Source organism: Rhinolophus ferrumequinum, chromosome 22 (genome assembly GCF_004115265.2).
Source record: "Rhinolophus ferrumequinum isolate MPI-CBG mRhiFer1 chromosome 22, mRhiFer1_v1.p, whole genome shotgun sequence".
NCBI lineage: Eukaryota > Metazoa > Chordata > Mammalia > Chiroptera > Rhinolophidae > Rhinolophus > Rhinolophus ferrumequinum.
The window spans coordinates 52,253,220-52,323,574 of record NC_046305.1 but is presented as its reverse complement, the minus strand read 5'-3'; the positions used below and the strand labels follow the sequence as shown (position 1 = coordinate 52,323,574).

Here is a 70,355-nt window from a genome sequence, read left to right as displayed (position 1 = left end):
CCTCACCTTTGACTTCGGGTTTTGTTGGCAGCTGGCTGGCAGCGCGGTGCTACCGCGATGAAACACAGAACAGGCTTTTTGGGCGGCTAGGTCTCAGAAGGAGAGAGGCTGGAAGGGGAGATGAGCGAGTTTCAAAGCTCCCAGGTTAAGAATGAGGGTCCGGGAGTGAGATCCCTGGGTTCAAATCCTGCCTTCAGCCTTTACTTACCAAATGATGCCTAGTAATTTACTTAACCTGTCAAGTCTCAGTTCCCTCGTCTATAAACTGTGACAATAATAGTACCTATGTAATAACACCTATGTTAATACGTAACTTATATTAAGCGCGGATAACATGCCAGGTACATTTGTAAGTGCAAAGCCGACTCTCATCCATCATACTGCCTGTCTCTCTATGCTTATGGGTTGTTGTAAATATTAAACGAAATTCTACATATGAAGAGGCCCCAATAAATGTTCACTGTACATAGGAGTTATTTTTGTCAGGGTGTTGCTGGCTTTGTCATCCCTTGGCTTGCTGGACCTCTCTGTTCTCTCTCTCTCTCTCTCTCTCTCTCTCTCTCTCTCTCTCACTCTCTCTCTCTCTCTCATTTTCTGATTTTGGCCCTGAAGTCCAGCTTCTTTGTGTCATTTGCCCCCTGCCTTCCAGCCAAAGTTCCTGGTGGTGTTCACAGGAAAAGTAGATATTTCAATACTACCTGTTAATGAATGATTTCAGTTGGGAGTAAGGGGAGCTAATATATGAGTAAATGTTATTGGCAAACAGTAGTAATTTAAACGTTTGCTGAGGCCAAAGAAGTCTCCAGGCCATTCAGTGGTTCCTCTCTGTGGGCCTCCTGGGTCCCTAGTTGGACCAGGCCATGGAATTCCACGTATCAGCAGTTGTAACTTCACTTGGATCCCCCTCTCTGTTTTTTCAGGTCAAGTCTTTCTTTTTTTCCGTCTTTTTCTCTCTCTCCGTGTAATTCTTGTTGCAGAAGGAGGACTCCCAGGATAAAGTCAGAAAACAACTGGATTCCTTCCCTTGGTGCCTTTAACACCACCTGTGTGGGGCTGGCTCTTCCCTTGTGTACCGTGGAATGGACCCTCCTGGGGTGGGACCTCTGGCCGATGCCATCGACCGTTAGGGTCGTGCTTGGACAATAAGAAGCTCTCTGGTCCCTTCGGTTTATATACACAGCCTTATTTCAGTAACCAGGAGGTGCATTTCCCTGGAGGTTGGCTTGCCGTCTCTTTGCCACTTGGGGTCAGGAAGGAGAGCGTCTTCACCATCTGCCATGTGGCTGGGAGGTTGAGCTCTAGGGACTTGGTTGTCTTTTCTGCCTTAGTAGCCCTTACCCAACGCGAGGGAGCTAGTGTACTGACTTTTCCAGTTGTTGGGATTCTCCATTCCGAGGAGTCATTTGGAAACTGGGGGAATGACCCCAGGGTTGGTTTCGGTACTACTGACGGGATTCCTGGGTAAGCACAGGTCCAAATTCCAGTTCCCGCTGGACTCTGATATTTATTTGGATGGAGGTCTGGATGTTGTACCGAAGCATTACAGTTGTTGGCTGCATCAGGAAACGGAGGCTGAAACCCAAGGAGGACGTCCTTAGTCCTTCCACGTCTGTGTTATTGTGTCGTCTCAGGCCCAGGGACCCTGGAGGCCTGCCCCGCAGTGACCCACTCGTCCAGTGGTTCTCAAAATGTGGGGCTCATGGGCGTCCCCAAGATGCTCTCAGTAGGGTCTGTGAGTAAACCCTGTTTTTATAGTGATATGACTATATTGTTTGACTTCTTCACTCTCATGTAGTCACGAATACATTGTAGAAATGACATAGAAACTACCTGGCATATGGTGACATCATTACCCTGACAGCTAGTGTGCTGTTACTTGTGTATAACGTGTTTTAAAATTTTAGTTAAAAAAATTTTTTTTTAATGGAAGACTCTTTTTTTCTCTTCAAGTTTATTGGGGAATATTGGGGAACAATGCTTTTCCAGGGCCCACCAGTTCCAAGTGGTCGTCCTTCAATCCAGCTGTGGAGGACGCAGCTCAGCTCCAAGTCCAGTCGCTGTCCCCAATCCCAGTTGCAGACGGCGCAGCCCACCATCCCATGCGGGAATTGAACCGGCAACCCTGTTGTTCAGAGCTCCCGCTCTAATCAACTGAGCCACCCGGCCACCCCTACTTTTAATTTTTAATACAAGAAATATCAATAGATAAAATTCATTCTCCACCCTCTTCCATGGTGAGTCCTTCTCAGTTTGAAAGGATGGACGCTGGGTGTAGAGGTGGGTTTGGGAGACAGCTGACCCTTTGGGGCCCTGAGAGGGGGTGACTGATCGCCTCCAGGGTCCTTCCAAGGGCTTCCGGTTGAGTCTTTGCTTCCCTTCTCAGTCCCTGATTTGTCCCTCTGTGGCTTTCTCCCAGCCCCAGCAAGAGAGCAGAGACACGACAAGCAGGGATAAACATTTGTTTATTGACAAACAGGGAAGAAGGGACATCACAGAGCATGGAACACTTTTATTGGATTCATGATCCAGAGGGAGGGGTGAACTTTGTTAGGGGTTGTGGAAATTATTAGGGAGGAAGACAGACAAGACCTCATTTGCCGTCACTAAAGAGTGTGCAGTTGTGCTGTGAAGAACTCTGGAACTTTTGTGATTGATTTAAACAGTGTTCTTGTTTAAAATTTTCAACCATGTTGCTCTTGGAAACGTTTATAAAGTTGTCGAATCCCAGAAAGGCCAATTGCAGAGCATGGAAATCTGCGTCCTTGTAGTGATCTCATATAACCAGCAGGGGGCAGCATGGTAGAGGGGACCACAGCTGGAAAAAAATACCGCCTGGTTCTGACCCCAAGAACAGGTCTGGCCTGGAGTGAAGGTGTTGAGAACATGGCACTTCGGACGAAATCGTGTGGTCTCCTGGGAGAAGAGCGGGGAGGAGTCGTTGATTCGAGAAGGAAAAGCCAGGAGCGATGATGGCATCTTTCTTCTTGAGTCTGAAGGGAGGCAGCAGCATCTTCTAGGTGGTTTGTGTTCCTTGTTGTTGCTGGAAGTGAGGGGGTGGGGGTGGACAAGGGGGGCACAACATCTTCACGAGCAGGTCGGGGAGGGTGGCTTCAGAGGTGTCACTTCTGCTTAGGAAGGTATTTCTGCTGGCATGGAGGGCACTTAACAGGAGGACACTTCTGCTGGCTGGGGGGTGGGGGACATGGCACAGACACCTGGGAAGGGCAGGGCACAGGCACCTGGGGAGGGCAGGGCACAGGCACCTGGGGAGGGCAGGGCACAGGCACCTGGGGAGGGGACTGGCAGGGGACTTTGCATTGTTGCTGCTGCTGGTAGGACATTTTCCTTAGATTAAAGATAAACTGAAAGAAAGAAGAAAAGCACTTTAGAATGAGACAACATCAGTGGAGATTATTTCCAAATTAGCGCAACGGAGAAGCCCCGTCTCTTATTACTTCTTTCTTTAATATCAATGCTGTGACTGTTTATTTTACTCCCTCCCAAGACCACCCACGCCACAGAAGTCTCCAGGGACCACAGTGGCTGACAAAGATGGTTTTCGTGGGGGCTGCCCCACAGCTGCCCAGTGTGGCTGTGTGTGCCCCACCCGGAGACCTGCTGCCTGGACGGGGGCCCTGTCCTTTAAATGGAGTGTTTCCTCCCCTCCCGTCCCCCGCCCCCAGCCCTGCAGGGAGAGTGAGAGAGAACAGATCTGGAAAGTGTCATGAAAGTGCCTGAAGAGAAAAGGTGAGATATCTTTAGAATAGTCAGCTTGACGGAATTAGGGTTGGGAGACAACAGAACATCTGCTGAATTTTGTACGACCCGTGGATGCAGGGCGTTTGGTTGGGAGATTTCTTCCAGATACCACGAATACTTCGTTTCTCGGGGACTGTGCCCCTCTTCACGGCGGAGGCACGCCTTCCCCTTACTCTGCCCTCTTCAGCAACGTCTCTAGTCCTTCTGTCTCATTCCTGACTGCTTTCAAGCTGATCACTGCATCTTCAAGGATATTAACGCCCCTTCACACTGACTGTCTGGAAGAATTAGAACTGGGGCAGAGTCCAGTCGGAAACGCCGCCAGGCAGCCCGCTCCAGTGCTCGCTGGGTGGCTCACCGCCTGGGACTGGAAGCTTGACCCTGACACACGAGGAATATTCAAGGTGCAGCATAAGAAAGAACAAAGCTTGGGGGTTATGAAAGCTAAGTTCTGGCCACAGCTTTACCAACATCTGTTTGGCTGACCTGGAGCTTTTTCATTTATACCTTTAATCACGTTGATCTCAAATTACCTTCTGTTAGAACAGTAGTTGGTAAACCTTTTCTGACAAGGGCCAGGTAGTAAACACGTTAGGCTAAACATGGTAAACAGACGCTGTCACCACTATTCAATCTGCCATTACTGTGTACGAGCCGGCATGGATGCTTGGGTAGACCAAGGGACAAGACTGTGTGCCCATAACACGTTATTTACGAAAACAGACAGAGGGCCGGGTTTGGTCCGTGGACCTGAGTTTCCTGGCACCTGACTTAGAGGACACCCTGCCTTCCTGTGTTGCGCTCTACCTCATGCCTCCCTGCTGACTCCCTCTCCCACCTGGTCTTTGTTATTTGGTCTGTTTGGCTTATCTCTTCCGATGGCCGATTCCTTTTTCTGTGTCCCACCCCGGCCCATAACGCTACACAATCTTCATTCCCTCCAGTGGGAACCCACCGCTGGCCCCTTGGAGGGCTCCCTGTCCCACAGAGCCGAGCCTGTCACTCACCTGGCTCTCCAGGCTGTCCCCGGCTGTTTCAGGCCTCGGTGATTCAAGTGCGCAAAGAAGCCCAGGGTGCAGGGTCCTTTTATCCTGAGCTCAGCCTGTACAGGAGGAAACCAAAGGGGTTTCTCCACCATTTCCCGGTGTCCCGATGTCTCATCCAGTTCTCAACACTTGTCACACTCCCTCTTTGCTTGCAAAACTCTAGTTTGGGAGCTTTGGGGTGAATAATATTGCTAAGATTTAGTATGTGCGTAATGGGTGGGGCAGGGGCCTAGAGGGATTAGGAGCAGTTTACTCGTGTACCTGGTCCTTGTGTGGAGTTTGGGTGGAGTGAGGAGACCAGAGGAAAGAAATCCCTGGGATGGAATGCCCAGATGTAGTTTTTTGTAGGGACGCCAGGCTGGGTCTTCACACACTTCCTGTTCCATCCTCGTGTCTCCTCCCCACACCTTCTACAGAGTAAAGGAAGTTAGTATCTACACCACACACCCCACCTCCAGCATTGAAGTTAGCAGTCAAATATCAAGTTCATATCATTTACCCTGACCCGACGAGGGGCCAGGTCGGTGAGTGGGGAAGGACGCAGTAACGACTGAGACCCAGACCAGACCCTAGAACAACTCACAGTCCAATAGGAGACAGACGTAAGTGTGCAGAGTGAAGGGACAGTGCAGTTGGCAGACATTTGATCAGCGCACCCTGCGTTTGCCAACTGGGAGCGTACATGGAAAAGGGTTATCCTGCACAGGGGATTCTTTCCTCTTCTAGGAAAGCTCTGGAGCGTGACCCAACCCTCCTCCATCTTGTCACATCATCCTGCTCCCAACTATCAGCCGTGAAGTGATATGGCCCTCTCCCCTTCTTCAGGACTCATAGACAAAAAAGGATCTTATACGCCGTATTTCTTAGCAATATAACGTGAACTTCCCAGGTTGTCGTAATCCCCAGTTTGACCCTCCTTATTGGTTCTAGGAGGCTCTTTCATGCTTGGAGCTTGTTTCCTGATCTCAGTGTCATGGGCACCACCTCTAACCCTCTGGTAGCTCAGGATTTCTTATGGTACTTAGAAAGGCTCAATAGGGTGGGCAGAACAAAGGGTGGCCAAACGAAGTCTAAATCCCCAAGTAATTTAGCATGTTCTACACCCTAAATTTTAGCCAAGACCCCTTGTTAATGGAAAATGCAAAGAAAGTATATACATTTTAACAATATTAAGTCTTCCAATCTGTGAACATGGATGTTTTCCCATTTATCTGTACCCAAATTGACCTATAGATTCAATGCATATGAATCTCAGTACTGTCATTTTCTGTAGAATGTCATAAGCTTATTTAAAAGTTTAATTTTAAAATTGTGTTCTATTGAATGTATATATAAATTTCAACACATTTTTTTGTCGGTAGTATTTGACAAGGTTATTCTATAATTTAGCATGGGAAGATAAATGAGTAAGAATAGTCAAGAAGTTCTTAAAAGGTAAGAAAGTTAGAGAACTTCAACTCATTTTACCTACTTACATTGGCTAGAACTTGAGAGGGGCTCCGGTGCAGGCCCAGGTCACCCACTCCCTGTGACAGGCTGGGGACTACCTGGTAGGAGCTACAAAGCAATCTGTGGTTGTTTACTGCTTGTGCTGGATGTGGAGGTGCGTGGGAGAGGCCACAGTGCGAACTGAGGACGTCTGCCACCAGTACCGGGCCTGGGGTAGCTCTGCAAAAATCCAGGACACCCTGAGGCTTGCTGCCACCTGCCAGTTCCCTTAAGGTTGAGCCCCTGCTAAAGCCTCATGCGGTGCGCAAGTTGGGTGAGGCAGGGGCTCAGAGAATCACGAGTGGAAAGAGCTGTGGTCACTAATGTCGATTTTGGTTTGGTACCAGGGCTGTACCTGGAGCCACTCAGCAAATGTCTCAGAGCACACCTGAAGCCAGTTGCCTCCTTCCTGGGGCCTGGCCCGCAGACTCCAATAGTTTTCCAAGAAAGAGTGCAATGTGGGTGGGCTGGCTGCTCTCTGGGAAGGCGCCTCTGGAGTTGGGGGAGTTGGGAGGGGCAGGTTTCAGCAGAGCTCACCCAACCAATCAGATTCAGATTTGGCCTTTGGGGGCGGGTGTAGCACAGGAAACATGGCGCCACCTGCTGGCTGCACGGGAGAAGGACCTCACAGAGGATACATGGCAACTGCTCTCACCTCAAAGCCATACACCCTGCCCCCGCCCCCGTATGTCTCCAACATTCCCCCAGTCGCCGTCCCTCTGCTGGAGCCCAAGGTGAGTACCTGCGAGTGAGTGAGTCTGTGCGCGGTTGTGTAAGAGGACGGCTGGGCTTCCCGCCGCCTTCTGTCCCACCTGGACGGTGGGAATCCCCACTGTGTTTCACAGCCAGATGTTGTGGGTCGGCTCTTCTTCCTGACACCCGTACCCTGGGCTGGGGAGCTTGGTGTGAGGCTGGGGTCCCTCGTTCTGGGGGGAACCTCTGTGGTAGAGATATCCCTCCCAATTTTTGACTGCCGTCCTGAGGTTTGGGGCCAGCCCGTTTTGCGTCTCCATCCCTCCTATCAGTCTCGATGTGGCGGCTTCTTTATATTTTTAGTTATAAAACTTGTGTTGACCTAGACTTCAGATGGTTCTTCAGGTTGATTGTTCTATAATTTAGTTGTAATTTTGAGGCGTTCATGGGATGAGGCATACTACACCATCTTGGATTTCCTGCCTCCAAAGTTTCTGATGAGAAATTGGCTGCAAATATTATTGAGGATCTTTTGTATGTGAGAGTCTACTTGTATTTTGCTTTTGACTGTTTGATTATAATGTGTCTCAGTGTGGGTTTCTTTGGACTTACCCTACTTGGATTTGTTGAGCTTTTTGGATGGGTAGTTTTGACTCTTCCAGAAGTCATATAAATGGATTCATATAGTATGTAGCCCTTCAGGCTGACTTCTATTACTTAGCAATTTGCATTTAACATTCAACAATGTCTTTTATGTCTTGAAAGCTCATTTCTTCTTATGACTGAATACTATTCCATTGTATGGGTGGCATACCACAATTTATTTACCCAATCAGCTATGGAAGGGCATCTTGATTGTTTCCAGGCGTGGAAATTATGACTGAAGCTGCTAAAAACATTTGTATGCAGGCTTTTTTGGTGTGTGGACATACTTTGAAACCAGTTGGGGCAATTTCTAGGAATGCTGTTACTAGATTACATGGAAAAATTATATTTAGCTCTGTGAGACCTGAGTCAGTTTCGAGAAATTAGATTTTTGAGGAATTTTTATATTTCATTTAGTTTTTCTCTAGCTTATCCTCTTACCATTTTGTCAGCTCTCTCTCTGCCCAAGCAACAGTCGTCTACTCCCTCATGCTAAAATCCAAAGAGCTTTATTTTCCCAGAGTATTTCACAATTTTTACCCAGGTTTCTTTGTTTACTTTTACAACTTTTTGTGGAGGGACCTAAAAGCTCATGCAAAAGCTCATACTTTCCCTATCTTGGAAAGATTCTTTTTTTTTTTGGAAAGATTCTTATGAAGAGAAGTGTCTGATTCATTCCATTTCTTACCTGGTGTTCTTAATCTTACTAACACACACCATACAGGATAAGTTCATATTTTTGTTAGCCCTGGAAATCACTCCCTTAAGTATTCTGATACCACATTTAAGGGATATAGTTATACCTCAGATATACTGTGGTTTTGGTTCCAGACCGTACAATATAGCAAATATTGCGATAAAGTGAGTGACATGAATTTTTTGGTTTTCCAGTGCATGTAATAGTTATGTTTACACTATACTGCAGTCTAAAAGTGTGCAATAGCATTATGGCTAAAAAAACAATGTATATACCTTAATTAAAAGTAGTTTATTGCAAAAAATGCTAATTATCATCTGAGCTGTAATCTTTTTGGTGCCTGTAGACTTGCTTGATTTGGGGTTGCTGCAAATTTTCAATTTGTAAAAAATGCAATATCTGCGAAGCTCAATAAAGTGAAGTGCAATGAAACGAGGTCTGCATGTATAAAACTAGAATTTGCAAAGACTGTTTGGTTCTGGAAGGTTAGGGCTCATGGCTACTTATCTCCTTATAAGGACGTAGTCTGACATTCTGGCAAACTACCTCTAGGAGGAATGTGATATTTAAAGAGTTTAAAATTGTGCTAAACAGCTAATCATAGTAATAGTAAACTAAATTAGAAATTACACATTTTTTCATACAGAATAATAAATACTTATAAATGCATTTTTTTCAAATCAACAAAATCAACATAATGGATTTTATTGTATTTGGATTTTTTTTTTTGCATTTAATTGTATTCAGAGGAAAGTCTAAGTGCACCCAAATACAAGAACAACTAAATTGTCTCACTTCTATACTATGTTCTAAATTTCTGCTTAGAGTTTCACTCTGATTTTCAGCACATAATAAGTGTCAGTATTAGCCCATTTTATTATTTCTTTACAACTCATTCAAGTCAGGTGGTTTTATTTGCTTCTCCTAAAATCTTTTCGTATTGACTTAAAATAGAGATGATATAAAAGATCTGTTACAAAATGAGGCAAATAACTTTCTTAACCATCAAGCCCAACTTGAACTTGATGTTTTGTCTCACTTTCTTTGCTTGACAATATATTAGTTCATTATTTGAGTATTTTCTATAGACTGTGCTAAATCCTTTATATGCATTTTATTTTTAAACTTATTTCTCGTAACAGTTTAGAGGTAAGTGCTGTTATTATTTATGTTATTATTACATTATAGATTATAGTGTACACTTATTATTGTATTGTATTCTATGTTCTATAATCTTCATTACTTCTCTACCATCTACTTTGTCCTGGTTTACCATATAGTCTGACCAACTTTAAAATTTCTATCTACCTGATCCCTGGATAAATCCATTCCTCATTCCCCCCGCCCCCTTTCTCCTGCCTCCCCTCTCCCCACCCAGGTTTAAGCGGTTGTTTCTCAGTCTAGTTGTGTAGGACACAGCTCCCTGGCCCACGCTGGTGTTATGAGCCTTGCCCTCCCCCGGGCTGAGGCAGTGGGTGGGCTGCTCACCGCACCCCAGCTCCAGGGACAGCTGTTGTTCACAATCTTAGCTGTAGAGGGCGCAGCTCACTGGCCCATGTGGGAACCGAACCAGCGACCTCCGTGTTAGGAGCACGGCGCTCCACCCACCTGAGCCACTCGGCTTCAGTTTTTTTTTTCAAACCTGCACATCATACCCTATTTTTGGTTGAACTGTCCTACTGGGGGCCTGTGGTTTCTATATGTCTATATCAATGCTAGAAGGAGGGTGGATTATCATTGGGATTTTTCTTCGAAAGGGGTTATAACAAGGATGTGACAAAATGTGAAGAGAATAACAATAAAACGACATCTATCCCCTTCCGGCCCCGACTTTGGTGCTTCACCAGAAATGTTGGCACAGGACCTCAGGTCTGCAAAGGAGGAAGAGTATTTTCTCCCGAAGTGAGCAACAGACAGACTTCTTTTGTCGCGTTTTCAAAGTGGCATTACAAGATTCTTTACTGAGGAGCAGATATTCTTTGGAGAATCTTTTGAAAAGAAAAACAAGAGAGTAGATACGACTGTAAGGACACCAGCCAAGGGTGATCATGCTTAAAAGATTGTTATGTGTATTCCCTCTCTTTGCTTGAATACATATTAATAAAAATTTCATCATGCTTTACATACTCACATGCTTTTTAAAATTCTAAGTTGATATTTTTGATAAGAGTAAATCACCTTCCAAAACATTCCAAAATGATCTTAAGAATTCCACCCTATGGGGTGGAGGGGCTGGGTGAAAAAGGTGAAGGGATGAAGAAGTACAAAATGGTAGTTACAAAATAGTCACAGGGATGTAAAGTACAGCACAGGGAATATAGTCAATAATATTATAATAACTATGTAGAGTGTCAGGTGGGTATTAGATTAATAGAGGGATCACGTCTTAAATTATATAAATGTCTAACTACTATCCTGTACACCTGACACTAATATAAAATAATATTGAATGTCAACTGTAAGTGAAAAGATTTTTTTTTTTTTTTTAAAAAGGGAGGAAGAAGGTAAAGGGGAGTAAGAGGTTTAAATTTCCAATTATAAAACAAATAAGTCGGGATATAATGTGCAACATAGGGAATATAGCCAATAATAGTGTAATAATGTTGTACAGTGTCAGACGGTTGCTGGACTCGTGGTGATCACTTCTTTAGGTATATAAATGTTGAATAACTGTGGTGTACACCTGAAACTAATATAATATTGTGTTAGCTATATTTTAATAAAAAAATTTTTAAAGAAAAAAAATACTATAGTACATCCATTTCAGCAAGAATCTGGAAGGATGATGAAGAGTGAGTCTCCCATTCAGAAATAAAAGCAGAAGGCAAAAATTCAAGGTGACTTGCAGTTTCCATTTCTCTAAGAATATCAGGAATATATAATCATAATTCCTGTTTCCTTATGCTTATTTCATCCCTATTTTATTGTAGAATCTTGATTTGCAAGGATTATTTTGTTCAATGTATAGAACATATAGTAATAAAGTGAAATATAAAATGTTGAATCAAGAATTGGACAAAATAAAAAAATTTTGTTCTTTCGTGTCATTTTTGTATAGAAATGGTTAGGAAATGGATATAGTAGGATGGGGTTGAATTTTAAAGATCATAAAGTCAAACTTTTTAGATATATGGATAGATGATAGATAAGTAGGTAGATAGATAAGATGTGGTGTGGTGTGTGTGTGTGTGTGTGTGTGTGTGTGTGTGTGTGTGTGTGAAAGAGAGAGAGAGAGAGAGAAGCATCTGTGTTCCGTGTCTCTGGTCTCAACTGTTCAAAGTTGGAGGGACTTTGATTGTTAGATGCCATTCTTCATCTTTGTTGGATCTTCATGTAGCTGAACTTGAGGAACTGAGTGTTCAAATTCACCACTGCACCTATAAAGTGACTCTTGCCTGACATTTTGGGGACACAAGGGCTACCAACAATTGAAGGTCTTCACTATCATGATCAGCACACCTTTTGAGAGGGGTGTCTTCAGAGGGAGAGTCTTAAGGTGTGACCCACACTGGATTACCTGGCACTGCATTCTCATTTAAGCAGGAAATTCTCACATTTTAAATGGCAGAAATCAGAGATTTCTCTAAGGATCTATGTTTATGTGTGATGTAAGGCTAGGGTGAGTAGTGAGTGAGTGACCAGTTGAGTCCAGTCCCTTCCCTTGGGCCTCTGACATAGTCTATATGAACCATGAGGTGGTGACACTGTTTGTAGACACCTGGCCGTAAGGCGCTGACGTGATGGATGGTCACAGTCAATGGTGACCTTTGGCCCAAAGCCCTCCTTTACCGGCAGCGGCAATCACAGTTCTGGAACCTAATCTGTTTTCTGAGGGGATGTAATGCTTGGTTAATTCCATAATCCTGATCTTCCAGTGCATACGTGGTGACTGTTTCTGGAGTTTCTAGTTCCTCCTCATTCTCTTCTTCCTCCTTTTACAATGATGAAACCACATTTCTGGAAGTCTTTCTGATTATTGGCCAAGACAACGAAGCTCTTAAAAATTTTAATGTGCAACAGTTAGTTCACCCTGCTGACTGCCCATAGATTGTAAAAAGATATGAAAGGACTGATGACAAAATGCATTGGCGTCGTGCTTTGAGTGACTGGTATATAGCAATCTGGACAGATAAGAGGTGCACATTGGGGAGTGAGAGGTCTGTGGCAGGTTGAGGTGTCCGGAGGGCTCAAGGAGAAGATAGATAATAAACAGGGAAACATTAAAAAATTACTGTCTGTCAGGAATACAGGCAGTGGAAATGTAATTAATGGCTGTGTGCGATGTCAGAGGGGTAGTAGGTGGGCGGAGGGGTTATCACTGTGCGAGGGGTATACATGATAAATGTCTGTTACATCGTTTTGCACACCTGAAACTAATAAAAAATAAATAATAAAAAAATTACTGTCTGTTAAAGATCTAAAACCTGTTTGTAAAGAGAGTGGGAGAAAGAAAACAGGCATATGATTAGCCTAAATTCCTATTTCCCCCCCAGATTCCAGACTTTTAGTGTTCCGACCTCGATTCTCTTCCTCAGACCTACTCTCGATGATGTGTGCTGGTGTGTGTCTTACATGGCACCTTTGTTTAATTTTGGTATTGAGCAATTTGAAAACTGGTATTTATTTATGAAATGAAAAGGATTTTTTTCCTGGTAAAGGAATGGCAAGCACCTTCCAACAATCTCGGGGCGTGTGGGGACAGATGGGAGGGAGACATCCCGATTGCGTTAACACACGTGTCCCCACATTCTACAGTAACGTAAGGCCAGTGTTGTAAGTTCACTCCTAAACCAGATGTGCTCCCTTCGCTAGCCATGGTCCACAGAGGAACGATTCAGTGACTCGGGATGGAAAAGAAAAGAGGATACTTGAGATCCAGGACTGAACAGAGAAACTGGAAGAACTTTTGAGAGCTGTCTCTGGAAGGGCAGAAATCACACCTCTCTCCAGAATTGGAGAACATATTTGGACATTGTTTCCCAAACTTTAGTTGCTCTCATAATGCCGACTATATTTGTCATAATGACACATCATACCTATCACATAATATTCTTAATATTTTTATATTTACAGTCACTGTATGCCAAGTTTTTGAATTTCTAATTTCGTTGGCCATAGGCAATCGTGTCCATGAGATGGCAAATGAAATATTCAAATTTTATGTTTTTATAATGCAGAATTTATGTGAACATACAGCTAACAGTTGAGTTATTCCGTTCCCCACCGAGGCCACCTCCTGTATCATAAGCAGTATTCTTGCTTTCAGAGATACTGTTAGAAACTGGTGAATGTTCTAGAACTTGGCCCTTATAGGCAGGTAAAACATTTTCAAAAGGCTTTCCATATATTACTTTACAGTCCCCTCATGGGCCACCTCTCATTTGTGGCACAGGAGGCATCACGACTGAGAGTGTGTGCCCCTAACAAGACATTAGCTGGTACCTCAAGTTTGGCCCTGAAAGCACCTGCAGACCTGGAGGCAGAAGTGAGGGCCAGGATCCAGGAAAGCTCCAGGTGGAGCTGATGGAAGGGTAACGATTCTCAGGAGAGTCGACTGCCACCTCTGGGTGGGCACCAGGACATGTACCCCAATGGCTGGTGTGTCTGTCTATATCCCCATTAACCTGTGAAGAAGGCAGAACTTCATCTTGTTCTGTTCTAGGAAATCAGAGGGACCACACAGGTGTCAGGAAATTTTGAATGAAAGCTTGTGATTTTTGTTCACTTGTCTCCATTTCTTTACAGTGGTGATTCAGAATACATTTTTTAAAATAAAAGGGCTTCAGTGTACATCCTTGAGGGAAGCAAGGAGGAAAAGTGCTGAAGACACTGGATTCCACTCTGGAATCTGTCCTGGGACAGAAGCACCTCTAACAATGGGATGGAGAAAAAGCTTCTCAGAGGTAGGGAATAGAGGTCAAATCTGTGGTTCTAAGGGAAGCAAGAAAGAGGAGGAAGAGAGAATTTTAGGCTTGAACAGGGTCAAGAGATGGCACATGCCATCAGCACCCACTCCCAGAGGCAGGTATTATTCTTCCCGGTTACTACAGAAAGACTCAAACCCAGGAAGGGGAAATGACCTGCCTGTGGGCACATGGCTTGTCAAAAAAAGTTGGATTAGACCTCCTCTGAATTTTCTTAGGTCTCTCTTTCTTTCTTAGCCGGGGTTCTCCAGAGAAAAGACCGAGAAGATATAGGATATAGGAGAAGAGGCAGCAGAGAGAGAGAGAGAGGGAGAGCAAGAGGGAGAGGGAGAGGGAGAAAAAGATAGATAGATAGAGAGAGATTATAAAAATTGGCTCATGTGAATATGAACGCTGGTTAATACAAAATCTGCAGAGCAAAATGTCCCAGTCTGAAGGGTTTCAGGCAGCAGAATGATCTCTTTCCCAGGGGAGGGTCAACCTTTTGTTCTATTCAGGCCTTTACCTGTTGAGGCAGGCCCACCCACCATATAGAGGGTAATCTTTACTCAGCCTATTTATCTGTTAATCTCATCTGAAAGCATCCTCATAGAAACACCAAGAACAATGTTTGACCAAATATCTGGATACCCCATGGCCTGTCAAGTTGACACATAAATTAACATTTACACCTTCTTCAAGCACACTGAAAAACTGTATGAGGAAAGTAGAGATGGAAATAGGTTTATTTGATATACACTCCACTGTGATTATTATGAAAAAATTCTAAAATTGAGTAAAAGTTACAATGAAATTATTATTAATGATTAAGAAATTATAAATGAATGGCAAATTAACTTCAATGACTGAGTTATTAATAAAGCGATTTGAACTTTGTCTTGAATTTTCCAATAATGCTGTCAAACAAAATGTGTTAAATAATGAATGAATATAAAACCCATATAAAATGGGTTATTTGAGTGATATTACTTTTGAGATTTGGTCTTCCAATGATTTCAGAGGGATAGGAAGCCAGAAATTTTCACAACTCTCTGAGTTCTCTTCAAAAGTTGAAGAAGTGGAAAGAGGTCAGTTGGGAGACATTATGTAGGAACCAGTCATGTGTCACGTTGGGGAGTTATGAGCCAAAAGCTTGCTCTCTGTTGTAGGTCTAGGGACTGAGCTGCTAGGACATCAGAATTACAATAGCTGATGTGTGGTCCTAGTGGGTTCCATGGGGCCGAGGTGGTACAGATTTATAAACATCACAGCAATCAGCTTTATGTCCTCTGCTTGAAGGACCAATGCAGCGAAAATAGGACTCTGGAGGTCACCTTTTTACTGCGTGTTCCTATGTATCATTATGGGAAGGCTAGTGAGATGATCTCCTTTTTAGAAGACTAAGAGAGGACTTAGTCTTCTCGGATCCTAAGGAAATGCATCGTAAGGAGAAAGATGTCACCAGGTAGCCAGGCTCTTTTCCGCCCAGCATGTACAACAAAATGGCAACCAGTTGAAAGGGAACAGGGCAGGCAGTTTTATGACTCGGGGAAGTTGGAAGATAGGAAAGGGTCATCTTCTGCAATGAAGAAAGAGAGCCTTCGACCACCAGTTTGAGAATCCCCCAAGTTCTCTCAGGGCCACTGACTGAGAGCTAAGCAGGGCCTCCATGAGTCATGAGCACGTAACCCCGTAAGGAGTCCCCGGAGCAGGATTCCGTCTATTTTCAGAGTTCCTGTCAAGCCAGTTATGGATGGAATTGCATTTTGGTTGGCAATTTACTGGACCAGGTCAGTTTTAGGAATTCCACTTCCTGGGTGGAGCAGCGAGCCATATAAAGAGGCCCTCTGCTCGACGATTACCATTCTCCTGGGTACTCAGTCCCGGTCTACGTTGGAGAAGCTGGTGAGTCTGATTTGTTGAGTTCAGTTGTTTCTTGGTGCTCTCAAATGTTGAATGTAATTGGAGACAGCAAGTTTGGTGGGTCCAATGTCATGATCGTGGGTTTGAGGCTACTTCACTGATAGAACCTTAGAAGTGGGGCACACTGTTTTGACTTTGTTTTTTTTTTTTATTAATTTATTTTTAATTTATTGGGGTGACAATTGTTAGTAAAATTACATAGATTTCAGGTGTGCAATTCTGTATCACATCATCCATAAATCACACTGTGTGTTCACCACCCAGAGTCAGCTCCCCTTCCATTGACTTTGTTTTTTTTTTGGTGGTTATTTTGACATCCTATAAGGAAAAAGAAATTAGTAGGAACGCTTTGATAGGAAGGAAAGGAAAGATGTAGGTATTATTTTGTTTTCTATATTTTTGGTGTCTTTCCCCTTCTGCTGTGACTTTGACAGCTATGACTTGGAAGCTGTGAGGCCCTTGTACTTTTGCTCTGTACGGAAGTCAGCCTGTCGGGACCTCACAAGAGATAAAGACAATAGGAATTGCTTGTGAGGTTGCCCAAGATTTCAGAATTTGCGAGGGTCTTTCTTGAAGATGTTATTTTCCTGCAAAACACATGACTTGGTTCTTCCAAACAGATATTTTCTTTGGAAAAATGGGAAGGGAAAAGAGAGGGTTTTTTCCAGTGCTGATGACGCAATTGCCAAAGAGTTTGGGAGAAGCCAGAAAGTCTGAAGAAGGAACTTCAGAGATTAAGCACATTCCTGGAGATTGGGGGATAATGTTTCATGGTGTCACCTAAGCTTTGGGTTCTCTCTCTCTAGGAGTCCCTTACTGTGAACACTGTCATGTAATTTCTTTCAGATTCTAAGACTTGAGAAAGATGTCTTTTCAACAGCAGCAGTGCAAGCAGCCCTGCCAGCCACCTCCCGTGTGCCTACCTATGTGCCCTGAGCCATGTCCACCCCCAAGGTGCCCTGAGCCTTGCCCACCAGTCATGTGCCTTGAGCCATGTCCACCTCCAAGGTGCCCTGAGCCTTGCCCACCAGTCATGTGCCTTGAGCCATGTCCACCACCAAGGTGCCCTGAGCCTTGCCCACCAGTCATGTGCCTTGAGCCATGTCCACCACCAAGGTGCCCTGAGCCTTGCCCACCAGTCATGTGCCTTGAGCCATGTCCACCACCAAGGTGCCCTGAGCCTTGCCCACCAGTCATGTGCCTTGAGCCATGTCCACCACCAAGGTGCCCTGAGCCTTGCCCACCTCAGCTGTGCCAGCAGAAATGCCCTCCTGTGCAACCACCTCCTTCATGCCAGTAGGAGTGTCTGCTGAAGAGCAACTAACAGCTTATCATCAGGATCAGGAAAGAAGAATTGGCTCACCGTGTTCCACAGTACCTCCTTTATCTTCTCTTCAAAGCCCGTCCTCGATACAGAAGAAGCGTCTCCACCCTTCAGCCTCTCATATGCCCGTGATGATTGCTGGCAGCAAAGGTTTCCTTCCTGAGGCTGTTATACTGCTACTGTCCAGGAGGAAGCTGAGAGAGGGCAGTCCTCAGCTGTGCCAGCATCCCAAAGCATCGGACGGAGGAGCAGCAGCTCTCTTCTGGGTGGCAGCAGAGGGTTCTATCGATGGCTTCTGTATCTGTCATCTGGGCGGGGGTTTTGACCATCTGGGCAAATGTAACTTTTCTTCCATTTCCTGAATAAAGTATACTGCTGCTTGTGATGGGATAAATATTTTCTTTTGTTTGAAACCTGCTTCTTAGAGACATCATATCATTTTGGTTTATTCCTATCCTTTGATCATAAGGCTCAGGATCTCACAATCAGTGTTACCTGAAGTTTGGGTCATCCCAAAGATTACTTCTCTATCATTTCAAATACATGTCATTTAAAAAAATTATATGTTATTTTAAAAAATTCAAGGAACAAATTACGGAGCTCCTGAGGATTTCATTTTCTCTACTGCAAAGTGAGAAAAATGGTATTTGCCTTATAAACTTGCCTTAGGCATAAAATTGAACGAATATGTGTCATTTAGTTGGCACAATGTCTGACCCTTAATTAGCACTTGGACATCATTGTCTCCATCATCATCTTTATTATCACCATCACCACCACCACCCTCACCACCACCACCACCACCATCATCATCACCATCACCACCATCATCACCACCATCATCATCATCATCACCACCATCACCACCGCCATCACCATCACCACCATCACCACCATCACCATCACCACCATCACCACCACCATCACCACTAATCACTACTACCACCATGTTTCTCCAGCGGGAATGTGACTCAGACATAACTAGTACAGGAAACAAGAAGATTCTGAAACTTTATTTTTTATTACACTTTCATATTCTGTGCTTTTCTTTCCTAATTCACTCTATTTTTATGTGATATTGCATATAAATAGCTTTTCGGAACTAGTGGATTATTCTGCATAAACTTGTAGTCATTCTTAAAACATGGGTAGTACAGAGGAAAGGGAAATAATAAGGGTCCCTACAAGGCAAAGTGCTGCCCCCTCTCCATGTGTATCATCTGCTCTTCTTACTCCAACAACCCCACCGAGGACCATGGACCTAGCAATTTTGTTCACTTCTGAAATTACTTTCTTGAGTGTTCTGACCACACCTTTGAAAATATTTGGTGTTTATATGTTCATGTAGATTTGCAAAGGTACTCTTGCTTTGCAGCTTGTTTTCTCAGTGCTCAGCCACTTAGTCAAGTAAGCTGCAAAAGGAGGGATATGTCCTTTAGGTACCTTCTTTCTTGTGGTCCTAGATATCCACCCTAGCACACGCATGCACACACACACTGATAAATATGGCATTGTTTTTATTTTATGTATTTATTATTTTGTTTTATTTTTATTAGTTTCAGGTGTACAATGCAGTGATTAGGCATTGATATAATCTATGAAGTGATCCCCCCATAAGTCCAGTGCCCATCTGACACCCTGCATAATCTTTACATGATTGATTATATTCCCCATGCTGTATTTCACATCCCTGTGACTATTTTGTGACAACAAATTTGTACTTTCTAATCTCTTCACCTTCTCCCCCATTCCCCAGTTCCCTTCCCATCTAGGAAGCATCAGTTTTTTCTCTGTATCTATGAGTCTATTTCTGTTTTGTTTGCTCATTTATTCTGTTCTTTAGATTCCACATAAAAGTGAGATCATATGGTATTTGTCTTTCTCAGTCTGACTTATTTCACTTAGCATAATATCTTCTAAGTCCATCCATGTTGTTGCAAATGGTAAGATTTCATTCTTTTTAATGCAGAGTAATACTCCATTGTATATATGTAACACAGTTTCTTTATCCAATCGTCTATTGATGGGCATTGTGGTTGTTTCTATATCTTGGCTATTGTGAATAGTGCTGCAGTAAACATAAGTGTGCATATATATTTTTTTGAATTAGTGTTTTGGATTTCTTTGGATAAATACCCAGGAATGGAATTCCTGGGTCATAAAGTAGTTCTATTTTTAATTTTCTGAGGAAACTTCATACTATTTTCCATAGTAGCTGCACCAATTTGCAATCCCACCCACAGTGCACAAGGATTCCCTTTTCTCCACATCCTTGCCAACACTTGTTGTTTGTTGATTTATTGATGATGGTCATTCTGACAGGTGTGAGGTGATATCTCATTGTGGTTTTTATTTGCATTTCTCTGATGATTAGTGATGTTGAGCGTCTTTTCATGTCTATTGGCCATCTGTATATCCTCTTTGGAAAAATATCTTTCATTTCCCCTGCCTATTTTTAATTGAATTGCTTGTTTTCTTGGTGTTGGGTTGTATGAGCATTTTATAAATTTTGGATATTAACCCCTTATCAGATGTATTATGGGCAAATATCTTCTCCCATTCAGTAGGACGTCTTTTTGTTTTGTCAATGGTTTCCTTTGCTGTGAAAAAACTTTTCAGTTTCATGTAGTCCCATGTGTTTATATTTTCTTTTGTTTTCCTTGCCCAAGGGGATATATCAGTAAAAATATTACTAAGGATAATGTCTAAGAGTTTACTTTCTATATTTTCTTCTATGAGTTTTGTGGTTTTGGGACTTACATTTAAGTCTTTAATCCATTTTGAGTTTATTCTTGTATACAGCATAAGAAGGTGGTCCAGTTTCATTTTTTTGCGCGTGTCTGTCCAGTTTTCCCAGCACTGTTTATGAAATGGACTGTCTTTACCCCAATGTAAATTCTTGCTTCCGTTGTCATAGATTAAATGGCCATATAAGCATGGATTTATTTCTGGACTTTTTAATCTGTTCCATTGATCGATGTGTCTATTTTTATGCCAGTCTATGCTGTTTCGATTGCTATAGACTTGTAGTATAATTTGACCTCAGGTAGCGTGATACCTCCTGCTTTTTGTTTCTCAGGGTTGCCATGTCTATTCAGTCTTTTATGGTTCCATATAAATTTTAGGATTATTTGCTCTAGTTCTGTGGAAAATGTCATTGGTATTTTGATAGGGATTGCGTTGAATCTATAGATTGCTTTGGGTAACATGGACATTTAACAATGTTAATTCTTCCTATCCATGAGCACAATCAATATATGCTTCCATTTGTTTGTATCTTCTTTAATTTCTCTCTTCCATGTCTTATAATTTTCTGAGAACAGGTCTTTTACTTCCTTGGTTAAATTTATTCCTAAGTATTTTATTTTATTTTATTTTTTTGGATACAATTGTAAATGGGATTTTTAAAAAATTTCTCTTTCTGGTAGTTCATTATTGGTGTATAAAAATGCAACTGATTTCTGAATATTAATTTTGCATCTTGATATAGCATTGTTTTTTAAAAGCAACAAATTCTTCATATCAAATCATATTATATCTAAACATATTTAAGTTTAGGATCTTCCTCTTCCTACATCCTCCACTCATAAAGCTAGACGTAAAGGACTCTGGGTGGGGTGGTGGTGTTGTTTAAGGGGTGTTTGTTATAGCAGCTAGCCTATGCTGACTAATATACATCCTGGTTAGGACACGTTTGGTTCTCTTTGTTGGTTTGATTAGTTGATTTTGGCGCTAGGGGGCACTGTTTACTTGGATACCGATTAAAGCATTTAGGATGAAAAGACTTTTAGGGTAAACATTTTTCAAATAGACTATAATTTTAAAGACAGCAATCAGGTAAAAATTATGATCCAAAGTATCACAATTGCTTGAGTTATACCAAATGCTCATGGTTTTTTCATTATTTCATTTTACGATCTAAAGAAAATATGTCCTTTTTCATACTACGTAGCATAAAGAAGAAACATACTTTTGGGTTAGTCTGGGAGACTCCTGGTCCAGAATGTGTGGGTGTGTATGTTTGTTCATAGGAGGGGTGGGGTGGAAAGTGAAGTTCATCCCTGTAGGTGACTGTAAGTCCCCTAAGACAAGCACTGAGAGTCCCCCCGTCCTCTTTCTGGCAGGGTGGGCACTCAGTGAATGCAAGAGGATTTCCCGAGACAACAACAGTGGAGGCTGTGAGTCTTCAGGTATGTCTGAGAAGCTGAGTCACGGCTACCAGAGAGAAATGAGTGAGGAGGAGCAGATTCACGTATGTGGAACAGCCCTTGAAATGAACTGGAAGTGGCTAAGTCAGCAATCCGGGAGCCAGGTTTAGGGGCAGGACACGGAGGGGTCGAGTCAGTCCGAGTCAGCATGGACAGACACTAACTAGACTCCAGCGTGACTCACTGAGTTGCACGAGGGCAGCCGTGGGCCAGCCCTGGATGCCAAAGCAACAGCCACTTGGTAGCATTGTACAGCTTCCCCCATGGCCAGCCCAGGAAACTCAGTGGGGACAAAGCAGGACCTGCCATCTCTGAAATGAAGCCCTTCCTCCCCAACCTGTCTGCCAACAGGTCCTACTTCCCCAGGGAAAGGAGTGAAGACATTGAGTTGGACCACGACACACAGACAGGGGTGGAACTGAAAGTGAATTTAATGGAAACAGCACACAGTTGATTCACTTGTTTTCACCTTAAATCTCTCATCAGATGAATCCCGAGGAACTGAAATCTGAGGGTCGAAGGTACCAAGACCCTCAGCTTAATTCTGAGACTCAGAGGCCCGGAATGTTTGGGAAGGAAAGCTTCATAGCTCATGTTTTCAGGGTGCAAATGAGGAAGGATTGTGACTCAGGGTGGCAGCATGCTAATTGTAAGGCAAATGGGACTCAGGCAGCGTGGGAGAGGGGGTTCAGCACCCAGTGGTCGGCTCCTCCAGGGCTTCGCTGTGGACCACATTACTTCTGCTTGGTCTGCTGAACTGGCGCTGGGATGACTGTTGAGGGACACGGCTCAGGGACCTTGGAGTAGCTGGGCTCCAGAACCTTGGTGTGACATGGCTCCGGAACCTTGGTGGGACATGGCTCAGGAAACTTGGTCTGACATGGCTCTGGAATCTTGGTGTGACATGGCTCCGGAACCTTGGTGTGACATGGCTCAGGAAACTTGGTCTGAGATGGCTCTGGAATCTTGGTGTGACACGGTTCCAGTACCTTGGTGTGACATGGCTCAGGAAACTTGGTCTGACATGGCTCTGGAATCTTGGTGTGACATGGCTCCGGAACCTTGGTGTGACATGGCTCAGGAAACTTGGTCTGAGATGGCTCTGGAATCTTGGTGTGACACGGTTCCAGTACCTTGGTGTGACATGGCTCAGGAAACTTGGTCTGACATGGCTCTGGAATCTTGGTGTGACACGGCTCCGGAAACTTGGTGTGGCATGGCTCAGGAAACTTGGTCTGAGATGGCTCTGGAATCTTGGTGTGACACGGTTCCAGGACCTTGGTGTGACATGGCTCAGGAAACTTGGTCTGACATGGCTCTGGAATCTCGGTGTGACATGGCTCTGGAATCTTGATGTGGCATGGCTCAGGAAACTTGGTCTGAGATGGTTCTGGAATCTTGGTGTGACACGGTTCCAGGACCTTGGTGTGACACGGCTCCGGAACCTTGGTGTGGCATGGCTCAGGAAACTTGGTCTGACATGGCTCTGGAACCTTGGTGTGACACGGTTCCGGAACCTTGGTGTGGCATGGCTCAGGAAACTTGGTCTGACATGGCTCTGGAATCTTGGTGTGACACGGCTCCGGAAACTTGGTGTGGCATGGCTCAGGAAACTTGGTCTGAGATGGCTCTGGAATCTTGGTGTGACACGGTTCCAGGACCTTGGTGTGACATGGCTCAGGAAACTTGGTCTGACATGGCTCTGGAATCTCGGTGTGACATGGCTCTGGAATCTTGGTGTGACACGGTTCCGGAACCTTGGTGTGGCATGGCTCAGGAAACTTGGTCTGACATGGCTCTGGAATCTTGGTGTGACACGGCTCCAGGACCTTGGTGTGACATGGCTCAGGAAACTTGGTCTGAGATGGCTCTGGAATCTTGGTGTGACATGGCTCTGGCACCTTGGTGTGGCACGGCTCCTTGGTTTGGGGGACACATGGTTCCTGGGGAGGAGGCTGGCAGGGCTGTTTCACCTGCTGCTGCTGAAGCTGTGGGGGTAGGGTGCAGGGCTGCTTCTGCTGGTGGGAACTCATGCTTCAGAAGAGGCTGGACCTAGACATAGGGAGGAAGCCAGGTTCAATGCCACTTTCAGGTCTCCTAAGAAGCACATGTTCTCCTCTTTCTCTTTACCTCTAAGAACACCTGGATGATTTCTGAGCCTTGGAAGAGGAGGAACAGAAGGGCAATTTGTTCTGCCCCACCTGCTCAGGGCCTCCCCAGTGTTCTCCTTCTTCCTGGCACATCTGAAAACCCAACTAAGCAACACAACACAACTGCAGGCTCCTGGCGGGAATGTGAGAGCACAATAGTGGATCATGTGGAAAAGTGATATTATTTGAAAAAATCCTGCTGACTTAAACCCACCCACACATTTCTGATAATAGGATGGCTGGTCACCTGTGAGATAACTACTGCCTTCTCTAAAACCCCACAGGACGCCCCCCTAGTCTCACATACACCCTCCTCTGCCTCAGATGTTTTCCTCATTGCTGTTTGTTCAAGTATAATAACTACCCAACCAGCACCATCACAGATCGCCTCATATGATTCTTTGGGGAGGAATTTCTAGAGCAAACCTTCCAGAAATCACCTGTGTCCCCAAACTGCCACGGTTCTTTTCTTGTCCTTGCTGCCTTAGGCAGGTGACTTTCTACGTTGTATTTTTGCTCTTCATGCCCATGTCTAATTTTCCTGACATGTCATAGTTTCGTGGAATAAATTCCCCATTGTCCAAATTATGTTTTAGCAAAATGCCCGCATAATATAGTATCACACAGCAATTTGTTGACAGAATGAAATTCTCTGTATTAAGATTATGAATAATGAAAGAAGGACAGTGTCCCTCTACATAAGTGCTGCTAACTGTGGGTCTTACACAAGCCAAGCCTCTCCCCCCTGGCACAGTGAGAACTGCTGGGGCAGAACTCAAAACATCTTAAATCCCTTCAAGCCCAAATAATGATTCCTTTTAGAGCAAAGCTATCTCTAGAGGCTAGAACTCTGATGACTGAAGTTCAATAATGAAGGGAAAGATAGCGAGAACACCAAGGAAGTGCCAGTAAAAATCAAATACCTTGAGAGAACGATAAAAATTTCCATGGAAAGGCACTCACCTGGTGCACGGAGAAGAGCAGGCTGTGTGGTCAGGCAGTTGGATCTGGTGTGGTGTCCCCAGCCAACTGGCTTTTTATACAGTGTGCACGAGACCTATCTCTGGTAATGGGGCTCTTTGGGCTTCCGGGTCTTCATTCTTTGCCTGCTGGGGTGATTCACCCGAGGCCCCTCATCAACCTGTCAGTTCAGTTTTAATGATGAAACTACCCACTTGACATTTTTTGGGCACTTGCTGTCTCACAATGATGTCACCTGGGCTTTCTCCCCACTGAGCGTCCTTTGCATCCAAGTGTAGTGTTTATGGTGAGGGTGGGGTGGGGTGGGCTGGCGGGAGAGAAGGAGGAAGTCTTAGGGCTGCTGGAACCAGAAACAACCCTGGTTCCTGGAGGACCCTAAGGTTTAGCATGAACCAGGCCTGTTGAACTGCGTGGTATAGGAAGTGGATGTGGAAATGAACAAGGTGTTTCTGGTTCTTCTGGGAGGCCAGGGTATGGTGACATGATTTCCCCTGGAGGAAACAAGTAATCATGTGCTTATCCATCACTCCGTGTACCAGCCCTGGGAGGGAAAAGGCCTCAAGTGATCCTTTTGGCCCTAAAAGGCCTTCACTCCAAGAAAGGTCTCAGAATCAAAGGAAGACAGAGCCTGGGGACCACTTTCGGTGATGGGCATGCCTGTCGATGAAAACTGGGGAGACTGTCCAGTGCAGCAGCCCAGGGAACTAACCCTGTCACCTGTCCAGTCGCTGTGGACCCTGAAGACCCTGCCTCTCTTGGGAAATCCCTTCCTGGGGGCAGCACAGGGACCGGGGACCTGGGAGTCCTTGACACTTGATAGCAGAGTTCATTCTGCTCCAGAGGAAATGAAACTGGGATCACCAATCCAGACCTGCCTTTCATACACGATCTGTCACAAGCTGGGCTCTTTGGAGAATTCAAGTCATTCTTCAAAGACAAGTGTTAAATGTGGTCCCTCCCTCCTGAACTTCGCTCACCTACAGGTTGTGGCGCAGCTGCTGGCTCCACAGCGGTGTCACCTCCCCTGAATTCGAGCCCAGGGCCAGCCGGCCACCACCAGGACCTCCTCCCACGGCCCCCCTCACGGTTATTCTACTTGTCATCCCCCCACTCTGCCTTGTGTGTGGACAATTACAGAATGGGCGGAATTATTTGGGATGAGACCCAGGGGTGGCTTTGAGAACAACTAGGACATTTCTGATAAGAGAAACATTCCCTGTGACAAGGAGAATGGCATGATCTCAGAAGAGGTTTCCTCGTGAGGGCTCACCAATAGATAGCTGTTTCTGCTACTACCCCCACCCATCTGTGTCCTTCCCTAGAGCTGACGTAGCCGCTTCCCTTTGGGCTGGCCACGGTCACCGCCACGCCTGAGTTCAAGGCTTGTTTTACCAGTTCAGCTCTTCTCACCCAGATCCCATTTCTAAGGACCCTGCAAAGGGAATTCCAGGCATCCCTTGCTGTTGGTCTGGTGGGCTTCTCAGACCCAGGGCAGCCAGCCTTCTGCCCCTCGGTCCTCCGGGGCACAGCCATGGACCTGGCTGACCTGATCCTCGGCTCTGCGGCTGGGCCCTGCCTCTCACGTCTGCCCTGGGCCCACTCTCTCGGCTTTGACCTGATGTGTCTTCCTGACTTGTGTCTCCTTTCCCCCAGCCAACGCTTTTCCCTTTCTACCGTCTCCATTTCTCCTTTCTCCGTCTGCTGTTTTGTCCAATGGGCAGCGAATAGTTGGGTATTGAGCCTTTTTCTCCTATACAGGAAAGCTGAATTTCTGGATTAGCCAGTGAATTTTCTGGAAGCCATACGGCTTGTGATGGCCACAGGCATTTTCCCACCTGCCTCTGACTTTCACACCGATATCCTTGTCAGGATGGTAGGAGGCTGCTGGTTGTCTTATACCAAAGCCTGGCCCTTCTGGGTTTCATTGGTGAACGGCATTATGTAGCTTTTGGGCGTCCGTACACATCTCTCTGCTCTGCCTCTGATGCACACACTGTCACGTGGCCCTTTCCACGTAGCTCTGGATGGGCTTCGTGTAGGAGCCTCCTCTCCTTTCCTGACCCAGGCTCCTTTGGCACCACGGTGCAGAGCACCCACGGAGCAATGCACCCTTGTGTGTGCAATCCAAAAGTGTGGGAGAGTTACCGCGCATGGAGCCAGACTGGCCCCGTGGTGGTGGACGTCGGCCTTCATCTCCGGACAAAGAGTTCTACATCTTCTCAGCACATGAGCAAAAGCCCACAAGCATCAAACCTTCTTTTTATTCCGATGCGAGCCACCATCTGATTGCTCCCAAACAGACATGAATCTCAAGAACTCAGGCTGAGCCCCGGGGGAGATTGCAGCCTCACCGGAGGGAAGTGGAGCTTCCCAAGACCAAGTACGTCCAGTTACTTCTCAAGTGAAAGCCAAGGCACTTGGAAGGATAAGCCAGGGAGTAAGGGGTGATGACAAGCCGCAACCCTCCCCCCAGAATACGTGCTCCACGCTGGAGGCTTTGTCTAACCTTGCAGTTTCCACAAATTGCTGGTGACAAGGGAACATCTTGAGGATTCACCAACTTTAAGTCGGAGGAACTCCAGTTCATGCTTTCAACTGGTTCTTGAGTGCCTGCAACAAGTCAGGCGGGCTTCTAGACACTTGGGGTGCATCGGTGAACAATAACAAGAATCTCTGACCAGGGGGAGTTCATACGCTCTAGGGACGGTGGAAACAAACGATAAAGAGACAGGATGACTCTAATTTTGTAAATGCCGTGGAAAAAGGAATAGCTGTGTCTGCACTTGGGAGCCCCAAGGAGGTGGGGCTGGTGTGTCCTCTCTGAGAAGGTGATGTTTTGTTCACCTTGAAGCAGGTGAAAGGCTAGATGTTAGGATGGCTGTGGCGATTGTCCTGGGTCGGGAGACTCCGATACAAATACTCCAAGGTCAGAGCCTGGCGTGTTCCAGGGCCTCTGTGGCGGGAAAAAGGAAGTGGAGGAGAGGCCAGGGCCAGCGGGGAATGAGTTCGTTCTCAGCAATTCGCTCAGAGTAAGACGCACGAAGGAATGTTTTTATTCAGGAGCCCAAATGTCTCTCCTGTTCTTGGGCTTTCTTGTGTCTGAAAATTTCCACTCGACAGCGCAAGAGTTACCTGTAAAAGGGGATGAAAGTCACAGCTGAAAGCCTTTTGAGGGCGGGAAGTGTACTTACCAAGGAAATGCTCTTCTAGCAGGCTTTGCTTTGTCACGTGTTGTGAGAATACCGCTGAGTGACTCTAATTTGGTAAATATATACTTGTGATTTTTGAAAGAAAATCCTTTGTTATAAAATAAGATGAAGCAAATATTAAGTACAAGCATATGAAGTTGTGGTAAAATAGGGGTGCTGGTGTGCGAGTAACTGAATATCGGGGAAAACCCCCTTAAATACTCTTTACTACTAGCTCAGTGGCACCTGTCTCATCTTGCTGGTTACATGCGATCCAATGAAAGCCCTCTGTGATTTCCTGCCTTAAATACTGGCCCAGGACTCACCTCATCCTCTTTCTTTGGTGTCTCTGCCAATGGGACAACTGTGCCCCCTCCTGGCCCCTCTGGACCCCCACACTGGGGATTTTTCTTGGTTTATGTATCGGGAATGTTGGCTTTATATGTGTTCGGAATGGAGAGCTCCCTGTGTTGCTGGACGGGATTCCTTCTGCTCCCCCTTGCCCTGCCACCTCCCTAAATGCTGCACTGCGTTAAAACATCCAGGCAGTCAAATTGCCACCTGTTACTTGAAAGGCAGACTGTTTGCCCAATTAGCTTATAGTTATATATATAAAAAAGTGACTAGACAGATGCAGAAATTTGGTGAGTATTGGCTGCTACTGAGTCCTGTCGGCAAAATATGAGTGACTTCATGAAAGAAACGGGCCAATTTGCAGGTAGAAGAAACAGGAATTCTTAAGAGTATCGAAAATTGATAGAAAAAGCTGACTCCTTCTAAATCTCAGCGCAGAGATAAGAGCAAAGAAACAAAGGTCTTAAGACAAATTTTTGCAGCACCAATGAGATTAAAGGTGGAGTCTTCCTACCCACACCCCAGAGAGCGTTAGGGCAGTAGCAGTGCCTGAAAAAAAAAGAAAAAGGTGCACAAGCACACAGAGAAATGCACATGGCTTGAGAATAAGGGCAGGAAAAGAGGTTTGAGTAGAGTTGCTGCCCAGGGGGCTGATTGGAAAAAACCAGAAGCCTGCAGAATTTTCGATGGAGCTGTTTTGCCTGAGAACCATGGGCCCAGACTACAAAAACTTGTGTTTCGGGGTCTTACAACAATATTGAGGTAGAAAGAGCACTGAGCCAGAGGAGGACATACGAGTAAATCCACTTTGGAGAGGCTAATCTGAAGGAAGGACCCACACAGGCTAAGACTGCCTTCCAGAGCGGGGGGTGGGGGGCCCATGTCGTATCAAAGCATTGCTTCACGTCTGCCCCGAGAAAATTCGGAATTCCTGGGGGTCAGATATGGGCCGGCTCCTTTGCTTCTCCTGTTCCCCTATGGAAGTTTACTGAAGGTATCTAGTCCCTGCTCCACGATTGCAAATTGGGGTGTAGCAGGGAGGGAAAGGACCCGTCTTTGTGTGTTCTAGTTTGCCGAGGGAAGGGAAGGCGCTGAGTCCTTCCATGAGGTCAGCTGTCCATCCGTGGGCAGGGTTTAGGTCCTGCTGTGAGTGGAGTGTTGGGGTGTCCAGCACCAAGAATTGGGATGGGGTGTGTGGGGAGGAGAGGCACGGGGGCTACCCCAACAAGGATGCATCCTATCCAAAACGGGGTTTGCTCCCCGATGACTATGGGGAGCCCTTCTGGAATTTTATGGTGTGTTCTGTGCCGTTGGAGACAGTTCTGATATTCCAACCCACTCAACCCAGGCCTCCAACCCTGCTGGTCGCTGCTGAAATCAACAAGATCGGGCTGCAGAAGAGAGTGAGGGGTGGGGGTCTGGGGGTCTGGCGAACCGGGCTCTGGGTGTGATGCAAAAACATAATTTCTGGTTACTGCAACTGACGTTTGGGGTATCGGTTTCTTTACTTGAAGAATGGAATGGCTGTGCTAGACGCTCTCCTTTCACGCCTGACATTCTATGGCTTAATGACACTGTCCCAATACCGTGGATGGTTACAGCTCGCCTGGATCATGTACTCTGCACCCTGCCTAAAACTCGCCTCCAGCTTCAAGGCGCTGGATAAATCTGTTGGGCAGCGGGGTGGGGGTTGAGCGATGAAAACCAGAACAGTCAGGTTCAAGCATGTTGGAGGGATGTTTTGGGGACTAAGCAGCTATCTTGGGGACAAGGTCCTCAGGATCAGAGGGGACATGGGGCAGGCACCGTGGAACTGAGCATGACTGAGTCTAGGGCCAGAGGACAGCCCTGCTGCAGGTGTGGCGCCCAGGTGACAGGCTCTGACCAAAGTTCTGTTACACAATAGGGATGCCCCCTCAATGGAGTCACACGCACGGAAGCACGCAGGACCAGTCGGGACAGGTGATGTCACACCAAGTCCCTCTGATGACAGGTCCCACTCGTGATGGGAGAGCAGCGAATGGGGCTGAGTCACCCAATGACACACGCAGCCGGGAGTGGACTCAAAGGTGATTTAATGGAGGCAGAGCAGGAAACATGCATTTCTTCCCATCCAGATTCCCTCTTCGGATGAACCCTGAGCAGTAATTTAGACTAAAACCACTAAGACCCCTGTGTAATTTAGAGGCTCAGGGGACCTCCAAAGTTAGTGTAAGGAAGAGCTTCATAGCACATATTTTTAGATGCAAATAGGAAAGGCAGGGTGAGAACATGCAGATACAAGGTCTGTAGGCAGGTAGGACACAGAAGCAGAAGCGGAGGCATTCAGTGCCGGGTCGGCTCCTCAGGCGTGTGGCTGTGGCCCACTTTACTTCTGCTTGGTCTTCTGCTGGGCTGGGCCTGGGATGACCACTGAGGGAGATGGCTCAGGAGTCTTCGACTGGCCAGGCTCAGGGAACTTAGGGTGGACCGGCTCAGGGACTTTGGTGTGACCCTGCTCAGGAAACGTAGGCTTGCTTGGTTCGGGCTGCTTGGGGTGGTATGGCTCCGGAACCTTGGTGTGGCCAGGTTGTGGCACCGTGGTGTGGCCAGGTTGTGGCACCTTGGTGTGGAACGCCTCCTTGGTTTGGGGGACATATGGTTCCTGGGGAGGAGGCTGGGAGGGCTGTTTCACCTGCTGCTGCTGAAGCTGAGGGGGTGGGACGAAGGGCTGCTTCTGCTGGTGGGAACTCATGCTTCAGAGGAGGCCGGACCTGGAGATAGTAAAACCGACTCAGTGGTTTGGTGAAACAAGGAAGGAGACACGTGGTAGGATAAGTACCATGCTATGGTATTTCATGCCCTTTCAGAGGTGACAGCCTCTCTGCCCTTTCTGTTGGCCTGAATTTGAGATCACCGGGAACTTTGGTGATTTCAAGAAGAGAAGCGTAGAGGTGCTTTCCTCTGCGCCACCTGGGTGGAGCCCTGATCTGTGCTTCCTTTCTCCCCGGTGATTCTGAAAACCTGCGTCGGCAACACGACACAATAGCTGGTTCCCAGGATTGATTGAGGCGCCAGGTTTTGAATAATTTGGAGACATGACAGCATGAAAATTCTGGAGTCTACCCTCTCATGTCCCCCACATCGCTCCCCTAGGAAAACTCCATAGCACCCTGCCCTGAGCCCACATAATCCCACCTAGGGGCCCTCTGTTCACACTGTCCTTTCTGTGCATGCTTTCTGGAAGGCTTTTCATCCCACAGCTGCTTGTCTGCACATGCAAGCTCGCCATGGCTCTCGTCCCAGACATTCTCTGCCAAATTCAAATCACCTTCCTCGGTTTGCCATAGCGCAATACCTGCCTTGCCCTCTTTCTTAATCACTTTCTATGCAATAAGTTTGCAAATCACACCCATGTTTTATGTTCTCTGATGGATTATAGGTCCATGGAGTAAAGAAAAATGTATCTTTGGAATACCCAAATTGCCAATGCAGTGCCTTCAAGACAGCGAATTCTCAATAACAATTAGAGGGAGTGTTAAAAGTCCCTAAAAGTCCCCTGGACATGGGCTGTCGTCCTTGTCCTGTAACTGACCAGACGATCATTACAGAAACCACTGCCCTTTTCTGACCCCAAGTTCCATAGCTGCCATCTGAGTGGGAAGTCAAAAAGATCTGTAATGTCACCTTAAACACAAATTACCATTGCGTGTAAAATAAATAGATCCTTAGCATGACGCAGATCCCAATCAAATAAAACCCAATTAGGCAAATACCAAGACATTGCAAGTGGTAAGACTCACCTGGCACAGAGAAAAGTTCAAGTTGTCGGGCCTCTCGGGTCTGGTGGGGTGTCTCTGGCCAGCTGGCATTTTATACAGACCATGGGCCTTGCCTTAAGGAAGTGGGTTTTTTGAGGCAGGCTGTTCTACCTTTGTTCAGGCTTTTGTCATGAAAATCTCTGGCTTAACATTTTTGGGTACTTACTCTTTGACAAAGAAGTCACCTGGGCTGGTTGTCATTGTCCACCCACTGCTATGGGCAACCGGATTCTTGGGTGGTGACGAGTTAAATCAGGAGGAGTTTCTGGGCTTCTGGGACCAGGAACAACTATGTTTCCTGGACAGGACCCTAATCCTTAGCGCTTCTTAATTCGGGTGAGCATTTCAGTTTTCTCAGCGGACGTGGAGATGAGCAATCAGCACTTCTGGTTCTGCTGGGAAGCCCCTGAAAACAGTGACTGAGTCACCTGATCCTCACTGCAGTGACTATTCAATAAGGACAATAAGTGAACCGTAGGATGTTCCTTTTCTCAATGGATCCGGGCCTGGGAGGAGAAAGGCAGGGCCAGAACGCCTGCTTTGGAAATGCATTGTTCACACTCTGGCGAGAGCCGGCAGCCACACCCCAGGCTGACCAGGGACAGGAGCCGGGTTGGGGATGGACAGTAAGATTGACTGCTTCTGCCTCTCATCCATCTCTTTTTCTTCCGGGGGCGACACAAGAACAAGAGAGCTTTGATTCCCTGAATTCATATATCAGCCATATCCTCTGATCCTGGTAAGAAAAACCAGAGGTCTCTCAGTCAGCGTTGACCTCAGCACACAATCCCTTACCAGGTGTGACCCAGGGGAAATCTAAACATCCTTGAGACTCAGGTATGTGGATGGCTCCTCCCTTCCCACTGCTTCACCCTTGCATTGCCTCCCACGAACCTGAGCTCGTAGGCACAGTCACTGCCGTGGGCGCCTTCGGTCAGTTTCCCAGGGCCCTGCTTGTACTTCATGCTCGCCTCTGTCTGGTACGTGCTGTTAGTGGGCACTTGTTTTTCCCGATAGAGGTGTAGGTTCATGGAAGGGAGAGAGGGAGAAAACAAGGAAAGAAAGAGGGGAGGGAGGGAGGGAGGGAGGGGGGATGAGGGAGGGGAGAGAGAGAGAGGGAAAAGCATTATTTAGAGGCATGTCTATGAATTGCTTTGACAATAATAAAGCAACTATTTGAAAATGATTCACTTTCTTAGGATGGCCTCGTGATAGGAGCTGAGAAGAGGGTGAGGATTCGCCATCCTCCCACTCTGCTTCCTTCCCCACCCATTTTCCTCCCTCCCTGCTAGTGTCTGACTAGCCACCTCCCTCTGGAGTGGTGCCAGGGCCACCCTCACGCTGTGCTCTAGTCTCATTAGCTCTCCTCTCCAAACCCATCTCTCAGGAGCCCCTGACACAGGGAGCTTTGAGCCGACCCTGCTTTTGCACCTGGGATTCTCATCTCCAGAGGAATCTGCTCCTTGCGCTTCTGTACGAAGCTGGGTCTTTCTCGTGTCCTATTTGATTCTGGACTGTGATTCTAGAAGAAATTCCTGTCTTATGTCCTGTCTTTCTTTCCAGGGTGGGCTCGCTCCTGCCCTGTCCTGACATACTGTTCACTTTTATGAAAGCCTCTCTGGCATCAGCCTCTACAACTTATCACTTTACCCAACTCTGTTCCTTTCTGTTTGGACAAACATACTTGGTGGCTGGGTGTTGAGGCTCTTTCTGCTCTTCAGAGAAGCTTGTTTTTTTCTTCCACCATTGTACATGCACTGATCCCCAATACAGAGCGGGCATGCCATCGCTTCGGGTGGTGAGTCCCACGTCCAGAGGTGCCTCATCTTTCCCACTGCCCCCTTTTCCTGGTGTCGGAAGGCCACTGTTTTTCCCATATCAGTGGCCTGGGCCATGAATGTAGGTGACATTGCGTACCTTTAAACACTCTCCAGATTTTCTGGGTCTTGCTCTTTTTTTTTTTTTTAATTTTATTTTTTTAAATTTATTGGGGTGACAATTGTTAGTAAAATTACATAGATTTCAGGTGTGCAATTCTGTATCACATCATCCATAAATTACACGGTGTGGGTCTTGCTCTTTTGTCAGTCATGACTGTTCCCACATATTTCCTCGTGCTCTATTTTCTTGACCCTAGTAGGTTCCAGGATCCACAGTGTGACATGTCGGTGTGATTTTTTTAAGGCATGTGTGGAAGTGCAAGCTTGACTTATTAATGCTTGGCAGTCACACTTCACCAACATGAACTGAGAGCTACTGCTTCTTCCCTAGGGAAAACCCTTTGAGACACATTTTTTTTTTTTATATTTAATAAGTACAATTAGATGAGTTTGGACGTATGCAAACACCCTGATACCAGCACCACAATGAAAGAAATCCAACACCTCCCAGTGTTTCCTTGTGTCTCTTTCTTGGTGTGTGTGTGTGTGTGTATGTGTGTGTGTGTGGTGAGAACTTATCACGAGAGCCACCCTCTTAAATTTTAAGAACACTACACTTTGTAACGATAGGCATTGTGATATAGAGCAGATCTCTGACACTTATTTATCTAATAGAACTGAAACTTTATGCCATTGAATAACAACACCCTATTTTCCCACCCCTTTACAGAAAACCACTATTGTATTCTCTGCTTCTGGGAGTTGACTATTTCAGATATCTTATATCATTGGAATCATGTAAAATTTGACCTTCTGTGTCTGGCTTATTTCACTTAGCATAATGTTCTCCAGGTTCATCTCTGTTGTCGCAAATAGCAGGGTTTCCTTCTTTTTTTTTAAGAGCAGATAGAATTCTGTTGTGTGTATAAATGATATTTTCTGTATCCATTCACCTGTTGATGGACACTTGTGTTGTTTCCATGCCTTGCTATTGTGACTAATGCTGCAAGGAACAGGGGAGTGAGTGCAGATATCTCTTAAAGGCTGATCTTAATTCTTTTGCATATACACCCAGAAGTGGGAATGCTGGATCACATGGTAGTTCTATTTTTAATATTTTGAGGAATCGCCATACTTTTTCCACAATTGCTGCACCATTTTACGTTCTCACCGACAGTGTACAAGGGTTCCGATTTCTCCATAATCTTATCAATTTGTTTACCTTTTGTTTTTAACATAATTGACACATAGAATCATAAAAGAGCCATATTAGCCCAAACAACCTTGAGAAAGAAGAACAAATCTGGAGGCATTACATCCTGATTTCAAATTATATTACAAAGCTATAATAATTAAAACAGTATGGTACTGGCATAAAGACAGACATATAGACCAATGGAACCGAATAGAAAGCCTATGAATATATACATACATACATGTACGGTCACCTGATCTTTGACAAGAGTGCTAAGGACACAATGAGGAGAGTAGTCTCTTCAACAAATGTTGGGAAAAGTGGATATCCACATGCAAAAACAGACGAGAGAGAGAGAGAGAGAGAGAGAGGAGAGAGAGAGAGAGAGAGAGAGAGAGAGAGAGAGAGAGAAAGAGAGAGAGAGAGAGAGAGAGAGAGAGAGAGAGAGAGAGAGAGAGAGAGAGAGAGAGAGAGAGAAGAGAGAGAGAGAGAGAGAGAGAGAGAGAGAGAAGAAATTGGACCCCTACCATCCTCCATCCACAAAACCCAACTCAAAACGAGTTAAAGACTTAAGTGTAAGACCTCAAACTAAAACTCCTAGAAGAAAACAGAAGAAAACGTGGGGGAAATCTCTGTAACATTGAGCTTGACAAGGATTTCATGGATAAAAAACCAAAAGCACAGGCAACAAAGTAAAAGTAGTCGAGTGAGATTACACCACACTAAAAAGCTCTGCACGGCACAAAAAATTATCAGCAGATTGATTGGCAACCCACAGAATGGGAGAAAATATTTGCACACCATATATTTTATAAGGGGTTAATTTCCAAAATATATAAGGAATTCCTGCAATTCAATAGCAGAAAAGAAAATACCTTGATTCAAAAAGGAGCCAAGGGCTTCAACAGACATTTCTTCCAAGAAGACATACAAATGGCCTGGGGGTGTCTGAAAAGACGCTCGGCATCATTAATTAGCAGGAAAATGCAAATCACAAAATTATCAGGGAAATGCCGTTGGTGGTCACCTACTTTGTAACATATTGGTGTTTCCTTTTGCTTCGTTTCACTCCTCCTTTAAGCTCATGTTCCTCCTCCCTGGGATTATGTTCCCGAAGGAATTAGTTGCACATGAAGCTCTGTTTTGGGGGAATCCAGGCTAGAACCGGTCATGAAACATATGCTTTATTTGAGATGCAGAAAAAGAAACACAATTACTCAATGATGAAAATCAGTGCCGAGGCCAAGGTCAGAGAATCCACGTGGTGGAGCAGTGTAAGAAGCTTGGGATTGACCTAACGCCCCCTTGTGGGGGTTCTGGAACGAGGCTGTTCGATAGAGTAGCCACTAGCATATGTGGCTTTTTAAATTTAAATGTAGGCACCTCAGACTCCTAAACCCACGGAAACTATGCAATAATAAATAGTATATGTTGTTTTCAGATACTAGGTTTGTGGTGATTTATGGAAAACTAAACAGTACTTATTGCTAATGGTAAAATGTAGCAATAAGTACTGGTAAAACCTTTAAGCAAAAATTATAATTTTGTGTTCAAAGAGTGAGGTTTAGCATGTTCCCCTAAATCCCCAGCATCACCCTCAACATCTCAGCAGGTACCCAATAACCTCCTCCCATTGGGCAGGCACTGCTTCTGCAGGGGTGTGGAGGTGGCAGGGGTGTGTATGTGGGGGTGTTGAACATACAGCAGAAACGAGACAGATGGCAAATGGGGAGCGGGGGAGCAATATGGCGGAGAAGCAAGCACATTACGTGGGGGAGATGCAGGAAGCCAACTGGGAAAGCGGTTGGCATAGAGCCCCAGGAAAGAGACTCTTCTGAGTCAGAAATGGGAGGAAACAGCCCGCAGCCCAGTGGAAACTCCCTTATTGAGTGAGCAGTTCTCACCTAAACCAGATACTATCTTCGTTTTTCCAAGAAAAAGTACAATGTGTTAGCTGGCTGCTAACAGAGAAAGTGCTTCCGGTGTTGGGGTAATTGAGTGGGGAGGGGTCCCAGGGGAGCTCCAGGCCAATCAGGTTCAGATTTGGCCGAAAAGTGGGGGCGGGCTCAACACAGGAAAGATGGTGCCCACCTGCCAGCTGAATGGGAGGAAGACCTCACAGAGGATAAATGGCGACTGTCCTCCAGCCCTTGCGTCAAAGCCACACACTTCAGTCTGTCCCCAATATGGCTCCCATGTCGTCCAAGTCACCGTCCTTCTGTGGGAATTCAAGGTGAATGCCTGCGAATGCGTCTGTGCTTAAGAGGACGGCTGGGTTTCTTGCCGCCTTCTGTCCCACCTGGATAGTCAGAATCCCCACTGTTTTTCACACCCAGATGTTGTGGGGGCTCCTCTTCCTGGCACCAGTACTCTGGGCTGGGGAGCCTGACGTGGGGGTCTGGGGTCCCTTACTCCTCTGGGCTGGAACCTCCGTGGCTGAGATGTCCCTGCTGATTCTCAGCCCCCACAGGGAGGTTTGGGGCCCGTTCCCCATCTCCGCCCCTCCTGCCAGTCTCAATGTGGCTTCTTTTTTCTATCCTTAGTTATAAAACTTCTGTTCGGCTTAGATATAAAACTCTGTTTGGCTAGACTTCAGATGGTTCTCCAGGATGGTGGTTCTATAATTTAGCTGTAATTTTAATGTGTTCATGGAAGGAAGCAGGCACAGTGTTTATCTATTCCGCCATCTTGGATCTCTTATAATCTATAATGTTGAAGGGATCAGCCTTATAAACAAATCTTTGTGCATATGAATGCATATTTCGCACAGCTCCCCTCTAAGATGGTGCCTTCCAGCCACACATCACGAGTCAATGTCCCCAGTGGCCACTCCTGTGGCTATCACTGATATTTTCCATCACTGCCAATGAGCAGCAATCGGAAATCACTTGGACGTGTGCCAACCTTACAGACCCAAGTGACCTCATTCTCTCCCGTCAGTCTGATAATCACTCATCGACCTGCAAACCTTGCTGGACAATTTTGATCTTACAGTCTCCAGATTGCTCCGGAGTTCTTCCCAAACTTGCTCAAGTGCTGGTGTATCACGCAGGTGCTACCTGTTGCCTGCCTCACACCTGCTTGATGTTATGGACCATCCATCTTGTCCACAAATGGGGTTCATTCCTCCATGACCACTGCAGCCCTCCTGAAAATTCCATTGGTCATTCAGCCTCTAGAGATAGCTCCCTGGTATCCGAGACCCGCTCAACAGAGCCTTTCAAACCCACTGGTCACCAGCAAACTCAAGAAGATAGGGCTTCATTGGACAGAGCCAGAGGGTGGAAAACTGAAGACTGGGCTCTGGGTGTGATTCAGAAACGTGACTTCCAGGTGACCTTAATGAATTACCCTCCCCTTTCGGGATATCAGTTTGTTGATCTGGAACATGAATGAGCCAGCCTAGGTGCTCTTTGAGTCTCCTTTCAGCCTAACAGTTTATATCTCAATGATCTTTACGCTGACTTTCTGTCTCATCTGTATTAACCTCTCTTTCTTCTGAAACCTGCCTAAACTTTTTCCTTTTTTCTTTGAAGCATCTGCTTTTATGTTCTTCTCTGAGAGGTACCGTGTGTGTGTGTGTATGTGAGTGTGTGTGTGTGTGTGTGTGTATCACTCTGTATGTAGCTCTGTGGTGAGTGTGGGTATGTATGTGTTTCTGAACGTGTGTATGTTTGTATCTGAGTGTGAGTGTTTAAGTGTTTGGCTTCTGTGTGTTGGGACGTCAGGATGGGAGGATGAGTGAAGAAGAACAGATACTCATGTTGGAATATGTAGAAGCACTATTTCATAATAATAATAACAACAATAGAATCAACTAAACAGAATAAGGGCGATTTGGGGGCCAGGGCTCAGTCAGGGAAGGCTTGAAGCAGATACTGTGTACGTACAGGCCTGACTCACTCGGGTGGGAAGAAAGCCCTGCTCTGGCTGAGGCTGCCCCAAGTAACAGGTTCCAGGTGGCTTCAATGGCCCTCCCAGCGGCAGCCCTGGACTGTCCTGTAAATACAACACACACACACACATGCGCGCACGCGTGCCTGGATTAGGCGCTTTCTGACCGCAGCCCTCACAACCAGCAACCAGCCCTCTGTGTGCAGTTCCTTCTTCATGTTGAGGGAAGAGTGAAGAAAGCCGAGGTGGTCAATGACACACAGAGCCAGCTATGGAGTTACAAAGGATTTAATGGAAGCAGAGTCGGGAACAGTCACTTGACCCCCCACAGGACTCACTGTCCCGATGAGCCCTGCGCAGCGAGAAGACCAGCTCAGCCAGTGAGACCTTCAGCCTTAGGCAGGAGCACAGAGCCCTTCAGACTGAGCGTGAGGACCATCTTTTTCGAGGGTACAAAGAGGGAGGGGTTACGACTCAGGGTGACAGCATAAGCGGAGTGGGAGAGGGGGTTCAGCACCCAGTGGTCGGCTCCTCCAGAGCTTCGCTGTGGGCAGCGTTACTTCTGCTTGGTCTGCTGAACTGGCGCTGGGATGACCGTTGAGGGACATGGCTCAGGGACCTTGGGGTGGCTGGGCTCCGGAACCTTGGTGGGACACGGCTCTGGAACCTTGGTGTGACACGGCTCCGGAACCTTGGTGTGACACGGCTCTGGAATCTTGGTATGACATGGCTCTGGAACCTTGGTGTGACACGGCTCTGGAACCTTGGTGGGACATGGCTCTGGAACCTTGGTGTGACACGGCTCCGGAACCTTGGTGGGACATGGCTCCGGAACCTTGGTGGGACATGGCTCCGGAACCTTGGGGTGGCATGGCTCTGGCACCTTGGTGTGGCACGCCTCCTTGGTTTTGGGGACACATGGTTCCTGGGGAGGAGGCTGGGAGGGCTGTTTCACCTGCTGCTGCTGCAGCTGAGGGGGTGGGACGAAGGGCTGCTTCTGCTGGTGGGAACTCATGCTTCAGAGGAGGCCGGACCTGGAGATGGAGCAGATGGTTTAAACCAAGATTAACTAAACAGGAAGCCACGTTCAATGCCAAATCAGTTTTATTTCAGGCCCCTTTAGAAGCGTGGCCCTCATCTGTCCCTGTCTCCTTACACTTGAGAGCAAAATATGCTTTGATAATTTCTGGGCCCTTTCAAAAGGAGGAGCTTCAAGGCAAGTTGTTCGGTCCATTTCAGTAGGATTCGTTCCTTGGCTCCCTTTCTTCCCCAGACGTGTGGTATCCCTCATTGGCAAGTACCCAAGACCACCTATTAGGGCTTTGGGGAAGTGATATATTAGAAATGAATGCGGGCTACCCAGTCCTCGTACCGCGCAGCACTGCGTGACTTCTAGGATCAGAATCGTGTAGGAATCTAAGCTCCCACTTCTTCCCTCACAGCCGCTGCTCACACAGCCCCCCTGCAATGCTTTCCTTCCCATCTCTGCTTGCCCAAATGCTCCTCCATCGTTACTCACGTCACAGACGTCATGTGCCACCACTGGGAGCTCTCCCTGAGGGTGGTGCCCCAACTGTGCCACAGCCCTTCCCCGCCCCCTCTCCCCACACTCATCACCCGCTACTTTGGGTTCCACCTATGTACGTGCACTACCTTCCCTGCTGGGTTGTGAGTTCATTGAGGAAGTTCCTGTCGGTGTGATTTACCCCAAGTTCCTAGCACAGTGCCTTAACTATAGTAAGTTCTCAGGAGAGGTCCATCGCGTGAATTCAAATTTTTATAAGAAGTAACATAACCAGAGAGGACAGTGGCACTTCTGAGAGTGAGTTCTCACTTCTGAAGCGAGTTCTAGTTGTAACCCTGCTTTGAACCTACTGGGGGAACTTGCACAAATGTGTCCTCGTCCCTGACCCCCATCTATGTCTGTCCACTGAGGCGGCGGAAAGGTAACCACCTCCTGAGTTCTCTTCAAACCCAAACTGTGCTTTACCTTAAAACAGAAGCGTCCCGTATTCTCTCTCTCCCACTTAATACCCTGCATCAGCCCTCTTACACATGGTTGCCTCCGTCCCGTTTCTAATCATGAAAAATAAGCAAGTTTCACATTGGTTCTCATCAGAGCCTTACCTGGTTTGCAGAGAAGGACGGGGTTTCTGGTCGTCCTGGTATGGTGTAGACTCAACGGGCAGCTGGCTTTTTATAGGCTCCTGGAGCCCTACCTTAAGGAAATGGCCCTCTGTTGTCATTCCGTACTTGTCAAACATGAGTCACCCCCACTCCCCTCAATTACCAGTTGGCTCAGCTTTTGCGAAGAAAACCACCCACTTGATATTTTTGGCACTGACTGCCTGACACTGATGTCACCTGGGCTTAATTCCTGCTGCCACCATCCCCCTCAGACCCAAGTGTAGGGCTTGTGTTGGGGGAGGGGTGAGCCACAGTCTTTCTGGAGGATTTAATGAGTTAACCCTGGAGGCAGAACTGGGTCCTTTGGTTGCCTTGCTACCTCCCTGCTCTCTTTCTCCTGGAGATGGTTGTTCCTCATGTTCTGGGGGATAGAATACATTCGGGCACATGAACAGGTAGGAAAGAGGAGGGAGCAGAGGAGCTGAGGTGGGCACGAGGCGTCTGCCTTACAAAGGTAGAAGCTAAAATCGTGGAATTAACTGAATGTAGACTCCTTGAGTGGGAGGCCAAGCCCCATGTACCCATTTCCGCCATCTTTTCCCTCATTCCGCTGAGCTGCACACGTCCAGAATTACTTAATTATCACCCCCGACCCCACCCCTTCCTGACTGGTTGTGAATCTGGGTAAACCTGCTCTGCTTTCACCAGCCACACCTTTACCCCTCTCCTACTTAAGAGATTTTCAAGGGCTAATTCATCTTCTGGGATAACCTTTCTGTCCACTCCACCCAGCCTCCTGGCCATGGCCCTTGCCTCCTTCCCAACCCAACTGTAGACCAGCCCCACCGGGAAACCTGCAGCCTTTTCTTCACCCCAAGTGCCTTCACCCCAAATCCACCCAGGGAGCCCTCCGTGATGACCCCTCCAACTCCCGTCCCAATACCCACGGCCCTTGCTGGCTGCAATGTTTCCCCTTCTTCCTGGCTCTGTATCTCCCGGGGGCTTTCTGCGTGCCAGGGTTGTGCCTGCTCAAAATGACTGTATTCCCATGGCAATACTTGTTTCCTCATGTATTCAAGAAATATTAACAAAGTCCTTAGTATTTGCCAGTCACAGCTCATTCTAGGAACTCTCCGAGCCTGAGAGCCACTTTCCCTCATCAGACCGGCAACTCCCTGGGACAAGAGACACAGCCTAGACACAGCCACGAGGGCAATGGGTCTCAGAGAACCCCAGTCCGTATTCTTCAAGTGAGGATTGGGAAGTTTGAGGCCAAGAGAGGTGAAATAACTCACCCAAGGTCAGTCAACAAACCCCCTGAGCAAAGGCATTCTCCACAGAAATCCTGTGTTCTCCTTTGCCTTAACCTCTCCGCCCTTCTATACCCACAGAAGAAATTAAGCCCAGGCGGGAACATGATTAAAAGTGGGAAGGGGAGAGTCCAGGCTTCCTGGCTTGGAGCGGGTCCACTCATAGTCCCGGGACAGCCGTGCATGTGGGTCTCTGTGAAAAAGCCCCAAGAGGCTTGCCTTGAGGTAAACCCTTAATCTTGGCTGAGATGAATCCTCTTACGAGTCATGTCTGCTTAATGTTTGCCGTGGCTCTGGGGATCAGCAGAAAGTATTTCTAGCTCTGCTATAAACAGGAGGGGACACGAATTAGCCTTGGTGGAAACAAGGCATTCATTCCGTTTATCGTCACTCAGTGGACCAGGACCTGAGAGAGGAAGGGAGAGGCTCAAATGTGAAAATGCAGGAGGTCCCAGGGTGGCATAGTGACAGAGCCTGGGTATCTGGACCGGTAATGACAGTGAGGATGGCAGTAGGTGAACAGCTTCTGAGCACCTGGCCAGGTATTCCTTCCCTCCAAGGTGGTCAGGTCCTGAAGTTTCTCCTTGACACGGGCGTCTCTCTTCTGGGGACATACGAACAGGGCTTCCCTGAGACCACCAGCGATTTCCTCTGGTCAACATAACATTACTCTGAAGTCACTGGTGTAGAGCTGCCCTCAGAATACAACCTGTCCCCAGGTGTGGCCTTTGGAAAATCCAGATCACTCTTAAGAGCCAGGTGTGTGGATAAGTCCTCTTCCTCATTCCCCACCCCTGCCCCCAAACACACACCTACAGGTTTGGGGAGCACCTGCTGGCTCCACAGCTGGGTCACCTCCTGTGAACTTGAGTCGAGGCTCAGCCTCCCACCGCGTCCCCCTGGCCACTGGGGACACATCCATGCCCACACGGTGCCTGGTGTGCAGTAGCTGCTCAGTGAGCTGGTGATTGTAGAGTGACTGAGTGACTGAAGGAGTACGTTCACGACTGGCATCGTGTGTAAGGAGAGGCCCAGAGGCTGGGAAATCCCTGCTCTGTGGGGATGAGCTGAGGGGAGAAGTAAGGTTTCAGCAAAGGACCGTGGGCGTTTCCGCTGGCTTCTCCTTACCTCTGCTCCTGTCAGTCACCTCCACACCCCACCTCCCTCTGGGCTGCTCCCAGCACCACGGCCACAGCTGAGCTGCAGCCTGCGGCCCCACTGGAATCACTGCTGGCCGGGCCCAGGTGCCTCTCCATCCCTGACACGGGGGCTCCAGGCAGAACCTGCTGCTGTGCCTGGTAGAAGTCTCAGTCCGTGGGGACCTGCTTCCTGCTCCTCTGTCCTACAGTGTCACCCAGCTTGTCCCAGGCCTGGGGGATCTGAACCAGCTCTGAAGCGGGGTACTGCGTGCTTTCCCTGGTCCTTGCCCTGGATGCAGAGGCTTTCCCTGTCACCCAGTGCTCCACCCTGGCTGGGCTTTCCTACGTGTCTTCCTCTGTTTCCTCCTTTCTGCCCTGTGCTGCTCGGGCACCCCCGACACTGGAACTTTCCCTGGATCCTTGACGCTGATCTCCCTGTGTGCTTCTCTAGAGATCACTCGGGTTGGTGTTGAGTCTGTTCTCATTCAGAGTCTCTTAGGGTTGGGATAGCTGGCGAATCTGGCTGCAGACTCCCCACATAAAGAAAGGGGGAAGCAGTGGCTTCTGCTTGTAAGTACACCCCCCAGGACCTCTCAGCCTTCCATGGGAGCTCCTCCTCAGGGTACCTGTGGGGACAGAGCCCCAAAAAGCAGTTTCCAGGCTCTCGGCCTCACATAGAAAGGTGCTGGCTCAGGTAGTAAATGGCCATCGACTGTGATCAAATGGCCAGCAGCTGTGGCTAGTTGGCCGTCAGCTGTAACCAGTGAGCCATAACTGCCGTGGCTATGCTAGCAGCAAATGGGGGCCAGCAAGAAGATGGTGACTGAGCCTGCAAGCGGCGCAGTGAGGGTTGAGAATTGTGTTGCTCCTGGTTCCTGTGTCTCCAACCCAGCTGCCAGCGAGAGTATAGAGATATGACTCCCCTACCTATGGCTCCGTGGGTGTTCCTGTTTGGCCTCACCATGTCCTGCGTTCTTATGTGAGGAGCGGGAGCAGAGACCCCACAGACCCCGCCGGACGCCCTGCGTGACACATGGCGAAGTCGGCAGGATCCCCCGCACTACAGTACCAGAGGCAGCTGCTCTGCCACATGGGAGCCTGGCTCCCCTTTGGACCCGATGAGGGATGTGCTGCTGGTTCACCAGCGTTTCTGGAGCAGGGAAGACCAGCCTGGAGCCCAACCGGTGCTCCCGCCCTTTCTGACTCAGGCCGCTCCCTTCTCCTTTACTCCCCCGAGGCCCAGAGCACACACAGAACGTCCTGCGGAATTCAAATTCCAGTTGTTCTGGCCATAGGAGCCCCTATTTGACATATGGCAACCTCTAGAAACAAGCAGTGTGAGGAGAGGTTTATTTTCACCCTCCGCCTGGTCACCGTGAGGACCTAGGGAGACCCGAGTGGTGGTGGCTTGGTACAGGTCATGGTCACTAAAGGAAACAGTCTCTATAACACATGGGGTCCCCGTCTGAGAGCGAGGAGGAGAAGGAGGAAGCGACACCACACCTCAGGCGTGGAGAAGCTTCCTGAACACTCTGGACACTTCCCCTGAGGGCGGCCAAGCCTGGGTGCAGAGGTCCTGGCATTGACAGTCTCTACCCAACCCTGTGTCCTGCAGGGCGGAAGGGACAAACGGGTAGGGAAGGGACTCCCAGGCCCACAGCTGGTCCAGCAGCAGAATTAGACCAACACCCCTGATTCCCTCTCCAGGCCACTGTCTCCCTAAGAATAGGCCTTAGCTCCCCTCCCCCTTGTCTTTTCCCAGTCCCTGAAGGATGGATAAACACTTAAATCTGGCTTCTTTGCTTAGGACAGGTAGAAAAGGAAGAAGCTAGGCTGCGGGGCCCAGTGGCTTCAAAGTCTTGTGATGTCCTTGTGAGCTGGGTGACCTTGAGCAAGTCACCTAAGCTTTCTGCACTTCGAGGTCCTCATCTTTAAGGTGGGAACTGTAAATTGTACTTTACGGGATGCTTACAAAGTTGAAATGAAACGATGCGTGAAGCATTTTTAGGATGATTAGGCTGGAAACGTTGTGCATAATTTATTTCATCAGTTGATTTTTAAAAGGTCCTCCGATGTGATCAGGCTTGCAGATCACTGCTCTGAGAGAACATATCCACTCCTGGTCCCTGAAGGTAGACAGACAGCTGGCAGGAGGTGCAGGTGGGTGGGAGGAGGTGCAGGTGGGTGGGAGGAGGTGCAGGTGGGTGGGAGGAGGTGCAGGTGGGTGGGAGGAGGTGCAGGTGGGTGGGAGGAGGTGCAGGTGGGTGCTGAGGTGTCTGGATACCTATTGATGTTGATGCGACCAAATGCTGAGGGATACAGGTGTTTGGCCTGAGGGTACTGGGAGACTTGGGAAGAAATTAAGTCCCATCCAAGGAAGGCCAAGGACTTCCACACACTCTTGAACCCTACCTCCCCTCCAAGGAATCATCAAAAGACAGGCGCAGGCCGGGCAGGTGCTGGAGCCAGTGGCCTGGAGCCAGGAAGAGGTCCTGGGTCCCCTGCCTGGACACCATCACATGAATGGTATGGAGAAGACTCTTTGTGTAGGTGTCAGGGAGGCAAAAACTTGATCTAAGCTTTCTAGCTGAAACTCTTTAAAAGAAAAGACAGATGAACAAGAGCAAGAGAAAAACAGTTTATTAATGTGTGCAGGGCACCCTTGAGGAAGAAACCTAAAACAAGGAGCTGTGACCCAGGACTATGGATTAGATAGCATCTTCAACAAACAAAACATTTGTAGAGAAATGACAGGTCAAAGGAGAGCAGTTTTAGGCTTCCAAGGGCAGCAAAACTGTGGGAAGGTAAACACATGGGTGGGAACTAATGTATTAGGAAAGTTTGCTGTGCAGGTTACTCTGGTGCCATTTCTGGGCTGATAAGAGTCTGTCTCCAGGAAAAGGAGAATTTATAGCCTGCTCCTAGCAGAAAAGGGGCAGGGGTCCTTTTGTGTTTTCTGTTTCTTAATTGCCTTCAGCTCAAAATAATTTTTATGTCAAAGAGTCATATGTTGGGGTGACATATTTCAAATTTCATCGGTGGATTAAACGTCCACGTTTCCAACTTTCCAAGGAGCTTCTGGTAGGGCCAAAGTATGACCTTTGGAATCCCAAAGTACTAAAATTTATAACTTTCTGCCCTTCCCCACCCTGCCCATTCAAAAGAAATCTTTATTTTTCAAAACCACCTAAAACACAATTTGTGTTTCTTTTTAGATTTTCTGGTTATCGCAGTCTGGCATTGTTCACGGGATCTGACTTTTGTTTGCTCATCCATTCATTTATTCACTCTCTCATTTTCTGGGTTCTACCCCTACCCCAAACACATTTCGTCTGCTTATTAGGAGACTGGCAGATCCACTCTCACGGGGGTAGCATGTTTGCAGTAGAGAACAGCACCCGCAGTGATGCAAAAGCCCAAGAAAATGCATAGGTCCGCATAATTTCAAGGTGGGGGAAGGTGCCCAACTCAACTTCTCACTTTATGGACAAAGGACTGAGGTGAAGGGGCTTGCTCAAGCTCACAGAGCTGTTAGGTTGGTGCAAAAGTAACTGAGGCTTTTGTAATGATTTTTAACCTTTTAAACTGTGAGTGGATGCAATGGCACAGCTAGGAGACGGAGAGGCTGAGAAGCCACTCTGCAGCCGTCTGACTGCAGAAAGGACCCTGCTCCTTTCTGGAAGGGACTGAGTGTCAGAACAGCTCGCATGCAGGTGCCAAGGTCGGGGCACTTTGTCTCAAAGAGCTCCTGGCCAGAGGAGGTGGCAGGGCGCATGCCAGCCAGGTTTGTGGCTGCCCAGGTGGGCCGCCGGGTCACATGGCGATCAGGTGTTGTGTCCCTGGGGTGAAGAGAGTTTTCAGGGCAAGTGGAAAGATGAGAAGGAAGCTTAACGGGAAGTTCCCCTATGGGCATTTAGAGGGTTTGTTAGTACAGTATCCTTTCCTTTCCTCTGAAAACAGAAATATCATTTTCACCTCACTGATGTGTGGTGATGGTGTTTGAAGACAGAGTGCGTGGGAAATCGGTGAAGTTTGCACAGGAACAGTGAGAAAAACGACCAGTTGTCAAGTCAATCAGGGTGGAAATATTGCCTAAGTACTTTCTAAATTCATACGACATTAACAAAAATTTGGAAGTATAATGTTATACAGGAAACTGCACACAGCTCGGTGCATTTTCACAAAGGGACGGCATCCGTCTACCTACCATCCGGATAAAGACACTGAACTTGACCAGCTCCCTGGAGCTCCCTCAGCTCACCTGCCGGTCACTCTGACCCTATATAAATGGGGTCATTCTATATATACTCTCAATGTCTGTTTCTTCCCAGCAAGGTCATATTTGTGAGATGTACCCATGGGATGTACTCTAGTGTATCTAACCTCTGTTGTGTGGCATCTCACTGTGTGAATATAGCACTAGTGTTCAGCATCTTTTTCTGTGTTTATTGGTCATTTGGACATTCTCTCTTTCTTTAAAAAAAAATTTATTGGGGAATATTGGGGAACAGTGTGTTTACAATATACAAACTCATTTTAGTTTATTTCAATCTAAATAACTATATAAAATTCTGAAATTGATTGCTTCACCCAAGAAATTTCTTTTCTTTTTTTTGAATTTTTATTGGGGAATATTGGGAACAGTGTGTTTCTCCAGGACCCATCAGCTCCAAGTTGTCCTTCGATCTAGTTGTGGAGGGCACAGCTCAGCTCCAAGTCCAGTCGCCGTTTTCAATCTTTAATTGTGGGGCGGGGGGCGGGGCGCAGCTCATTGGGAATCGCCCATGTGGGAATCGAGCCAGCAACCCTGTTATTCAGAGCTCGCTCTCTAACCAACTGAACCATCTGGCCGCCCTGTACATTCTCTTTCGTGAGGTAGCTGTTCAGGTGTTTGGCCATTTTTCCAGTAGGTGTTCTGCAGTTTTTATTGATTTTAGGAGTTCTTTATATATCCTGAATATAATGCTTTATCTATAATATACTTGTATATACATATATATATGTTTATGTATATAGTCAAATATGCATACACATACATTTATACATTTGAATATATGTATGTGTGAGTGTGTGTATGTGTGTGTGTGTAAAATTCTCCCAGTTTGTGTCTTTACATAGTGTCTTTTGTTGAACAGAGTTCTTAGTTTTAATGTAGCCAAATTTATTATTCTTTATAGTGGCCCTTTTCTGCTGTTTAGGAAATCATTGCCTACTCCAAGACCAGTAAGACATTCTTCTGTGTTTTCTTCTAAAATCAAATATTGTTTAAACGCTCACATTCAGATCTATAGTTTACCAGGAATTATTTTGGGGGCTGTGTAAGGTGAGAGTTCAGGTGGATCTGTTCTGTATGAATGTTCATTTGACTCATTACCGTTTACTGAAAAAGTATTCTTCTTTTCTCATTTGTTCACAATGCCATTTTTTTTGGTAATGAGTCAGACAATTGTGTGTGTATGACTTTTTAGAGTGTAGTAATCGTCTAATAAAAGGCACAGATCTTCATTTGTTAGTTCTTTAGTTTCTCTCAATATTGTTTTATATTTTTAGTATGAAGGTCTCATAAATCTTTCATTAAATTTAGTTAAGGTAATTGATGACATTTTTTAATTTTTTTTTTTTTGCGGGGGGAGGTTTCTTTCCCCCCTGGCTTTATTGAGATACAATTGATATATAACATTGTGTGAGTTTAAGGTGTACAGTGTGATGATTTGATCCACTTATATATTGTGAAATGTTTCTTTCTATTTTTATTGAGGTTAAACTAACAAAAAGCACCAATCTTCAGTACAGCTCAGTGAACATTTTATATGCATCTGCACCCATGGAACCACCACCCACAAAATTTCAGCTCACCTCTGAAGTTCTCCTCTCTGGAGTTTTAGGGTCCCCAGCCGAGTTCAGATAATTTATAAATTGATTCCGGATTTATACTAGTGCTGATTTACCACATGCTACCCCGTTCCACTCAGAAACAGGTTCTTTCTTCAGTATTTTGGAAAAGCCAGTTGTTGTGCAGTTTGGGACTCTTAACAGCAGTAAGACTTCCAGGTTTAACGGGCTCATAATTTAATAGGGGATTACACACATAAAGGTGAACTATTGCAAAAAATGACATGCAGAGTTCATAAAACAATACGATCGTTATGTTACTTAATAATAGAAATTTGTACATAGTGTCACGAGGGCTGATGGGAGGTGTCATTTCTTTCTAAAATGTTAAGTAAGGGCCCATGGAAATATTTGAACCAGACCTTTAAAACTAAGACGATCTCCTGGGGAGCCACGTGGAGAATTGATATTTTAGGCAGAAAGAGCAGTATGGACAAAGAACGGAGGGAGCAAAATTGCATAATGTGTCTGGGAAAAAGTTATTATCTGGTGCTGTATGACTGTGTATGTTTTGGGTCTTCTGGGGTATCCCGGTAGCGTTTATACTTTAGGGTGTGTAGGAATTATGGGAGAACTCTTCAGTTTTCTCTTTGGGCCATGATGTTGAGCCAAATGATGCACAGGTCCCTTTGTGTTCTGACCTTGTATTACTTTAGGTGAAGGGGAACCAGGTAGGAACGAATCTTACTTCTCGCACCATGTATATGAGATTTTCATATATAAGACATTATTACTTTGTGAACCTCTGATGAGTGGAGTTAAATTAAAAAAAAACAAACACCACCATTTTCTTATGAAGGGAACGGGACCTCACAGAGTCAAAGAGAGATGGGACTTTGCCCTTGGTCATTGGTGCGGACGGGTTTGATGTTCCTTCTTCCCCACGGGCTAAGAACCTGCGACGCAGACTACAGCAGAATCACTCATTGTTTCAGCCGCGCCTGTCTTGCCAATTAACTGAAGTCGATGCAGAACTGTCAGCCCTGCGTTGTCTGTGTTGGAGGACTTGCCAGGGTCTTCCTGGGGGACATGGAAAGGGCATTCACAACCACATGACCAGGAATCTGGCTGGGCTTAGATGGAGGGAGCCACGCCAGGGGTGTGCTAGGTGCACGAGCTTTCTACCTGGCAGAGGAGTTATTTCGGGATGCGAGGACCGGGGCTCAGAAGGGCCGTCTGAATTCTTCAATGACAAGCATTCACTCCGGAACTTTAACTTGTTTTTTGGGACACTGTGACTCTCCTGGTTATTGCCTGTGCTCACTGAGTTTTAAGGAATTACTACTTGGAAATATCAGCCACGGACGGTGATTTTAAGGGGAAATGGAGAAGGTGGTTATTGATGCCTTTTCAGGCCAGAGTGTTAAACGAAGACGCGATTTATTACTGCTGTTGCTTAACTAGAGTTCAGTGAGCAAATCCGAGGGGAAAATGAAGCTCCAGGGGAGAAAACCTGGCTATGTGTTTGGCTCCTCCTGCCCACGCAGGATCTCGCCTTCAAAGACTCATCTCTGTTTATATCTGGAAGATTTGCTGCTGCTTTCTTCTACAGGCACCCAGTCACGACCAGGGTTAGGAAGCCAGCTGTACAAGTAGAGCTTCTTTCACAAGCCAAATAAAGTTGGACTCCCTGACAACCCAATTGTAGAATTGCACGCACTCTGTATGCGGCGATCCCTGGAATGACCTTTTCCTGTGTTAGAAAATAACTGTGACTTCCACAGAGGAAACCGAGACTCGGGTAGACCGTCTCAGGAAAGCTCTGGAGAACCAGCAGGGCAAAGTGGAAACGAAAGCCACAGGAGAGCTTGCTGAATATTAGACGGCGGGGGAGTAAGTGAGGGCAGGAGTAAATGAACGGACAATAAATAAACAAATACGTGAAGAATTCACTGGCACGCGTTTGTTGAAGTGCTCTGTAGTGCCCTTAATGTCACTTAGGTTTGTTTTGTCTGCTTTCTCAGAACGACAGCTTCCAAGAGGCAAAAACCACATTGGCTGGGTCGGCTGGGTGCTTCTAACGCTGGGAGCTGCACTTCTCGGTCCTTTGTATGTCCCTCGATACAGTTAGTTAGCGAGACTCTCCCAGGCTCCCGTCAGCGGCTTCCCGGCTTCCCCCTTCCTTTCCCTGAGATGTTTCAGGATGTGAGCTTCCCTGTCGGTAGGTACCAGAGAGCAACTGTGCCCAAGAGGACGTGGGCGTGTGTGTGTGCCCACACACTCCCTTCCCCAAGTGTCCCCTCGGAACCAACGGACGGGCAATCACAGACAGCCGCCAGGACACAGACAGTGACATGTGGCACAGGTTTATTAGGGGAGGAAACAGAAGAGAAACTGAGGGACGGGGAGTTGGGGAAGGGAATGAGGCAGAAGCGGTGACCGGCTCCCGGTGTCCCCACTAGTCAGGGTGAAACCCTAGAAGAAGCCCAGATACATCCCTTACATTGGGACGTGGTGGCGCCATAGCTGTGGTCAGGCTGGAGGTCGGAGAGAGTGAGACTTCTCATGTCCACCGGGAAGGGGGAGCGTCAGGCTGGGGGATGGACGCAGACGTGGAGGCGGCGGGAGAAGTGTGATGAGGGTCTCCATGGGAAGCATTCCTGACAGTGCCCCACGGGGCCTGGGGAGGCGGAGGCGGAGGAGCAGGAGGGCCAGCAGGTGGCATTCCACGTGACCTTACTTCTGTTTACTCTGGGGGGCTTGTTGGGCCAAGGGGCACTTCTGCTGGGCAGGGACGGCTGTGCCCTTGGGGGGGCTTTGCTTCTGGGCGTGGGGCGCACATGGATCCTTGGTTTGGGGTGCACACGCCTCCTGGCATTTGCTGGGTGGTGGCTGACAGGGCTGCTTCACCTGCTGCTGCTGGGCCTTCTGGGGCAGGGGCAGCTGCTGCTGCTGCTTCTGCTGCTGGAAAGACATCGCTGCAGGAACAGGTGAGCCTGAAAGAACCCCGGGCAGGGGACACCATGAGAAGGGCTCCCTCCGTCACTTCTCCCGTGTGACTCCTGGAAGAGTGTTCTCTCCACCAGCCAAGGAGAGGAGAACTCAGCCTGGTTAATGGTGTGATTCGCACGCACCCAGTTTGATCTCGCCCCTTTCTCTCTTCCTTCTATGCTGTTCTGCTCTCCTATCTTCCTGCATCCTCCCGTGGACGCCTGGCTTAACCGAGGACATAGTCTATTTCTAAGTCTTACCAGGAAATACGATCGGGGTGCTGAGCTGATGATTCAAAGGAGGCCCAGACGTCTCACAAGATCAAAGCATGAGGTCTTAGCTGATGGGTCTGCAACGTCAACCGGCTACCTTTGGTAGCGAGGGTGGGCCAGGACGGACGGGCAAGAGGGAGAGGGCAGGGGCAATCTCTGTCCTAGAGGGAGGTGTCATGTGTGAGTGATGAGCCCGACAAAGCCGGTTCCAGGAACTCGAAAGCTGGAGTTCTAATCCCAGCTCCACCCTGACTCACCAGGGCCTGATGCTTAGGAGACGCATTTCACTTGGCTGAGGGACAGTGGTTGTAGCTCCATGGAGAGCTGGGGAATTGAGGGCCAAGCAGGTCACTGGAGGTAAGAGACTATTACAGGAAGGTGTTTTATGAGAGGCAGCCTGGTTCAGAGGAAGGAGCCTGGGCCTCTCACTGGCCAGCCACAGCCCTGGGCAAGGCCTCTGCACCCTGTGCTCTTGTTTGGAGGACGCTGGTCTGAGGTCTCTGAGCCACCCCCCCGCTCTGCCACGTAGCTCTGTTTTCCGTTGTAGGCAGCCTTCCTCATTTTCTAAATTTGTGATTATAAATGGGAAGTATAGGTCCCAGGGGGCAATCGTGACAGACGTGGGAGCCGTATAGTATAAAATACAATATGTAACAGCCGTGTTTCTGGAAACCTGAAGAGCAACCTTGAAAACGTGTTGGTAGCGCCAAAGGGGCATGAGCACGCTTTGGAGGAGGCTCCGAATTGCGACAGAATGCCCCAGCTCTTCATCTCTCCCCTTAATGAGAAAAATCCTTTGGCCAGGGCGTCAAACCCAGTCAGGAAATCAGTCACACCCAGCAATGGTGTGGAATAGAGACTGAATTTCCCGAGGGACACTTAGTGTGACATTTCCTTAATTGTCACCAGGCTTATGTGACTGCTCTGATTACCCGAGAAAGTAGAGGAGCTTGGCCTAGCGGCTTGAGACAGTTCAAGGAGGAGGACAGGGCCCCACACATCCCAGGAGGACGGATGCGTTTCCACTTACCGGAGGTGCAAGCTGGACCCCAGGAGAGGAGGCTGAGCGCGATCCATGGCCAGCCGCTCTGCACAGCCTTATAAGGCCCCCAATCTGCCCTGGGGCCCTTGGCGTGGCCCCGCTCACCACCTCCCAAAGAATTCCTCACCCACTTCTCCCACCTGCACTTCCTCCAAGGACTTGCTTTACTCGCCTGTTTTGACGGAAACACCCACCACATATTCCAGCTTTCCGGGTCCCCATCTACCTGAGCTGACTTCGCTCACCTAAGGTCTTTGCTCCAACTCAAGATCTTTTAAAAATAGAACAAGTCTGAGGATTTATAAGGACCATTAAGGAAGGAGGAGAAAGCGGGGGGTGGGGAGGCGTGTGGGCTTGGGAGACTTCCGACAAAAACATGAATCTCACCTTTGCTGGCATGTATGGAGCACTCATGGGTGCCAGTGCTGACATCACCGCCACGCCACTGTTTCATTTATCTTTGTAGCCCCTGCAAGGCAAATGTCACTGTCCCCATTTTGCAGATGAGAAAAGTGAGGCTGGGAAAGGTCGCGTAGGTAGTACACGGCAGAGATGGGATTGGAACCCAGGTCTAGAGGACTCAGAGAACCCAGCCTTACAGAGGGAGAAGGCGAGAGTGTAAATACAGGCTCCCCGGCCCCCGGCCTGGCCCGCTGCACAGGACTATGAGTTTCCAGTCCAGTCGGAACCTATCCTGTCAGCTTCTAAGTGTTTCCCCTTGAGCGCAAGCAGAAGGGTGTGAATGGTGCCCCCAAGCTTAACTGGAGCGGTGCCATGTCCCCCCACCTGTCCACCAGGAGTCAGGTGTGCTGCGGGGTATTAGTGGTGGTCAAAGAGGGTGGCAGAGAATTTGGCATGAGATAGAACACAAAGCACCCAAACTTGAATTTCAGATAAACAACAGATTTTTTTTTTTAGTATAAGTATGTCCCAGATATTGCATGCGATATACTACGGAATTACTCGTTGTTTATTCGAAATTCAACTGTAACTGCGCAGGTTGTATTTTTATCTGCTAAATCTGGCAACCGTACTCAAGGACCTAGTCAGACGGGAGGAAGGAGCCCTGGTCCCCCAGTTGGCCTCGTAGCCCCCTGGGATGGAGAAAGGCAGGACAGCTCTGGGAGGCCCGCCCACCCTTGGGCCAGTGCCCTGATCCTCAGTGTCCTGTCCGACTAGAGGCCAGCGTGCTCATTTGTGTCATCATCGAGCAAAGTGTAAGGCGGCCCGAGAAAAGATAGAAATGCCTCAAATGACTGTTCAAAGCATTTTCAAACACCTTGCCTTGTTTCATCATTATGGCCGTTCTGTTGGGTACTTTCCATCTGATTTTCCAGTTTATAAAAGTAGATCCGGGGGAGTTAAATGGCCTGCAGAACACGTGCAGCTAATAGGGGTGGAGCTGGGCTGCTGGCCCAGAGCTCCTTTCCATGATGTCTCCTCGTGGACAAGTGACTGTCACTGGGTGGGGGCCATGGCTAAGGACCTTTCCCGAGTTCGCTGTCTTATGTGGACTAGATATTGTTCATTTTTCAGGGTCGGCCTCACTTAAAAGTTAAGCCTTCTCTAAATTTTACCCCCCAGGCCAGGTGTCCTCCTTCACCTCCTCCTGAGCCTATCACCTTCAAGAATCACATTCCGGGTTCTGCCTTCCATCTTCAAGATGAAACCCTGTCCACCTGCACCCCTCACTCCCTCACTCCCACACCTCTGTGCTCATCCTGATGCAAATGCTCCAAAAGGGAAATCAGTCTTCAGCAAGACGGATTTGGCTCGCATGGCTGCCCCCAGAAGCCACCAGTGTTAGTGGCTGCGTATGAATGGACAGATAGCACTGTCCCCTGAGTCCCTGTCACCCACCTGCTCTTCTGGAATATACCCCAGTCCTTATTTTTCCCAGTCTGCCCACTGGCTTCTTACTTCCTCGGTAAACATCTCCTGCTTAGTTTGGCGAATTCTAGCTAGTGACAAAACTTGGCTTATAACACCACTGTCATCTCAGAGTGTACTTCAGGGGTGTAGGGATAGAGACATGGCTGTCCTCTAGGTCATAAATATCTAAGACGCTTCAGGCTCATATGCATCCAACAAGTCAAACTTTTCAAAACCCTGGCACTCAACTTTCCTTTGATCACATTATCCCCATTTTATGGAGGGGGAAAACTGAGTCTTGGAACAGGGACATGCTTTGCTCAAAGTCACACAGGGTGAATGTCAAAGCCAGGGTTGGCTCACAGGTCTCCTGACTTCACAGCTATTTTCGGTTAGCTGAAGTGACTACGGCCTGGGGCAGCCCCTAAGCAGAGGCTACTGTAATGACAAAATTAGGGAGCTGGTTGTGGTGGTCTCCGTCTCCCTTCCTTCCTCCTGGCATTCAGGTGCTCTCTTGCCCTTCAAACCGGTCTTCCTTCTCTTCCTCTGAGAGACCTGAACTCATCCCTGTTCCCTGACAGGGAACGAAACCAGAAAAGCCCTGTGCCAGGCACAGGTGCAATTTTAGTAGTCGTTCAACCTTATAAAGTGCCTCCATATACGGTTTTCACACTACTCTATGAAGAAAGCTAAATTGTATTATAAATTTTATCAGTGAGGAAACTGGCTCTGATGATGGCTGGATCCAGAATCCAGGAGGCAGTCTCTTAAATCTGCAATGGCTGATTTCCAGGCACCTGGGCTGGCTGGGGGAGTGGATTGTTTTCTCGATGGAGGAGGGGAGACTACCTCGCACCCCTTGAATCAGTCACCACAGGTAAACAACTCCCGCAGGTGAGGCAGGCCCTGAGAAGCTATGTGGGCCCCCTCCCACCCACCGCCTCCCCCTCCCCCAGGCTGGCCTGGGACTGTGGGGATGTCCCCCGGCTGATTCTGCGTCTCTCCTCTCATCCTCTAAGGACCATGCTGTATTGAAACCGGAAGGCCAGGCTCTGCATCTCCCATCTCTAGGAAGCAGACACCTGAGAGCAGGTGTGTGCCTGTGACTCCATCAGGGAGGTGAATCAAAGCTTGAGCAATCCCAGCCGCACCCCACACACAAACAATGGGGTGGCCGGGCCACAGACACCTGACACTGGGAGCGGACCCCGCCAGAGAAGATGCAAATCGCCTGACTCTTTATCTAAACACATCCCCACCAGGGCACTTTTGTCTCTGGACTTTGGGGAAAGCAGGGCTGTGGAAGGCTTTATCTGGAGACACATGGGACATATTTATTATGTCCTTTCAGAGAACGAAACCCGAAAAGACAAAAAGGAGAGCTCTGGACATGACAAGGAGAGCTCTGGACTAAAAGGAGAGCTCTGGACTTGTCTCCTCCGACATGACAAGTAGAGTTAGAGACGTAGGGAAGGAGCCAGGGGAACAAAGAAATAACTGTACTGATCCTCGCCGCTCACGGGCGGTCAGATCTTGGGCACTTCCTTTCACTTTTCTGGGCCTCAGTTTTCCTGTTCTCATGAAAGGTTGTTAGGATGGGAGGCCTTTTTAGAGACAACAGAGGAGGTGTGAGGCCACCACATTCCTGCATGTTAGCTGCTTATCCAGTAAAATGAAAACTTACATCTGAGCAAATTGCATCTCATTTAAAAAAATCACAATTGTGTCAAATTGGCTTTAATCTTAATTTCTGGTTGATCTTTAACCAGCAGTCGTGGCTTAGAACCGTTTAGTTTCAGGTGTCTCCCATCACCAATTACTTAATCTGTTTACAAACACTTTAGAAGGTGCTACTTGAAAGAGACCTTGGGCACCCCCCCTTTTTTTCACGTGGGAAATCCATTTGTAACATGAATCATTTCACCCTCTAGTTTATCTCATTGCAAGCAAGATGCTCAGATACTATTATCAGGTATTCTGTATGATGGTATGAAAAGCAGTCCCGTGGAGACGGACGGGTAAGAGGATGAGTCTCCAGAAACAGGTGATTAACTTATCTCCTCCCTCTGCCTCGTGTCCCCCGTGGTACGTTCCTAGAAGACCTGCGCTAGTCCTAGGAGTTTTATAAAGGGGGAAAGAAAGTTGTGGATCTGGGAGAGTTGAGTTCCAACAGAACACCCATAGGCTGTCACCCGGGGAAGTTGAAGGTTGGCCGTGGAACTTGGGGGGGGGGTGAGTGGGCAGAGCGTCCCTCCCCAGGAAGACGGCCAAGGTCGGCCTCTTGGAAGTCAAGTCACCTTCTCCTCCGACATGACAAGTATAGTTAGAGACGTAGGGAAGGAGCCGGGGGAGCAAAGAAATAACTCTACTGATCCTCGCCGCTCACAGGCTGTCAGATCTCGGGCACTTCCCTTCACTTTTCTGGGCCTCAGTTTCCCTGTTCTCCCATATGAGGCGATTGGCTAAAATATCGCCTCAGGTCCCAGTGAGGGCTGAACATTCTGTAAAAGGATGATAAGGTCTGGGAAGGCAACTGTGTTTCATCCGCCTGGGATTAATAGTGAATCGAGAGCCCTGAGGTTGAGTTCAGGTTCAACCCGGAAGAACCTGGAAGTAATTGACTAGAGACGTCCGCTATTGGATGGATGAGTGGCCCAGGGTGCAGCTAGTGGCCCTCCCCGGTTTAGCCTAAGGCAGGGATTTATGCTAGGATTTATGAGTTAGAGTAATTGAAACACTGGAAGGAGAGAGGGCATGAACTGTTTAAAAATCCTGTACAATCCACCATCACCTGTAACTCGCGTTTCAGTTCCCACCTTTCCTTAACGCAGCTGTTAAAGGTAATTGCTGTTTCCAAAAGTCGCCTCCTGCTTTCCTGCCTCAAATCATTCCATCAGTGATGGCCTGCGACGCCCAAATTTCCCCGTGAAGTTCAAGGTAATCTTTAGGTACCATCTTAAATGCTACTTTCTCCATGACGTCTTTTCTTAGTCTTTCCCCAAAAGATTTCTTTTTCTGCTGAACACCCACAGCTATTTATTTATACCTACTTGGAGCACTTTCCCCATAGTGTTTTAACTTGATATAAATATAAATGATAAAATATTTATTTATTTTTTTGTTTATTTTCCTGAGCATCAAATGGAAGTTCCTCGTTGGTAGGAGCTGTTTCACCCTCATCATACATTCATGTGCTTATTATCTATGCCCCCATCGTGGCCAAACACGTATAACATCCACTCAATAAACAGGAACAAATGAATGGGTGACTGATTTATAAATTAAGAAATTGAATTGAATGGTAAACTCACTTTTAGATGTTTTGACTTTGTAATCAGAGCCAATGGAGTACCACCATGCTTTTTGGACTAATCCATCTTTTCAAGTTCAGGTTGATGGTTGTCCCTCTCTAAGTAGCTCTCCTTGTTCATCCCAACCATACCTATTATCTTTATATCTCTCAGACTTGAAGATCTATGCTGAAATCACCCGTAAGAGGCCGGGGTGCCTGGATGCTTGTGTGTGTGTGTGTGTGTGTGTGGTGTGTGTGTGTGTGCACGTGCGTGCGACACATGGGTGTTTTTATACCCAGCCAAACTGCTAGCTTCCTAAAGGCAGAAAGAATGTTCGGGGCTGAACTCACATCCTGGTAAAAATTGGTGTTTGGCTAGCTGATAGCCTAGCTAGTCAGTGAGTGGGTGGTCCAATTACTAAAAGATGCTGTTGAGTCAGTGAGTCAGAGGGTGAGTGAGTGAAAGAAGGATGGAGTGAGTGAGTGAGTATGTAAATAATAAATGAGTTGACAAGCTAGCTGACTGACCGGCTAGTTCACTGAACAGCTGACTGACTGGTTGAGCGGTTGACCAACTGATTTATTGACTGTTTGGCTGACTGGTTAGCTGGCTGGCTGGTGGCTAATTTTGAAAAGTGGCTTCTAGTATAGTATAGCAAAGAAAGCCTCTTTGGGGACCTGGGTTTAATGGTATAAAACAAAGAAAATGCTCTGTATAGGAGCTCCTAAGAAGTATATCCTATGGGCTGGACAGCCATTTCTTAACTTTCTTTCCTTCTCTTAGGAGTTGTCTGTGATCTTCATTTTTGGTCAACAGGGCTCAGCAAATGTAACCTCAAGCCAAGACTAGTCAGAGGCTGCCGTGGTTGAATAGTAGCTCTCTCCCTGGAAGAAGATGGTTGGGGAAAGAGGACATTTCCATTTATGGCACCGCCTACTGGGGAGCCTGGTTGTTTCCTGGGCCTTGGGCCCTGGGGGTGGGCTGATTGTCAGAGATCGTCCTTCGGGTCAGAGAAAGGGACCTCTGGGATGGTGGCCGAGATAGGGAACCAAACCAAACAGATAGATCAGCAGACACCACAAGCTGGGCCAGTATGTCCAGTTGATACCCTGCTCTCTGACCCAGAGACTTTCCTTGGGGAAGTGACTGCAGAAGGCAGCAAGCAAAGGCTGCCAGCCCCAGACAGTGCCCAGTGATAACTGAGACCCCCGGGTCACCCCAGGGCTCACAGAGCTCTGAGTTGCCATCCCATGCTGTGACTGGCCTTGTCACCAGACTGATACACAAACACACTATCCCGCGTGAGCTGGATAAGAAGGGGGCAGGGTTCAGGACAGCACCTCGTGTCCATGAACCAAGCCACCCCATTCCCCACAGGCCTCAAGACCAAGTCCACAACTGCTGCCAGCGTTTAAAAGGCCCCCCCACACTCTGGCCTTCTCTGAGAAGCTTCTAGTCTCTCTGTGCTGCCATCCCACCCTCCTCTTTCTCTTTGCACACATGCTCTTCTGCTCCAGCTGTAGGCCATCATTAACTATTTCCAGTTTTTCTTTTCCTTTTTTTTTTTTTTTTAAAATAATGTGCTGTTTTTCTCATTCTCCTCCTGCCAACAAGCCACTCTGCCTGCCTGGAGTGCCTGTCCTGTGTCTGTGCTTGACTAGTCTTAGAACTTCAGAAACGACTTCATTTCTTCCCCAAACATCCCACATTCTGTGTTACCCAGGCAGCACTCAGGGTCCGTGTTTGTCCAGGAAACTCCTATCCTAGCACCGGTTCTGCTGATTTGAAATAGAGTAGCCACTGGGCTGTCTCTCTGTTAGCTGGGAGCTCCTTGGGGGCAGGACTGTCCCAACTGTCCTTTGACGCCTATGTGTAGCAGTACAACATACGTGGTCCGTCAGAGACACGCAATGACCGCGTGTTCAAACACACCAAGGACGTGGTTCGTGCCGGGCATATGTACATGTGGCTGTCCCAGTGTGTGGCCGTGGGGGACACGCACATGCTTTGTGTGCCGCAGCAGAGCCGGGTTCCTGCCTGTCACTGGGTTCCCCTCCCTGGAGTGTTTCAGCCTGTGTCAAACAGGCCTGCTGTGTGCTCTGTTGTCAGCCTGTGCTCTTCTTCCTCACTGACTGTGTTTCTTCCTCCTCCTCACGGCCTCAGCTGTCCTTTGTACACTGGAGAACTTAACAAGGGTCGGGTGGGTTTTCTAGCGTGAGATGCACGGTTCAAAAGAAGTCCACCCTGGGATCGGTTATTCCAAAGGGTAGATATCCAAGACTGTCTCGCGTGGCTGAGGTAGACTGTGCCACCTTCATGAATACTTTGCCGCCTGTGCCCCGCTCCCCCAGGGAGGACCCTTCCCTACTCTGTGGATGATGGCAGCCCTGGCCTGTGATTTGCTTTGCGTATAATGTAAACTTGAAGAGCTGCGGTCAGCAGGCTCTTTCCTCTCTGCCTTGGGGACCGGCCGTGTTCCAGGCTGGGGCTGCACCGTCGGCCTGCGGCCTGAAGTTAAGTCAATGGGCAGGAGGTCTGACCCTCAGTGGACACGTAAGGTGAGCGGGAAATGAGCCTTTGTTGTCTTACGCCACTGAGAGTTGGGGCTATTGGTTACAGAAGCATGACTCTCGACTGATATCCTGGGATGTACAAGGGCTGACGTCTTCCTCCCAAGGAGATCGCAGAGTGGAGATTGCAGAGTTCTGCTGGACGCTGGCCAAGGGGAAAAGAGATGCTGAAATCCAGTGTGTACTGACTGGTAGCCAAGACAGTGACTCAGGTGTGTGTGTCGGTGCCCGTGTGTGTGTGTGTGTGTGTGTGTGTGTGTGTGTGTTTGTGTGTGTGTGTCCCTGGACCCAGGGCTGGGCTGTAGGGGAAGCGGAGAGGGGAAGGGGAGTGGAGAAGGCAGCCTGGGTTTGCACAGTACACGAGGACCATCTGCGTGCAGCCAACTGATGTTTTCCTACAAAGGACTTTCTGTCTGCGGTTGCAAAGCTAAATAAACCATCTCTTTCCTCACTCAGGCCACGGGACTTTGTGCCAAACCACATTGCACATCAGCCCCTAGGTAGTTAGGGCACAGTGCCACCTGTTGGGCCTGCCACACCAGTGCAACTGTTTCCCGTGTCAGCCCAGTGCCTCCGTGAGAAGGCTGGTACCCACCCACAGGCCAGGAGTCCTCGGCCCAGAGGAGACCCTAGTGACCTCTTCACCTCACTTTACAGGTGGAGACACTAAGGGCCTCAGTCAGTACTTTTCTTATCCCAACGGCCTCTCGCGCTGGACCACACCGCCCCAGACGGAAGGACCCGCCGCTTCTCCATTGGAGCCAGTGCCTTTCTAAAGCTCCCTTGTGGGTTGCAGGTGGCAGTAGGGACCGCAGAGACGATGGGTTTGAGTCCGTGCATGGGGTTGGATGTAGGTGAGGACACGATGAAGTGCAGGAGAGCCGACCCGCGCGGACGGTGAGAGCAGCTCTCTCTGCGACGGCTTCCGTTTACTGCACAGCTGCTATGTAAGAGGCAAGGCCCTCTCCGTGGTTGCCCCCACCCCTGCAGGAGGAGAAGCACCCCCTCCACTTAGCAAATGAGGAAACTGAAACCCAAGGAGGTTCTGTAAGTTCTGTAAGTTGCCCAACGTCGTGCAGCTGGTCAGGGTTGGGCCCGTGTCAGTGTGGTCCTAAGACTGAATGCTGCTGTGCAGCACGCTGCCGCCCCCGGGCCACAGGCTCTCGGGGCCTGTTGAGCACCGTAGGGCACAGGTGTGTGGGCGGGCAGGGCTCAGGACACACGGGCCTCGCCGTGTGGTCCTTTCGGGGAGCCAGCACACTGCAGGGTGAGCGGGGGCTTGCTGATCTGCAGGGAGTAGCTGCAGACCGCACCAGCCCGCTGTGGAAACGCTTCCTCAGAGCCCCACGGTGGTTCTAAGGTACAGGTCCATCAGCAATCCGGCATATGTGTGTGGAGGACCCAGCAGCGCCAAGCCCTGTGTTTATCACAGGCAGTGAGTGGGGCAGGAAGACAGGTGACCGGTGATAACCTCCAGGCCGGCTGAGTGCAGCACACTGAGCAAGCCGTAGGACACTTAAATCTCCCCTGGGGCTTTACAAAGCCTTCCGGACAAGGTGGTATCTAAGCGTAGACCCCCACCATCTTTTCCCTTTAAGAATTGCTACTCATAAACTCCTGTTATTGAAAGAGCAGGGGAGGAGTTATGGAGCCCAGGTGGAGCTGGGGGAAAGCCTGCAGGTGCTGGAGTGTGAGGAGACAGGGACCTGTGCCGCAGGAAGGCAGGACGGGACGCCCTTGTCATGGAGCCCACGCCGAGCTGAGGGACCCAGATGATCTGGTGACAAGCTGTCTCTGTGTCCCTTCCCCTGTGGCTGGAATAGCCTTTAGCACAGTCCTGTTGAAAGTCTGCTCTGGCATCATTTTAGTTCTGACACAATGGCTTAAAAAAGAGGAAGCCACAGCTAGCAAGAGCTCTCCCAACGGAAGGTGCATTGTGACGAGTAAGAGTTGGGTAAAGGCCCATGTGAGATGTCTCGGAGCTTGTTTCCACTGCTGGCCTCAGAGGACTGTCTCTAATTTCAGCTGGTGCAGTTTCTCACAGAGGCGGCTTGATTTACCACTCAGCCCCCTCTCTTCTTCTCACAGAAACACCTGGCCCCCGGCCCCGGGGCAGCCAGGGCTTCGTGGTCCAACCTGGAGGTAGAAGGAGCTTGTAATCAGCCCCAGTGTGAGCCACGTGCAGGCGTCCTGAGTGCATGCCTGCCGTCCCTGCTGTCCCAGAGACAGGTCCCTGCTGTCCGGTCCTGTCTCTTTGGCTTTCCCCCTTTTCACACCACCTGCCCTGCCCCCACAGGTCACCAGCGCCCTGGGAGAGCAAAGCCAACTCTATCCTCCCCACTACCCCTGGTCTGTTCTAAAGAGTGTCAGCGTGGCCATGTTTAGACCGCGATTCTGACTTTACAACTGTATCCACAGGGGGCCCAGTCGTAATACAAGCCATGACCGGAGACCAGCAGGAAACTTGATTAAGGTTATGGTCGCCGGTGCCACTTTCCTGACAGTCCACAAAGAGAATAGCATATGTGCACCATGCACACACGTGTATACACGCACGCGCACACACAGTCTGCAGGGAGCCAGGCACAGGCTACCATCCTGACCCAGTCTCGTGCAGAGAGTGGAATCAGGCCGTTCCATGAAGACTTGAGTGGAACGTGGCTGACGGCTGTCCGTCAGGCTCAAACACCACAAGCCAACCTCTTACCCTTCCCCAACAGAGACGCGCCAGCTCCACGCACCTTTGTCTTGCCATTTAGTCTGTATTTCCTTACGGCCATTATGAACAAGAAAAAGGGCACCTGGCCAGTTCCACGTAGGCCGGAAGCAGCGTCTCAGCATTCCACGAGACGATGCCCAGGTTCCCTCTCTCCCAAGTGCCGCGTGAAATGCCGACGGGAGCAGCTCGGCCACTGCTGGCCCTGGAACTTTTCAGCCTGACGTGGGAGAGAGTGGAAGGAGTCGGAAGGATGGACTTGTGTGAGAGACAGACCTGTATTTGAACCCCAGCTCTGCAGTGCCCTGTGGTCGTGGGCAAAACTTGTCACCTCCTCGGGTCTCATTATTCTCACCTACAAAATAAGAATTTTTATCTTTTATGGTGGTAATGAATATTACAAGAGTGTTAAAATCCTAGTATGGCGCCTTGCTTATAGTAGTAACTCTACTTTCAGAAATGCGTATGTGTGTAACTATATACGTATAGGTATATGTGTATGTACATACGTGTGTGTATATAAATACATCTAAACCAGCTCCAGACCAGGTGTGCGTACTGGCTCCGTGAAGGGAGGCAAATTCGTCCTGAGGCTGAGGGAGGGATCTTAACATCTAGACGTGGATGTTAGCCCAGTTTGCTCTGTGCCTCCTTGAGGAAGCCATAGAAAACGTCTGCGGCCCGGCTGGCGCCATCCCATCTTACCTCTTTAAGGGTTTTCCGTGACTGTGGCTAGTTAGGAGAAGAAGAGATTAAATAAAGATTAGAGTGCGTCACTTTATACTGAGTCAGAATGGGAAGAAAGCCTGCGAAAGAGCCCAGCAAGCCTGACCTTGTCGTGTGCACACGAGGAAACAGGTCTGGGGAAAGCAGTGACTGGGTCAGGGTCGTACGTTCTGCCGTCAGGGCCGAAACAAGACAGGAACTCGGGCTTCGGGCCCCGTGGTTCAGTGCTCCGGTTTTGGAGCTATGGTGCCTCCTAAAACCCACTGAAAGTGAGCTTCCTTGTTCCCTCAGCCCTTGGGGACAGAAGGGACTCAAGCTGAAGGGCGGCCTGGAGAGCCGAGGACAGAGAGGATGGTTTCCTTTCTATTCTACTGAAGGTCAGACGGAAGCAGCCACCGTCTAATACCTGGTAGCGGGTGTGAAGGTCCCAGAAGGCAGGGCAGTCAGTGCCGGGAGCCACTGTCAACAATGGCTGTTCTGGCATATGTGTGACAGAGCCCGTGGACGGAGCCCCCAGACAACAGCTGCACTGGCACACGCACCAGTGTCCCAGAAGGAGTTTTGCAGACCTGGGCACAGGCCGAGCCCCTGTGTCTTCAGGGCCAGGCGTCTGTGATTTCCCAGAAATGCCAGGCAGCTGGGCCACATGAACAAACATGCAGGAGAGGGCAGCGCCCACCAAACCGGCCGCACCCACAGGCAGGGCTCCCGCAGAGGATTCCTCCTGGCGGCAGCGGGGGCTCCCTGCTGGAAGCCATCCCCCGCTGGGGATCCCCTTCAGGCCAGGAGGGTGTGTGCCAGCAGCCCTGGGGCTTGTGGAGGAGGGGATGAGGGGAAGGCCGGCCGCCAAGACCTGTCTGCTTGAGTTTCTGATGCACACCTTGAAATCTGAGCTAGTCTCATTTTACAGCTGAGAAAAATTAAGTCGGCCACGGTTACTCCATGAGAAAGTCGGGCAGAGGGGATTTGAACCCAGGTCTGTCAGGCTTCAGGATGGGTGGCTGTTCTGTGTCCCACACCACAGCCCGTCCAGGGACTTTCTTCATTCGGAATCCATGTTCTTCCCGAGGAAGGCACTCCTTGCAGGCCCTCAAAGCCACACCCTTCATCCTGGGGCCCTGTCCTGTGGACACACACTCACGGCTGACGGTCAGACATCCCTGCTGGGATGTGGCAGAGGCCCGGAGACAGGTGACAGCACAGGCCACTGGGACATGAGGACAGAGGCTGGACGCTGTGCTCTGGGCCCACGCACGCGAGTGCCAATGACAATGTCGGCGTCTGTGTTTACGTGTCCAGGTATCTGAGTGTGCATGGACACATATTTGAGTGTGAGTGACAGCATGTGATTCTGTGTGGCGTGTGGCGGGGAGTCGTGACCGCACGTGAGGGCCCATGAGGCTGAGTGTGAGCGTGGCAGAGCTGATATTCAGCAGGTACATACCGCTACGCGCAGGGGTTGCTGAATCTGCTTAAAATATGAAAACGACGTCTGTAACGGGCCAAATGGCCACCGCACCAAGTCCCCTGCCCACCAGTGTCTCTGCCACTGCAGTGGGCTGCCCAGCTCCGTCCTCCACACCGTCGAGAACTAGGAGGCCAGTGCCTGTTACAGCAGGGACCTCTGGGACGCTGCCTCGGCTTCCGCTCTCCATGTGTGTCCAGAGCTGTAGAATCGACTTGGAATAACAACCCTGTGTGTGTCCTCCGTGTGAGTGTGTAGACATGCATGAGTGAGTTTCCCCGTGCAAACAAGTGTGAGTGTGTGACTGGCTTTGCCTTCCCAATGCACCGGGGGGTTGTAAGTTCTGGAAAGACGGGACCCAGGCTTTGTGCGTCTTCCCGCTACACTCAGAGCACTTGCTGTGTGGCAAAGACTGTGCAGCCCAGAGAACCAGAGCGCCCCGGCTCTGCCTCTCAGCTCTGCCACCTACAAGCTGTTATTACCGTCAGCAAGTAACGAAGGTCTCAGACCCCCAGCCCCCAACTCCAATGGGACCAGCAGCGCCTGCTTCAACAGGGCGACGTCCGTGTGTGTCAGTGCTTGGCGCTCCCTGTCAGTCAGGTCCCTGCCCTGTGAGGGTTTCCTCAGCTGGTCACCCCCAGTTCTTGCCTCCAGGGAGCAAGGGCTGCCTCAGGAAGACGCAGCTGACTGTGTAAACCCACAGGCTTGAGAACGACTGTGGGCCAGAGGCGGCCAGGCCGGCCTCAAGAGCAGCATCCATTGTGGGCAGGTGTTATGGGAGGGAAAGTTCTAGAAGCAAAGGGCAACCACCAAATGGGGTGATTATCCCCTAGACGAAAGCTTGTTTCTCCCTGAAGTCCCACTCAGACCCTTTATTCTCCTTTATTGGTCCTTGTCCCCCAAGTGGACCCTTTTGTGTCACTAAGCATCTGGAGCCCGTGTCCTCAAGCTGGTGGGAATAAGCAGAGGGTAGCACCTGCAAGCTTGCTGCTTTGTCAGAACCTGGAGAATAATAATAAAGATAGTAGCTAGCACTAACCGCACACTTATCATGGGTCATGCTATCCTTACTATTTATTTGTCTTGTCCCCTTTAAGCCCCCAGAGGCAAGTATCATTCTTCCCACGGTACAGATGAGAAAAGTGAGACTTAGAAAAGTTTCTTGTATGTCATTCTCTCCAGGTCACACAGCAAAAGACGGGTAGTTCTGGGATCCAAACCCAGCATGACGGGCACAAAAGAAAAATCAGCAGGGTGGTCCACACACAGCCCCCGGAGCACACATGCTAATTATGGTAATTAGTGGAGGAGAAAACCAAATGAAGCCCCGAGGTGCAAAAGTAAACCTGGTATTAAGCTGCTGAGAGCGGGAGGGTGAGGAAAGGGGAGGAGAAGACAACGTAGGGGGTGGGGTAAGAGAGGAGCCGGTTGGAGACTGTGCTGAGTGAGATGTCTGCCTGTCGGGAAAGCTTAAAACTTCTCATCCTTTTCAGGGAGTTCGGTTAAGGTGTATGTAACTTTGCCGTGCTTTTTATACATCACACTTAGGACTGTTGACTGCAACTTCCCAGGGAAATGTTTGCTTGACATAGGTCACGAGACTGGAGCCATCCTCCAGCGTTCTGTGGGGTTGAGCCGGTGTGGGTGGCTGCACAGGCCACGCTGTCTAACCGCCATGGGTGGGGGCACGCCTGGCACTCATGGCACTGGCTCCTGCTGTACCCAGCTCTGGCATGCGCTCCTCCCCGCCTGGCCAAATCCCACTGTCCTTCCACTCTGACTCCCATCTTCTCCAGGCGTTGCTCCCTGGACAGACATTTCTGGGAGCCCTATAATGACAGAGGTGGCCAAGTTCTTCTTCCTTCCTCCCTCGGCAGCCCTCCTTGGCCTCTCTCTGTCTCCTCTGGACTCTGAGGTCCTGCACTGCCCAGCCATCCCTCAGACAGATGCCACCTTGCCTGATGGTTCTGTGTAATCTCTGGGGTGTCAGCTCAGTCTTCTCTGGGGGCGGTTAGACCACGAGGTCCAGAGCCCTGCGCTGTGGTTCTGAGTATTTCACAGCACGCGTCACATTTGGAGCAAGCGGGATAGGGAGGAGCTTCCTGAGGGTGCACTGACGGACGGATGGGTGGGATAGATGGATTGGCCATGGGTAGATGCCGGCTGGCTGGAGCACAGCTCAGAGGTATTGAAGAAGGTCTGATGGAGCAGGGAGTGCCCAGACAGCCAGGGATGCCACCCTGAAAGCTTCAGTCTTTCGCTAACTCTGCATTCTCCAGGCTATGGGACATATGTGGGGATAATCTAGACTTTTGGTTCGTGTTCTTTTCCCCTCTGGCTCCTGCTGGCTTTCAGGGACTCCCCTGGAGCCCAAAGTCATGGCAGGGGAGGCAGGGGTAGGAGAAGAGGTTCAAATACCACAATTTGTAGATTGTTTTATACGACAAGGGTTTGGTGGCGAGGGATGGGGGTGGGTGGACGGAGGGTAGCTACAGAGAGTAGCTGTTTGGATTACCTACGGGTCGGAACTATCTGGTTAACTCAATTCCCCCAAGGGATGTCAGAAATTGAAAATAGGAGGGTGGTGGGGGAAAACTCGCCCAGGAGAATCCCCAACTGGAGAAAAATGGGGGCTGTGATTTTGCTGCAATATTGACAGTGGATATCTGTGTGTTGGGTGTACAATGTTTGCATAAGCTGTCTCCTAAATTACGCATTTGGCTAGGCTGAAGCAATTTTGCTTTTTTTTTTTTTTTTAAGACCCGATCCGCAACTCCTTTTGACCCATAAGCCCTTGGGGTGTTCTCTGAATTACAATATTTGCCTCAGCCCTTCTCCTTTACCGTATGGCTCTTGGCTGGGGGTTTCCTCTTTCCACGCCTATAGGGCGGCTGTCTTTTCCTTGAAGACATTCTCGAGCTGGGCACCATCTTCCCCTGCTTTCAGGCGGCGTTCACACTCTCCGTGGATTTGGGACAGTTTCTGTGCTGCAGAAGCGCCTGACTCTCCTTCCCTGGGCAGGACCACGGTCAGTGTCCCCAGCTCCGAGGGGCGTCCGTCGCTGCCTTCTCCTGTCCCTGCACCCAGGCGCCCCGCTTTCCTGGGGCTCGGGGTTCAGGAGCGAAACACAAAATCTGCAGGGATGGAAAATTGTCAAACAGCAAGATAATCAGACTGAGACGTTGGTGCCAGAGGAATTATGTTTAATTGTTTAGGAAACAGGCGCGGAAATGAAGGGTGATAGGGAAGGGTGTCCAGACATGCTCCCAGGTTTCCATGAAGCCGACAGGCGATGTAGGTACATGTCGGCAAGATGATGAGACAGTTTAGAAGCAGATCCTTGTCTGAGGTGGAAACTGCAGCTGCTAATTAGTGACAGGGAGAGATGATGGAAACCGCCGTCCTGGGGCTGCCTTGTCCCAAGGAGTGTGTCTGCATCCAGAAGCCGGATGAGCGGTGAGTGCCGCTGACAGCTGTCCGTCTGAGGGAGGGGTGGGCTTCCTGCTCTGTTTTCCCTGGGGGCTTGGCCTCTGGTCACGTGTCCAGGCTTCTTTCTACTTGGACTTCTTGCATGCAGCTGGAAGCTGGCAAACCTGCTTGGTCTGCTGGGGTGGGGGGCAGCACGGCTGGGGTGGGGGGCAGCACGGCTGGGGTGGGGGGCAGCACTGCTGAGGTGGGGGGCAGCACTGCTGGGGTGGGGGGCAGCACTGCTGAGGTGGGGGGCAGCACTGCTGGGGTGGGGGGCAGCACGGCTGGGGTGGGGGGCAGCACTGCTGAGGTGGGGGGCAGCACTGCTGGGGTGGAGGGCAGCACTGCTGAGGTGGGGGGCAGCATTGCTGAGGTGGGGGGCAGCACTGCTTGGGTGGGGGGCA

The 70,355-nt window shown here is 48.4% G+C and overlaps 4 protein-coding genes across 4 annotated transcripts; all 4 read right to left on the bottom strand.

The window, feature by feature from the left end:
* Positions 1-22,253: 22,253 nt before the first annotated feature.
* On the bottom strand, positions 22,254-24,834 carry LOC117014908 (small proline-rich protein 3-like). Its single transcript, XM_033093201.1, has 2 exons — positions 24,800-24,834; positions 22,254-23,738 (listed from the first exon to the last, which is right to left on the bottom strand). Exon 2 carries the CDS (start codon positions 23,717-23,719, stop codon positions 22,421-22,423), a length of 1,299 nt encoding a protein of 432 aa, XP_032949092.1. The 5' UTR covers positions 23,720-23,738; positions 24,800-24,834; the 3' UTR covers positions 22,254-22,420.
* A 5,615-nt stretch (positions 24,835-30,449) lies between these two features.
* On the bottom strand, positions 30,450-32,281 carry LOC117014979 (small proline-rich protein 3-like). Its single transcript, XM_033093300.1, has 2 exons — positions 32,142-32,281; positions 30,450-31,112 (listed from the first exon to the last, which is right to left on the bottom strand). Exon 2 carries the CDS (start codon positions 31,091-31,093, stop codon positions 30,728-30,730), a length of 366 nt encoding a protein of 121 aa, XP_032949191.1. The 5' UTR covers positions 31,094-31,112; positions 32,142-32,281; the 3' UTR covers positions 30,450-30,727.
* Positions 32,282-39,400: 7,119 nt separating this feature from the next.
* LOC117014912 (cornifin alpha-like) lies at positions 39,401-41,327 on the bottom strand. The gene is made up of 2 exons (XM_033093205.1): positions 41,256-41,327; positions 39,401-40,162 (listed from the first exon to the last, which is right to left on the bottom strand). Exon 2 carries the CDS (start codon positions 40,141-40,143, stop codon positions 39,685-39,687), a length of 459 nt encoding a protein of 152 aa, XP_032949096.1. The 5' UTR covers positions 40,144-40,162; positions 41,256-41,327; the 3' UTR covers positions 39,401-39,684.
* Positions 41,328-51,886: 10,559 nt separating this feature from the next.
* LOC117014960 (small proline-rich protein 4-like) lies at positions 51,887-53,166 on the bottom strand. Its single transcript, XM_033093269.1, has 2 exons — positions 53,057-53,166; positions 51,887-52,532 (listed from the first exon to the last, which is right to left on the bottom strand). Exon 2 carries the CDS (start codon positions 52,510-52,512, stop codon positions 52,273-52,275), a length of 240 nt encoding a protein of 79 aa, XP_032949160.1. The 5' UTR covers positions 52,513-52,532; positions 53,057-53,166; the 3' UTR covers positions 51,887-52,272.
* Between the last annotated feature and the right edge of the window lie 17,189 nt (positions 53,167-70,355).

Excerpts from the sequence above, each read along its gene's own strand:
- LOC117014960 (XM_033093269.1), bottom strand. The coding sequence starts at position 52,512 with ATGTCTTTCCAGCAGCAGAAGCAGCAGCAGCAGCTGCCCCTGCCCCAG.
- LOC117014908 (XM_033093201.1), bottom strand. The coding sequence starts at position 23,719 with ATGAGTTCCCACCAGCAGAAGCAGCCCTGCACCCTACCCCCACAGCTT.
- LOC117014912 (XM_033093205.1), bottom strand. The coding sequence starts at position 40,143 with ATGAGTTCCCACCAGCAGAAGCAGCCCTTCGTCCCACCCCCTCAGCTG.
- LOC117014979 (XM_033093300.1), bottom strand. The coding sequence starts at position 31,093 with ATGAGTTCCCACCAGCAGAAGCAGCCCTTCGTCCCACCCCCTCAGCTT.